Source organism: Diadema setosum, unplaced genomic scaffold, assembly GCF_964275005.1.
Source record: "Diadema setosum unplaced genomic scaffold, eeDiaSeto1 scaffold_55, whole genome shotgun sequence".
NCBI lineage: Eukaryota > Metazoa > Echinodermata > Echinoidea > Diadematoida > Diadematidae > Diadema > Diadema setosum.
In genome coordinates this window covers 9990-82078 of record NW_027307681.1, presented here as the reverse complement: position 1 = coordinate 82078, position 72089 = coordinate 9990, and the positions used below count along the sequence as shown (strand labels likewise).

Genomic DNA, 72089 nt, shown 5'->3' with positions numbered 1-72089 from the left:
ACCTTTCACAAAAACATATTTCAGTTTTCACAAAAATACATTTCACTTTTAAATAACAATTCATTTCACTTTTCACAAAAATACATTTCACTTTTGAATAAAAATTCATTTCACTCTTAACAAAATTTATTTCACTTTTTAACCGAAAACATTTTACTTTTCACAAAAATTTATTTCACTTTTAAAGAAAAAAAAATGAATCATTTCATTTTTCCGTTAAAAAAATAATTTCACTTTGGCGTACCATACCACTCTGACGAAACCATTTCACTGCACTAAAACCATTTCACTCTAATAAAACCATTTCACTCTGATAGAAAAAAAATACGTTCCTCTTTTTTCCCGGCAAAAAGGTGGCGCCAGTTTGAGCGGAGTCACAGTGCCATGGCACTTTGTTGGCACTGAGCTGAGGTGAGTGGCTGGCCGGCCGGCCGGCCGGCCGGCTGGCTATGCAGTTCCTAGACTTAGCGCTCTACGCCGGCGCGGCAGCGACGTGAGGCGAGCTAGCAGTCGACGGCCCTCGCCTCGGCCTCACCCACATGCACGGTCGTGCCGTTTTATGCATACTACATCGAGAATTGAATCTACGCCTGACTTGCTGAATAATGCACGCATCTTGGACTGGAATAGAGGGTTCGATTTATCGCAATACTCATTTTCAAAGGTGGGTACCGTATGGTATGGGTACGTTTGTTCTAGTTCAAATTAGCCTTGAGCTACCGGTAAAGGCGGTAGGCAGTGTACTGCTAAGAGACTCATGCTTGCAGGAGTGGGCGGTAGGCATGGTAGGCCTACCAAGTATCGTTAACTAGACCTAACGGCCTATAATAGCCTACGGTCATGACGCCGGTATTCTATGACTGTCTATCTAGTATCTATCATGTCTATTCTTAGCTATGTTTTCTCACTCGCACTTGTGCGAGGAGTGTACCACACTTAAAGGTGCTCTCACACTAGAGCTAGCGCTACGGTCGACCTACGGCTATGACGGTTGAAGTTGATGACATGACCATAATGACCGTCGTGGACATTGACGGTCCGGTGTTTGTAACGCTAACGGTCTGTTATGGTTACGGTTACATTTGTTTGATCTATGTATTTCATGTTAAAATGATTTTCCAGGGGATTTCTCACTCGTGAGCACCTTTTGTGGCTAAAACAGGGGATACACGTATGTGAGACTGGGCTTTACTTTCACTCTCAAAGTTTGCAAACTGTTGAAAAAAAAAAATTGTTGGTAACATAGTATTACTGTAATAGTAACCTATACTAGACTCTACAAAGCACCAGGTCAATACATTTAGATCTTTTGAAACACTTTAAAATGAGGAACTGAATATCTATAAAAAAGTAAGCTGTAGTCTTTACACAGACAAATATTTTCCAAAAATTGGTGGAAAATGAAACCCAGTTCAGATAAATGAAAAAATAAAATAAAACCTTATCCATCATCTAGCCCCGGAGACTGCTTGCGGCGGCTGTTGCAGTTATCCATCTTCCATCATCCAACTTAATAATTTGGGCATAGTGACATTCATTTAGTTTCTGATATCTATGTTCTCATGCAATGCTTACAATTTTGTCCCACTTTGATGAAAAACTTTTTACATTTTTACTCAGTCCCATGCATATAATACCTTCCCCCAAATTTTGTATACAATGGTGTCATGAGGCTCTGGCAGCATTTTACTGCTACGAGACTCATGCATGTAGAAGTGGGGATTTCTACGGGTTTTCTAAGCGATTTCAGGCCACTGTATAGAGAGAATATTGTTTCAAAAAGAAAGCAGCTCGCACTATTCGCAAATATTTCACAGCATGCCTTACGGGTTTATGATTTAAACCTCTTGCTTTCCTTTACGTTTTCCCTTATCGTCTTATTTTTCCATTCTTCTTTTCCCCCCTAGGTTTTCCATTTTCATCTCTTTTATTTTTTGTTTATATATTCTATAAAAGACAATGAATATTCACGATTTTCCAGGTGATTACCATGAAATACAGTATTTTTTTGCTTCTTTCTTGGTTTAGATTATAAACCCGTAAGGCATGCCGTGAATATTTTTTTTTCGATCAGAGTGAAATGGTTTTATCAGAGTGAAATGGTTTCGTCAGAGTGATATGGTACGCCAAAGTGAAATGATATTTTTTAAGGAAAAATGAAATGATTTATTTTTTTTTCTTGAAAAGTGAAATACATTTTTGTGAAAAGTCAAATGTTTTTGGTTAAAAAGTGAAATACATTTTGTGAAGAGTGAAATGAATTTTTTATCTAAAAGTGAAATGTATTGTTGTGAAAAGTGAAAAGAATTGTTATTCAAAAGTAAAATGTATTTTTGTGAAAAGTGAAATGAATTTTTATTTAAAAGTGAAAGGTATTTTTGTGAAAAGTGATATGAATTTTTATTCAAAAGTAAAATGTATTTTTGTACAAAATAAAACAAATGTTGGTAAGTGAAATGTATTTGTTAAAAGTGAAATGAATGTTGGCTGGATTGAAATGCATTTTGTATTGTTTCCCTAATGGCGTTCCGTAGATAGGGATCACCGAGCTTACACAACATTCAGGGCTCACACCCATAAATATTTCCCCATAGGGATGTGTGTTAAAAATCAAATTTCAAAAAATTCTGTAAAACAGCTGGGAGAAATGAGGTGTTTCAGCTTCACTAACCTGGATAAGTTAGATATACCCTTTCATCCATCAAATGATCGGGGTGGATAATTCAGTTCAAATTCTGTCCAGGGGTCCGCAAAGCCAGACTACGAGTTCTTATCACTCAAAAAATCACCCATTTTCCGTACACGTACCCAATGAAATATAGTCCCCTCAAATTCCACCAGAAAAGCTTTCATCTTCCAACCAAAATGCAATTTGTAGAGGAATTCATACTCAATATCTACAGCTATTCAGTTTTTTGCCAAACTACATCATTGATTTTTAATCAATTTTTTTCTTCATTTATTTTGGTATCTTTGGTACGAATTTGTGAAGGGGCCTGGGGCATTCCCTTGTATTTACGGGTGTGAGCCCTATAGTGGAGGTCATATTTCTCATTTCACTTTTAAACATCATAAATGTGTTTTTGATGAGATTTGGACCTACATCATATGGGAAATTACACATTCAAGGGTCATAAAGCTTATCAAAGGGACATTTTTGAAACTCATGCCCTTTGAGGTATCTTTGGTACGAATTTGTGAAGGGGCCTGGGGCATTCCCTTGTATTTACGGGTGTGAGCCCTATAGTGGAGGTCATATTTCTCATTTCACTTTTAAACATCATAAATGTGTTTTTGATGAGATTTGGACCTACATCATATGGGAAATTACACATTCAAGGGTCATAAAGCTTCTCAAAGGGACATTTTTGAAACTCATGCCCTTTGAGGTATCTTTGGTACGAATTTGTGAAGGGGCCTGGGGCATTCCCTTGTATTTACGGGTGTGAGCCCTTCACCGTATGGATGGCGTGTCGCGCTCAATGCAGCATAGCGTTGGATGAAACGACCTGGCACTAAAGTGTAATGACACACGCTTTCCGACAGATCTAAAAGGAAGGAAAACGTGAGAAATCGGAGTGCGACGAGAAAGCAGATCCAAAAGGAAGGAAATTGTGTGAAATTAGAGTGCGACCAGAAAACTGGTCAGCGAGTAGCAACTCGTTTCTGTGCCAGGTGAGATTCATTATACAGGTCAAAGGATCAATGTCAGGTAAAATCTTGAAATTCCACTATTGTTGAAATATTTTTACACAGTTCCTCCATACCTTGGAGATTACCCAATGCATAAAAACAAACAAACTCGGTATTTGCATGCTATCATTAGCCTACTCCACAATGATACATAGGGAGAGATTTTGGCTATGATGGTCAGAGCACTGGCGTAGCCAGGGGGGGGGGGGGGGGAGGCGATGGGGGCGGTCGCCCCCCCCCCCCCTAAGATTTGGACCGGGGATTTGGGAGGCGGAAAAAAAAATGCGTGTATACTGTATGCATGCACATGAAGCGGGTCTCCTTTGCAACCTTTCATCAAATAAGATATTTTTTTTTTTGAATATTTCACTCAAAGTGTGCACCAGATCGTTGAATTTCAATTCAAAATATGCAAAATCTCTCGTGCTTGGGAGGGGGTATCCCCCTCCCAAACCCTCCCCCTCTGTGCCTCTTTCCCTAGCTAAGTACACTTTTTAGATTTACAAAAAATTCTGAATAATTCTGAGTGCACAAGACTTATATTCCGAAAACTGAAGGTTCCCTCATGTATAAGGGGAATTTCCCCTTTTAATCGACCCTTTCCTCCCTCAGCCCCCCCCCCCCCCATCAGTTTTTTTTTTGTGTGTGTGTGTGTGTGATTTCCCAAATGTTGCTTCCATCAAATATGCGTACAAGTATACGAGATATCTCAATTTCAACCTTAAAAAGATAAAAGCTCCATCGGAAGGGAAGGGTGGAGATAACACTCGCCCACGCCTTCTCCCTGCTCGCCCCCCCCCCCCCCCCGCCATGCAAAGAAGTAGACTGTGGCTATACCCAGATCGCTTTATTTCAATTCTAAAAACGCAAAAGCTCCGCGAGCGGGAGGGGGAATCCCCCTTCCCCTAAGCTCTAGTATACCTCACTAGACTTTATACATACGCACAGATGGTGCACATTCGGAATAAGAGCTAAATTCCGTGATTTTAACACTTCGATGCACCAGATCGCTGAATTTCAGGTCTGAAAACGCAAAATCACCTTCGTGTGAGAGGGGATATGCCCCTATCTACACCCTCGTGTGCATGCTTTTTCTGTTTGATTGCTGAACAGACAGCGTTCATGATATTCAGTGTAAGAATTAATACAAGAAGACTAGTGTATTTAAATTATACCATTTTATAGGCAAATTGTTCAATAATTATCTACACTAAAATATACTGCTACCTTAAACAAGTGGGACTGTTTCACGTCGATAAAACGCGCAAAAACATGCATCAAATTGCACCATTTGCAACATCAAAATGCAAAAAGTTCTTACCGTGGGAGGGGGGACACCCCCCTCCCACGCCCTCCCCTACCCCCACGCTCGCTCCGCTCGCTCGGGTTCAGTCGCGTTCATGATATTCAGTGAACAGAATTAATACAAGAAGTGTATCTAAATTATACCATTTTATATAGGCAAATTGTTCAGTGATAATCTACATCAAAATAAACTGCTACCATAAACAAGTGGGACTGTTTCACGTCGATAAAACCCGCAAAAACATGCATCAAATTGCACCATTTGCAACATCCAAATGCAAAAAGTTCTTACCGTGGGAGGAGGGACACCCCCCTCCCACACCCTCCCCCCCCCCCTCGCTCGCTCCGCTCGCTCGGGCTCGGTCGCTTCGCTCCCTCGCAGACTTACCGCCCCCCCCCCCTAAGATGAAATCCTGGCTACGCCGTTGGGTCAGAGGTCAAGTGAAATACTTAAAATAATGACAGGATTTTTGCCATATTTTTTAAGTGGTCGCTCAAAGTATTGTCATAAAAATAGATCGGTCAAAGTGAAAATGTTCAAATTCCTTAATACTTGCTCAATCTACGAGTCTTTAACAATAAAAGTTCATCAATTGACACCCAGTTTAAGGAAAGTTAACTCTCGACTCAATAATTTTTGTGACAAACATGACATTTCTTGTTTCTACCAAGTATGTGAAACTGTCGTGTTACACTGTCAAGACGTACTCCAGACCTGTTAGGAGAACAATGTAACATGGCGGAGGTATACCAGTCGTCATTAGGACATTTTCATTTGTTTTTGTCCCCGCCGAACGAGTTCGAGCAGGGGACTATGAAACGGGCTCCGTACGTGTGTGTGTCCGTCCGTGTGTCCGTCCGTGTGTCCGTCCGTGTGTCCGTCCGTGTGTCCGTGTGTGCGTCCGTGTGTGATCAAAATCTTCAATTTGCTACTTCTCTGTCATTTATGAGCCAATTTTGATTCTGTTTGCTTTATATGATAGCACTACATGGGAGCTTTGAAACTTCTACACAGAATTTCAGTCGTGACCTTTGACCTTGACATTTGACCTATATTGTACATTTTGCTACAAAATGCTACTCCTTCGCCATTTCTAACCCGATTTCGATTCCGTTTGCTTTATGTGATGGCACTAGGTGAGGGCTTCAAAACTTCTACACAGAATTTTGACCTTTGACTTCTTTGACCTTTGACCTTGATTTTTTGACCTGTATTGTACATTTTGCTACAAAATGCTACTCCTTCGCCATTTCTAACCCGATTTCGATTCTGTTTGCTTTATGTGATGGCACTAGGTGAGGGCTTCAAAACTTCTACACAGAATTTTGACCTTTGACTTCTTTGACCTTTGGCCTTGATTTTTGACCTGTATTGTACATTTTGCTACAAAATGCTACTCCTTCGCCATTTCTAACTGGATTTCGATTCCGTTTGCTTTATGTGATGGCACTAGGTGAGGGCTTCAAAACTTGTACACAGAATTTTGACCTTTGACTTCTTTGACCTTTGACCTTGATTTTTTGACCTATATTGTACAATTTGCTACAAAATGCTACTCCTTCGCCATTTCTAACCGGATTTCGATTCCGTTTGCTTTATGTGATGGCACTAGGTGAGGGCTTCAACACTTCTACACAGAATTTTGACCTTTGACTTCTTTGACCTTTGACCTTGATTTTTTGACCTGTATTGTACATTTTGCTACAAAATGCTACTCCTTCGCCATTTCTAACTGGATTTCGATTCCGTTTGCTTTATGTGATGGCACTAGGTGAGGGCTTCAAAACTTCTACACAGAATTTAACCTTTGACTTCTTTGACCTTTGACCTTGATCTTTAGACCTATATAGTACATTTTGATACTAAATGCTACTTCCGGCGGGGACATATTTTACGCACCGCGTAATTTCTACTTTTCCTTGTTTTTAATTACTTACTTCATCTATCTATTCAATAATCATGGCCATATACTTCTAATTTGGTGCGGGATGTCACCGAGGATATCCCTCATAGTGTAATCCAGGTACTTTCTTTTGCTTTAGTTCAATTTTAGGTTCAATTCAATTCAATTCAGGTCTTTCTTATAGTGTCTTTAAACAATTTGAGATTATTTCACATAACTTAATACGCACTTGCCGATGACGTTGTCATGTACATTGTACATAGGTGTATTCCTTTTGAATCACTAGTAGGCCTTCATGTCAATTTTATGGGAGTAAATAGGATGGTAAATAGGATGTGGAATTCGACTATCGTCTGTGCACAGCTACGATTGTAAATTTATATATCAATTTGTTATCCAATAATCTTGTTACCTGGACAACTTACTAAATGCAATATATAGCATACAGTCTAGTGACAGTTAACGACAAGGCTTACTGTGATTTTTTTTTACAGCAATTTATCATATATTCCTATTGAGGAATTATGTTCTTTAGACAGCTTCCCTATTATTTCTCATGTTTATGTACCCGTATGTTTGTGTCTATTTGAATGTTCAACATGGTTGGAATGAAAGAATATCCTACCCCCCCCCCCCACCTACCCCCTTTCTCTCTCTTCCTCTCTAAAGGGGGGGGGGGGGGTTAACACGTACACCAATTTAGCGGGATACAAATCTCGAGATTTGCATCGCGATCGGTATCTCGAGTTTTTTGCACGTGTGGACAGAAAAAAAAAACCGATAATTAGCGGGATAAGCATCGCAATGCTAATCTCAAGTAATCTTGCGCTAGTTCATCTATTAGCGGGATAATTGGTCCCGCGCTGGTACGTGTGAACGGTCGCGATTAGAATCTCGATTTTTTTTTATATCCCATCATACTACACCTCTTTCACGTCTGGCACACCACTACAACCGCGCGGAAACCACACCACTGACGCGCAAAAAAAAAAAACAATGAACAAAGGGAAGTGCGCGCAGGTAGTGACAGAGAAGGGCGCTGTGTGACCCAGTTTGCAGGCTTTGCTGTTATTTTTCTCGGCAATTAGCGGGATAATTCTGTACGTGTGGACGCTTTGCAAAAAACTCGAGATTCCGAGCACGATCGCTATCCCGCTAATTTGGTACGTGTGGACGCTCGCAAAAAATCTAGAGATACGGAGCGCGATCGTCATCCCGCTATTTTGTACGTGTGAACCCGGCTTAAGAAAAAAGTCCAGCAACGCAGACAGTAGGGGGTTCACACGTACACCAATTAGCGGGATACAAATCTCGAGATTTGCATCGCGATCGGTATCTCGACTTTTTTGCACGTGTGGACAGAAAAAAAACCCGACAATTAGCGCGATGAGCATCGCGATGCTAATCCCAAGAAATCTTGCGCTAATTCATCAATCAGCGGGATAATTGGCCCCTAACGCTGGTACGTGTGAACGGTCGGGTTTAGAATCTCGAGTTTTTATATCCCATCATACAATGCGCACATCACAACAGCGAGGCCTCTGCGAAGAGGTCCTTCACCTCTTTAACGCACCACAACAACAGCGCGCGAACCACACCACTGACGCGTAAAAAAACAATAGCCGGGTTCACACGTACAAAATAGCGGGATGACGATCGCACTCCATATCTTTTTTTGCAACCGTTCACACGTACCAAATTAGCGGGAAAGCGCTCGGAATCTCGAGGGGTTTTTTTTGCAACCGTTCACACGTACAGAATTATCCCGCTAATTGCCGATCGACATAACAGCAAAGCCTGCAAACTGGGTCACACAGCGACCTTCCATATCACTGCCTGCGCGCGCTTCTCTTTGCTCATTGTTGTTTGCGCGTCAGTGGTGTGGTTCGCGCGCTGTAGTTGTGGTGCGCCAAAGAGGTGAAAGAGGTTAAAATATGATGGGATATAACAACTCGAGATTATAATCCCGACCGTTCACACGTACCAGCGCGGGCGAATTAGCCCGTTAATTGAGGAATTAGCGCAAGATTTCTTTGGATTAGCATCGCGATGCTTATCGCGCTAATTTTCGGGTTTTTTTCTGTCCACACGTACAAAGAACTCGAGATACCGATCGCGATGCAAATCTCGAGATTTGTATCCCGCTAATTGGTGTACGTGTGAACCCCCCTAATGGGCAAAGCGAAGTGCGCGCAGGAAGTGATAGAGAAAAGCGCTGTGTGACCCAGTTTGCTGGTTTAGTTGTTATCTCGATCGGCAATTAGCGGGATACTTCTGTACTTGTGAACGGTTACAAAAAAAAAAAAAAAAACCCTCGAGATTCCGAGCGCGATCGCTATCCCGCTAATTTTGGAGCGTGTCAACGGTTGCAAAAAATCTCGAGATATGGAGCGCGATCGTCATCCCGCTATTTTGTACGTGTGAATCCGACTAGTATGTGCCTTGCGCCTTTGGGACGCCTGCGCATACTAGTATGGTTGGGTGTTCATAATACCGGCCACCTAACGTTTTTCTATCAATAGAAACGTGAAAAATCTCACAATTTGCCTGAAATTTTACTCACGTGTGGAAAATATACTCCGGACTCACAAGCGCACTGAAAATGCGATCTGAGGTACGCGCTCTAGATGGCGGCTTCGAACGCGTGGGGTGTCACTTTTTCCGCACTCAGTTGCCCTGTTCATTTCAACCGACTACCCTGACAATTACGTATAAAGGGCACTTAAATGCATTTTTTCGACAGGCCGCGGTTTTTTTCTAGCCGTCATTTTTCCCCAACAATATTTGAATATATTTTGAATCCGTACGCGCAATGCCATTATAGTGCGCGGTCGGTTGATATGGACCCGGTCGGTGTGTTGAACACCTACCATACATGCTAGCTCCCCAAACGCACACGCCAAAACCATAAGCGCACTGCTAGGTAACGACATGGCGTCCCAGACTCGCTTATAGACGAGGTTCCGTGACGTCAAATGACGCTTTGGCTGAGGGGCAAAAATAAATTGTATGTGTATCACGCGCATGGCTCAAGCGCGCTGTACGCGTAGCGTATACCCACCAGGGGTGGTATTCTGAACACCGTTTTATCTCTGTTGTAACTTGTGTTGTAACTTGTGTTGTAAGTCTGTGAGTTACAACACCGCTAAAACAGTTGTAAATTGGTATTCTGAAAACTGTTTTAACGGTGTTGTAAGTCTTGATAACCACGCCCATCGCAATAAGCATATCCAATAGGAAATATTGTTAGAAGTAGCATCTAAGACATTTCAACCAATAAGATTGCTCCCTTGGGCAAATGCGCCTTGCTTAACTCTGCGCGTTTTAACAAGAGCTCATTCTCTGGCGTGCGCACAAATAGGACAATGGCATGCGCAGGTAAAGAGAGCCAGAGATGAAATAAAGTTACAACAGAAGCTTGATCATTATGCCTTCTTACCGGTTTTGACGTATAGTTGGTGCGGTAGGGGATTCGCAGAGCTATCTCAGATTGAGTCTTTTTATTTGAAATTTGGTTAAAAAATAAGAAGATATCTGGCGTTCATAAGAGGAACCCAAATTTCATGGTTTGTGGGGAACTTGACGCTTCTAAATTAAGTTAAGCCCTTGCAATGCAATGTTATCATTATTATTATTATTATTATCATTATTATTATTGTTGTTGTCACTATCTTTACAAGATATCTCTTGGAGATCAATATCACGTCAAGTTCCATCATGGAACCTTAGACTTCTAATACTTTTCTCAGGATTCCCGCCATCCCCAGCAATGAATATTTTTGAAACACCCAAAGGTGCTGATAATGAATTCTTATTGGTGAAGATAGTGAAATCATATGAAAAACTGTTTGATATTTTGAAAGATATTTTTGAAATGAATAGTGCTTAAAACAAACTGCCGACGGTGCTGGTAACCTTTCTTTTCATGTGTTTGTGTTTTCATCTATGTGCATAATTATGCTACGCGTATGTACTTGCAATGTTACTGTTACCAAATTTTGTATTGTGGAATGAGTTTACATTTTGTCAAACTATCTTTTGCCTTTCCTTGTTTTCGTTACTGTATTTGTTCGGTTATAACGAAATTTCGCTATAACGAAAGAAAACTGCCAGTCCCAAGCATTTTGTTTGGGAGTGCACTGTATGTGTATGTGTATCTAATTGCAAGTTGATAAGTATCACTCGGGCAATTTTATCTGAATGTCATGGGTTGTCTGTCTCTTACCCAAAATTCGATATGTTTCACTTGGACAATTTTACCCCAATAAGTATAGCTTGTCTCTGTTATCCTTACTTGATGCGTTTCACTTACACATTTTATTCAAAAAGTTTCACAGGGACAATATCATCCAATAAGCTTGTTATCCCATCTTCACTGCTTGGATGATTTTATCCGAATAGTCTGTTATCCTATCTTAGTATGTTTCAGTGAGCCACTCTTATCTGATCAGTTTGTATGTTTCACTCGGACAATATTATCCGAATAGTCTGTTATCCTGTCTTATGTTTCACCCGGACAATTTTATCCGAACAGTTTGTATTCTGTATGGGATAATTTTATCCGAATAGTCTGTTATCCTATCTTGTTATGTTTTTCTTGGATAATTTTATCTGAATAGTCTGTTATCCTATCTTAGTATGTTTCAGTTGGGCAATCTTATAAAATCAGTTTGCATGTTTCACTCGGACAATATCATCCAAATAGTCTGGTATCCTATCGTAGTACATGTACAATGTATGTTTCACTTGGACAATTTTATCCAAACAGTTTGTACGTTATATGGGATAATTTTATCCGAATAGTCTGTTATCCTATCTTAGTATGTTTCAGTGGGATGATTTTATCCGAGCAGTTTGTATGTTTCACTGGGACAATAATTTCCAAACAGTTTGTATGTTATATGGGATAATTTTATCCGAATAGTCTGTTATCCTATCTTAGTATGTTTCACTTAGAGAAGATTTTATCCAAACAGTCTGTTGTCGTATTGTATTATGCTTCACTGGGACATTTTCATGTAAACAGTTTGTATGTTATCCCACCTTACCATGTTACACTGGGACAATTTTATCCGAATAGCTTGTTATCCTATCTTTCTATTACACTGGGACAATTTCATCTGAGTAGTCTGTATGTTATCCTACCTTACCATGTTACACTGGGATAATTTTATCCGAATAGCTTTTTATGCTATGCTTCACTGGGACAATTTTATCCGAATAGCTTGTTATCCTATCTTTCTATTACACTGGTACAATTTCATCTGAATAATTTGTATGTTATCCTACCTTACCATGTTACACTGGGATAATTTTATCCAAATAGCCTTTTATGCTATGCTTCACTGGGACAATTTTATCCGAATAGCTTGTTATCCTATCTTTCTATTACACTGGGACAATTTCATCTGAATAGTTTGTATGTTATCCTACCTTACCATGTTACACTGGGATAATTTTATCCGAATAGCCTTTTATGCTATGCTTCACTGGGACAATTTTATCCGAATAGCTTGTTATCCTATCTTTCTACTACACTGGGACAATTTCATCTGAATAGTTTGTATGTCATCCTACCTTACCATGTTACACTGGGATAATTTTATCCGAATAGCCTTTTATGCTATGCTTCACTGGGACAATTTTATCGGAATAGCTTGTTATCCTATCTTTCTATTACACTGGGACAATTTCATCTGAATGGTTTGTATGTTGTCCTATCATACCATGTCAAACTGAGACAATTTTATCCAAATAGCCTTTTATCGGAACCATCTTTCACTTAGACAATTTTATCCGAGATATTTGTTATCTTATCTTACCATGTTTCACTGGGACAATTTTATCCGAACAGATTGTATGTTACCCAAGCTTGATATACGGTACATGCCTTACACTTTGACAATCTTATCCGAATAAGCATAGTTTGGATAGGAGATTCAAACTTAAAACGTTTCACTGAGACAATTCCATCCGAAGAGGTATAGCTTGTATGGGTATGTTACCTTAGCAATATATGTACTAAAATAATTCGAAATAAATATACATATTTGTTTTTATGAACATGTATGTCTTTTTATACTGGACATCGATTGATTGAAAGTTGGATTTCTTGTGTCAATTTTTACAAAGTTTTTGATTTGTGTTTGTGTGATGGAAGATGAAGAAATAACTTAAGTGGAGGGTTTGATGGCTGGAGAAAGAAAATGAAATGAAGTATTAAAAATGACAGTGAGATGTCAGAAAACAAGTGTGTAAACAGAGGGTGAAATTACATATTTGTTTGAATGAAAACTTATAGCTTTATTCCCCCATTGAATATCACTGGTGATTGAAAGTTGATTCAGTTTAAGTGGTTTGACATTGTTTTTGAGATGTGTTTGTGTGATTGAGGACGAGGAAGAGACAAAAAATTAGAGGGTGAAGATGTGAGGATGTGTGATTGAGGATGAAGAAAAGAGCAATAAAGTAGAGGGTACGATGACTGCTGACAGAAAATGAAAGGGGTGAGACTTAACTGAGAAGTCTGGAAAATAAAGAATGCGTGAGCAGAGGCTGAAGTGGCATGGGAGAAAATAAACTGACGAATTTGAAACGGCCTTGGAATAGGGAACGTAAGAAAGGGAAAAAAATGAATAAGTAGAGGTTGAGATATGTGGTAACAAAGGAATGAAATTAAAAATGTTTAGAAATTGTAATACCTAGTTCTTAATCACTCTTTTTTACTATTGCAAGATACCTTTCCTTTTAAATTGTCTTTATTTAGTATCATTATTTCACAGTCATTTAACAACTTCATTAAAACCTGAAATCTGCTCAAAAATGAACAAAAATTCATTCTATATGAAAAGATACATTGTTAATGATAATAATAGTGAGACTCTTATAAAGCGCTCATTTCTACCTAAAAAAGATACTCAAGGCGCTATAGAACAGAGTACATATTGTGTCACGTTACAACAGTATCACAGATAATAATAAGACAATAAACCAACAAACAATACTGTACATAAATTGTTTTTATTTTTTGTATATCTTTTTTACTTTGAACTCGCATACCACAATATTGAGTTAATGAATTATCTCACTATCTAACATAAGTTAAAGTGAAAGTTACAACGGAGTTAAAACACCTTCCACCCTGTTTTATCTCAGAAGCATAAATTAATTTGCACGTGGCATGACTTACAAGAGAAGATAAAACAGTTTTCAGAATACCGTGTAATCTAATGGGTGTTCAGGTTTGCGCCCACTGTTACGCGCGTGCGCATACCCTAAGACAATGGTATGCGCAGGCAAAGAGTGCGCAAGATAAAACACAAGTTACAACAGAAGTTACAACAGAGATAAAACGGTGTTCAGAACACCGATTTGTTACAACAGACTTACAACAGAGATAAAACAGTCTCAGAATACCACCCCTGGCGTTCATAATTAAGAGGAACCCAAATTTCATGGTTTATTGGGAACTAGACGCTTCTAAATTAAGTTAAGCCCTTGCAATGCCATGTTATTACTATTATTATCATTATTATTATTATTATTATTATTATTATTATTATTATTATTATCATTATTATTATTGTTGTTGTTGTTGTTGTTGTCACTATCTTCACAAGATATCTCTTGGAGACCAATATCACGTCAAGTTCCATCATTGAACCTTAGACGTCTAATACTTTTCTCAGGATTCGCGCCATCCCCAGCAATGAATATTTTTGAAACACCCAAAGGTACTGATAATGAATTCTTATTGGTGAAGATCGTGAAATCATATAAAAAACGTTTAATATTTTCAACGATATTTTTGAAATGAATAGTGCTTAAAACAAATTGCCGACGGTGCCGGTAACCTTTCTGTTCATGCATGTGTTTGTGTTTTTATCTATGTGCAGAATTATGCAACGCGTATGTACTTGCAATGTTACTCTTACCAAATTTTGTATTGTGGAATGAGTTTACATTTTTACAAACTGCTATATCTTTTGCCTTTCTGTACATAAATTGTTTTTATTTTTGTATATCTTTTTTTGTATATCTTATTTTATCATACCACAATATTGAGTGAATGAATTATCTCACTATCTAACATAAGTTAAAGCGAAAGTTACAACGGAGTTCAAACACATTCCACCCTGTTTTATCTCAGAAGCATAAATTTGCATGGCGCATGACTTACAACAGAGATAAAACAGTCTCAGAATACCACCCCAGCTGGCGTTCACAGGCATATTGTAGGCCGAAACCATACCTTAGGTTACAGTACCTGTACCAGAAGGGTGGGGAAACCCCCACCACGGGAAACCTCACCTCAATGTACCCTCTTCCCGCTGCGCTGCTGGTACTTTGACCTCGACCTGTCGACCCCCAGGCCACGGAAGGGGGTACAAACTGTGTGTACGACTAGTAAAAGCGCGCCCCTTGAAGACGTCATACGGAGTCAGCGGGATGGGTGTCCCAACAGTCACTGTGGTTACCAGTTTGAGCACACTGTCTGACACTTCTCAAACTCTTGTAGGATAAGCTCTTTGCTGCTTCTCAAACTCTTGTAGGATAAGCTCTTTGCTGTAACTGAATTTGCATGTATGGTTGAGGGAAGTTTCCCCCTGTGATGTCACAAACCTGTTCGGGTTTTACAGGAATGAAAGATGCAGTCTAGCAGGCAAAGTTGTGGTTCATTTCTGTCGTTTCTGAAATCAACTCGTGTATCAGTTTCACATTTTCAACTGTGACCTCATCGCCTATTTTTTAGATATTTGAATATATTAGTCCATGCAAATGAACCATCTGCGCACATCCCGCTTTACGTTACGATTCCTGCTGATTAACATACAGGAACGACATTGTCTGAAAAAAGGGAATGATGGTATAAAAGGCTTCCGTCATTTGCAGAACAAGGAATACCTCATCTGTGTATATCCAAAAAGAGATCAAGATCCTTTTCTCATCTTTTCTCAGAAAAGGTGCGCATTAGACCGGACTATCATCCATGTACGTGAGTATAAAGGATTAACTAGAGAACACGAAAATCCACCACGCATGCGGCGAACACGATGGAGTGCTTTGGGGTTTATCGTCAATTCAGGATTCAACCGCTGTCGACATGAAATGGCTTTGGAGGAAATATGAGTAGATCTACGAGTTGGAAGGTGTTGTGGAAATATCTCTGACGGATGTCTGAGGTCTGCCGAAGTTTTCTAAAAGCTATACTGAGCAGCAAATATATTCAACCATGATAAAGAAATTCATCTTTTTCACCTTTCTCGGACTCACGGTGATACTCATTTTTTCACTGGTTATGCTCACAGACCATGTTAAAATGGCGGATCGGCGGTTCAATGGCAAGTACAAAAACCGTAGATGTTTGTTTGTTTGTTTGTCTGTTTTATTTAAGCACGGAAATAAAAGCCCTCAATCAGCCAAAGGTTGTTTTTAGAGAGGCCGTGAACGAAGTATTTGACATAAACAGAGCAGATCAAAGGTGTAGAACGAAGCAAAATCAATTCATACATAGAAGTGATACAAATATAAAAAAACAAACACCCCCGCCAAAAAAAAAACCAACAACAACCCAAGAACAATGTACTCTAAAAGCAATACATTAAAATGACAATGATCATCTTAGGTGTTAATCTCCTCCAGGTTAAACAAATACTTCAATGAGCACTCTGAGTACATCTTTAAAAATTTTTCTCCTTTTTTTTACGACTGAATCAACATTTCTAAAGAAATTCAGGCTGTCTAATCTAATATCTTCGGGGAGATTATTGAAAATCTTTATGCCAGTATTATAGATACATCCGTGATTTTAAAAAAAAAAAATGTTTTACGTTTTTACAGTTTGAGAATATTGCGTGAATTTCCTTGAACATAAAAGATTCCCCTTTATAAGGTTTATTCATACTAGAATTACGGTGTATGTGTTTTGTTTTTTTTTTTTTCTAGCGAGATTGATTAGTGAAACCACTAAAATGTCCTTCCCCACCTGTTTAGACAAAATGAAACATAACACAAAGTAACTTTAATGCAAATTTGAAATAATTTAAGAAAATCAAGATAATTGCGTGAAATTTTGCATGATCAATAAAGTGCTTCAAATAAAAAGTCCTGTAACTATAAAGAAGTGAGAAAGGAAATCATTGAACAATAAAATGATTTGATGGTCTGGACTGGAAAAACTCATTGAACTTTTTTTTTTTTTTTTTAATGGTGGCCGGGCAGCTATTCCTGGGGGACCCGGGTCGTTGAACCACAGTTGATGAGGATGCAAAAGGACCCAAAATTACACAATGTAATTTTTGTTGCGTTCTGCTATATCACATGTTCCAGAGTACTATCTGCATAAATTTAATCACAAATCTTTATTTTAATTTCCTTCTGTTAATATGAAAAAAATATGTAAGAAAATGTTGTATATCTCGCTTCAAATGTTTCAACAAATTGGGAGTGGTGACTTATAAATGAAAGCAATGGTAATTGCTTCAAACAAATTAATAATTTTTACACATATGTGCAATCATAAATGCTTTACCAGTGAATTTATGACGTCATCGCTTAAGCTGTTCAAAGTGCACATGTCGTCAATATAATGTGGTTTAACCCTGCATGAAAATCTTCCTCATCACATTCCAATCACTTCCGTTTCAAGTTTTATTGTACGGAATTGTACTGGTCATCTCATACATTGCATGGTAATGGAGTGAAATGAATCACTGTTTTATACGTCCATGCCAAAGTCAAATACTGTTTTAGGTATGTTGTATTTTTACATCTGAAATATGATTATCATAACGTCATGTATGTGTACACATACACTTTGTTCTATAAGTTTGTTCTACACGTATTGGTATCTATTGTGGAGAAAGACATTATACTTTCTAAAAAAATCGAGTGAAAATTTTCACTCTAAAAAGAGTGAATACAAAAAAGAGTGAATTTCGAGTGAAATTGGAGTGAATTTTGAGTGAAAATGCTCATATTCACTCATTTTGGAGTGACGTCAGGAATCACTCTAAAATCTTCGAGTGATCCCTGACGTCACTCCAAAATGAGTGAATATGAGCATTTTCACTCAAAATTCACTCCAATTTCACTCGAAATTCACTCTTTTTTGTATTCACTCTTTTTAGAGTGAAAATTTTCACTCGATTCTTTTTAGAGAGTAGTCATGTATCAAGATACCGAGGTGAAACACACATGTTATCATGTTACCCCTAAATAGATCCATTTTCGTTAGACATTCATTCCTGAGAACATTCCTTCGAGGAATTAATGATATTTCTGCCATTAAATGCTACGCACCACAGCCACGGAAAGACCGGGGACTAAATGACCACAAAGGGGCTTCCTCAACTACGAAATGAAGGGACCACAACCAAAGCCTGGCAATGACCACAAATATGGCTATTGAAATCAGAAAACGAAATGCAAAGAGCTAACCCTTTCAATAATCAGGAAATATAACGCTAATTACAACTAGAATCGGAATTTGTCAACACTGACAAATTAGGTGATCCGATATATTCGGAAATAAATGTTTTGAGTCCTGATATCAATACAGATGACCCGATCTGTTTCTTCTGTTATTAGGGGCGATTTGTCATGTGATGTTGAGATTCTCATCCAGAAAAGGAACCTCTCAAATCTGTCATGCCTACAGATGAAAAATGGAAAGGGCATATTATGCTAACAAAGAGACAAAATGAAAATTTGGTATCTTTGAACCTAATTTTTACATACAAGTTGGCGTCTGAGGAAAAAGCCATTATCTTATGAAATGATCCTCTTGACAAGGTCTATGTCTGTGCAAAATATGGGGGCAATATGCCATTACCAAGATACAGGTGAAATTGGTTTGATCCTTGACCCTACTTTAGAAAGCCAAGATGGCGTCTGATTAGAAAGTTGTTATTTCATCAAACGATCCATATGACATGGGCTAATTGTGTGCAACATGGGAGTGATAGGGCATGTAATTACCACGATACAGGACAAAGTAGTCATGACCCTATCTCGCACAGCCAAGATGGCGTCTGAGTCAAAAGTCGTTGTTTTATGAAATGATCTATGTAACATAGTCGATACATGTACAAAATCTGGCCCCAATTGAGCATTTAGTAAGCAAGATACAAAATAAAGCATATTCGACATTTGAACCTCATTTGCACAGTCAAAATGGCGTCCGACCAAAGCGTCGTTATTTTACAAAATGATCCATCTATCGACGTCCATGTGTATGCAAAAATATGGCGGTGATACTATCTACACTAATGAGCGATCAGAGCGATCAGGTCTATTATTCGCAAAAATATTATACCCTTCAAGCGAAAAAGATTGTTTTGGACATGAGGATAACCACGTTTCAGTGAGTCCGATCACTGAAAATAAAGATTTGTTTGGATTGTCTAACAACAACTGTAATTCCTCAAAATGCTTATTAATACTTCTTATATTCAAATGTACCAAAGAAAATGTATCTTTCATAAAACCCTTATAAATATCTTGAAATTGATTCAAATAATAGTGACATAATTACACAATGGAGCTTGAGTCAAATCATTAAAATTATAGTGTATTTCTTCCGCTGCTGGACTAATGTTGTCAGCGACTAAGTCCTCAAAAAAAAAAATGCACGATTACTAGAAACTTCCTTTTCTAAGGTATCTGATTCAGGCGTAGTTGGTCTGAATAGAACTCATCGTCTAACATAGAGTGACAAGGTACATCTATTCCGTCATCCTTCCTGGATTGAGACATTACTGACTAGGTATATTATCCGCGCCATTGATGAGAAAAGGCAATCGTGATTAACGTTGGAACAACATAGAAATTGGCACGACCGAAACCAAACGGGATACTGCGGAGTAAAAGCAAACGCAAGGTCAAATAGTGGGCAGCGATCATGCGTGACTGTGAAAGGTACGTGCTCTTTGTATTTATGCGAACTGTATAACAAGGCTAGTTGGCTATTAACGAGAAATGAAGTGCTGATAGTGTCAGAGAGAATGAAAAGATATAAGAAACAATGAATAGATAACATGTAAAACGAGGCTAATATCTCAGTAGGCTTCCCTCCCCCCCCCCCCCCATAGAATGCACAATAATAAAAGGAGTGAAACGAGTTGGCCAGTCAATATCTTCAACAACGGTACGAATGTCTGGCGAGCAAGTTTCGCGTTCTGATTGGCTGAAAGCCTACAGCCGTTCCTTCACTCATGTATTTATGCATGTCTGTCGAGTTTTTCGCGCGTGATTGGATAAAACCCGACAGGCTTTCCGTAATGTATGCAGGGACGTACAGTTGTTCGATTAATGGCACTTCGGCCCTTACAAGAGATGACCATACAGGCATTCTAGGGCTGCACAGTTCCATAGTTGCACAGTTACATGGTTGTACGGTTTCTTGCGTTCTGATTGGGTAAAACCTGACATCCATTCCATGGCCGTATAGTTGTACGGTTGTGTTGAATTTCTTCACTTCAGGCCCGTCATATAATTTCGACTCGTCTAGCCCCCGAAAGACAGCGCGCTAGCGTATAAATACCGCCCAGAATTCCCTCGATCTCAGATCTCGCCCATTCTCTCTATGTTATCTCCTCCAGATAAGGTTATATCTTCATTTGTCTGTTTATTTGTTTGTCTGTCTGTGTGCAAAATAACTCAAAATATTGTGCACGGATTGAAACTTGCAGGAAAAGTCCATAATGACACGAAAAACAGGTGGTTTAATTTTTGTATTGAACCGGGAACTTTTACGGACTTTGGAAGGATTTTTTTCATTTTTAATCTAGAGATAAGATCAATAAACTTGGGACTTCAAGCTGAGCGTATTTGAGGTTTGCATACGCACTCTAAAGCACGTGCTCTGCTCGGGCGAGGCGCCACGTAGCTGGAAGCTGATGACGTAAACAACTTAAGGGGCGATCACACATTGCCGGTTAAGATGGCGGTTCATGGCGGTTCGTCAATTCGCCGTGCTCTGCCAAAGACCGTGTTTACACCGTACACAAACCCTGGTCATCCGTCATTCATCCGCCATAAACCCCAAGTACCGCGGGGAACCGCCAGAAAAACAAAAACAAAACAAAACAAAACAAAAAAATCTCGAGGCTGTCTTGGCGGTTTGAAATGGACCGTGTTCAAAACGCCGTTCATCGTGTAAAGAACGGCATCCTCCGTGTTTGCACCGCAAGATCCGTGATAATACCGTGTTAACACCACCATAATTTTCATGCGAGCAATAAAAAATGGAGAAAAAAAGCAAAGATGAATCCATAATACAAGATCGGGTACATTAGATTGAATGTTAAAATTCCCTTACTTTTTTTAACACATAGAGTAACAAAGAACGTTTAATGTTCAAAAAGTTGGTAGGTATGTTGAATAGTACATCAGTTACATTAAAAGGTGTGTTCATATCTTTGTTAAAGCTTAACAGCTTAAAAGATGGTCAGCTACATGAACCTGTACAGTAAGTTATACACAGAAGACTGTGTAAATAAATTATATTGGGTTCTGCGTGTAAAAACGTTTTGGACTTATTGGTGGAACTTGCATGTTTTATATCACTTGGGATGCTGTTCCACATAGTATAAAGAGGCTATTATGTAATCCCGTGAGATTTTTGTGCCAAAATTGTTTTTGTTTTTGTTTTTGTTTTGTTTTTTGCTAACATTGTCAATTTGGGGGTGCTGAATCCAAAAAAAAACTTTCCATTTTCACATCTTCAACCACCATTTTTAATTTCAAAATGGCTGCCATAGCAAACTGTATTTGACCCATATCTCATAAAGTGAGTATTGTAGGAGCTTCATATTTGGTGCAAAATGCATGCTTGTGATGTCAGACACTCTGATATATCCTTTTTCTTTTGTTATAGTGGATTGTTTTGATACAATTTGTAGGCTGCCATCTTGAATTTCAAAATGACCGCCATAGCAAACTGTATTTTGACACATATCTCATAAAGTGAGCATCGTAGAACCTTCAAATTTAGTGCAAAATGCACGGTTGTGATGTCAAAACAATCTAATATATCTTTTTCTGATATTGTGGATTGCTTTGATACAGTTTGTAGGCTGTCATCTTGAAATTCAACAACACGTTATTTGCGTCGTGGAACCTCATTAATGATTACATTTCATCCCAGTCATTGAATATTTGTAGCAAGCATTGATACATTTGAAGGTGATCTTCAAAAACTTGATGCTGCCTCGAGAGAATGAAGACAAACAAGGAAAAGTCTCGCAATGGCTAGAAATGCCATGGTCAGCCTACCAGGCATCCCATTCACAAGCTTGTTTGTTGGCCACAAAGTGAAAGAAGATTTGCTTTATATATTTCTGCAGTAACACTGAGTGAATAAGGAATGAGTAGGCTTTTTCCTGATTGCACTTGTTTGGGTAATCCTCAATTATCAAGACTTCCAAGATGTTTACTGCTGTACAGCCAATGATTCTAAAACTACAAAGGAGCAATGATAGCTCAGTTCTGTGGTGCTTTGCATGCTCCAGAATTCCCCCACAATTTATAGGAGACCATGACACGAGGGTAATCTCAAAAATGTCACTGCATTGAAGTTCATGAATGTGGTGTTTGTTAATCAGGTATCGGAAACATTCAAGGGGGATATTCCATAAAAAGATGAAAAAGGGAAGTTTTCCTGTTCTGTACTAAGAATTAGATATTTGTAGGGCCTATACAAATTTTGTTTATATACATCAACAAAAACAAAACTGAAGCAAAGTTCATGCTGTATTCATCAACAGTTTATTTCGGCACACAAATATACCACCACCGAAATTCGGCAATGAATGAATGAATTTATTATCCAATGCAACAATAATCATTGTACATGTTTATAGTCGTATCAGTTACATAAAAAAGCGAGGATAATAGGAACCAGAAAATAGCATGAATGCTGGTCAAGTCTGGCCCCTTACGATTTATGCAGTTATAAAGTATAATTATTTCTTAGTTTATTACCGTTCAGTAATGTGTTACGATTACCAATTATCAATAACTCTATATAGTACTAAAGAAAGGAAAAAATATCTGATTAAACGAACAGTTTGTGACGTAATGAATCTACTGATAACAATCTGTAATCCACGTATATCAAAAACATAAACAATGTCTGTAATGTATATAGCGAAAAAACAGTATTTACATTTAAAAAGGTAAAATACATGCTAACAAAATGTCAGGAGTACATTAACTTTCTAACAAAAGTTCTACAACAGCTTTTCGAAAACTTGACCTTGATGGCTTCTTCCTAATTTTGATTGGTAGGTCATTCCAGAAAATTCTACCTAGGTAAGATAAACACTCTTTTCCCAAGCTCGTCTTCACCTTTGTTGTATAAAGATTTTCATCTTATTTTTTCCTTGTACTATATCCATGTTGAATTAATGAGCAATATTCTGACAGCGAATGTGGCAAATTCTCATTAATCAAGTCATACGTAAGACCACAGATAGATAATCTATGCAGTTGATAAACATCAAGTATCTTGATATCCCTGAATAATGGTCTTGACCTTGTCATGTACGTACTGAATGTTATCACACGTAGTGCCATTTTTTGAATTAATAATATAGAATTTAGATAAACTTTTTTAGCCCCCCCCCCCCAAACTTCGATACCATATTTATGTGATATGAGGCTGTATGAATGTCTTATATAGCAAAGTCAAAATAATTTCTGGTAAAAAGTTTCGCAGTCGGTATAGGATACCAACCTTTTTGCGTATACATAATTTTAGTTTGGCAATATGACTTTTCCATGTCAAATGTTTATCGATGTCTACTGCAATAAAAGTTGTAACATCTACTTCATGCAGATCTGTATCCATGATCTGAATTCTGCCTTGCACATTAATTGCCTGTCTACGTCCTCTAATTAGCATGTAATTTGTCTTTGACAAATTTATAGTAACTTTATTAACATTACACCAGTCTAGGGCTTTCTTTAAATCTGCGGTTATTTCTCTCAAATCTATCTCGTACTTTCCGCCTGGAAATGTATGAAATAGATTGGAATCATCAGCAAACAATCTAAAAATAAAGTAGTCACTTGAATGTGGTACGTCATTAAAATAAAAAAGAAAAAGGGTTGGTCCCAATACTGACCCCTGAGGTATACCGCACTTACAAATTGAAATCTATTATTATTATTACTATTATTATTACTAATATTTATAATGCGCTATCAGCTAAATAATCTTTAAACCATTAAAGGGCACACCTTGCACCCCATAATGTTCTAGTTTCTTAAACAAAATGCTTTGATTTATGGTATCGAATGCCTTTTTAAAGTCAACGAAAATTCCTATAGTGACCATCCCTCTGTCTATCGACTTAATAACATCATTAATCAAGTTAACAAAGGAAAGCTTGATATTTCTTTGTAAAACCATATGATGTTTATACAATGGATCATTCTTTTCAAAGAAATTAAGTCATCTATCATTAACCATTTTTTCTAAAACTTTTGCAAAAAATAGGACAGATATTGGCCGATAATTACCAGGGTATTCCTTATCACCTTTTTTATAGATTGGTGTTACTTTAGCCACATTCAACGAAATTGGAACTTTTCCTGTACGAAGTGAGAGAGTGAAAATATGGGCCAATGGTCTAGCAATAAAAGTTGCTGCATCTTTTATCAGCCTAGCTGGGATAGTGTCATGACCACATGCTTTATTTACATTCAGAGACAATAATTGACATTGGACTTCATATGCTGTAACTGGCTTTAAATTTAGTATACCTTTACTCTGATCACAAAGATAATCCCTAAAGCTACTACCATTTGTAGTTTCATGTATGTTACTTGCCAAATTTGGACCTACATTTACCAAAAAAGTCATTAAAGACCTGCCCGATCTCCTCTGCAGAATAAACTCCAGTCCTCCTTTGGTTGCTATCCGAACACAGCTTTTCAACCTGGGTGACCTTTGATTTACTGTTGCCACTAAATAGCAGAGTATTTATCACTTTCAGTGTCATTTTCATGAGTCATAAATAAACTATATAGTCCCTCTTCGCTTTTCTCAGCACATTTGTCAGTACGTTCCGATACTTCTTATATTTTTCCACATGCTGTAGTTGGGGATTAGATGAAATCATTTTAGAATAAAGCTTATGTTTCCTTCGGATTGATTTCAATAAAGCTTTAGTTATCCATGGACTCCTTGCCACTTTCTGTTTCACAAAACATTTCAAAATTGGAGCATGCTTATTACAAATGGTTCCAAAAGTTTGTAAAGAAGTATCATAAGTATCATTTACATTTGTTCCATTTTCAATATTACTCCAGTCTTGAGCAGAAAGCTCCTTACAAAAACTGACCTTATTATAATATCTATAATTCCTTTTAAGTATCTTCTGTTTATAACTTTGCTTCGTTAACTCATCCTCAAATATAGCATAAATAGGACAATGATCAGAAATATCAGTATCTATTGTACCAGAATGAACACATTTTGAAATAAGATTTGCGTATACATGATCAATCAAAGAACTCGATAAGTTATTTACACTTGTCGAAAACTCAATAAGTTGCTGAAATTGCATACACTGTAAAGCGGTAATAAAATCATCTTCTCTACTACCTGGATTAATAGAATTAATGTTAAAATCACCCATCAAAACACACTTCATTCTATCTACTTTCAAATTCTCAAGTGTACCAAGTAAACTTTCTTGAAATTCTTATACATCTGTATTTGGTTTTCTGTAAATTATGCCAATAAGAAATATCTGCTTTTCAAATGATGCTTCAATCCAAAGAGACTCAGCATGATTTACTTCTAAGCTGGGATTTAATACTTTGTATGGTATAGATGAATGAATATAAATTATGCACCAACACCTCCCCCTCTTTGATGAGCTTCACGACACTTTACTTCTAATGAATATCCTTTTAGACCTAACATATGTGGCAAGGAGACATTCCAAACTTCAGATAACCCAATTACATGAAATTTCGTTTGTAACGAATATTCATACAGTATTCGTAATCCACCAATATTTTTTGGTAAGGATCTTATATTGACATGTGAAACATTAAGAGCATTTTTACTCACTTCATTTACTTTATCCTCAAATGAACTTGGACATAAATTCGCAGAGACAATGTTCAAATTGTTGGTATCATGATTATCTATCATCAATAATCAAATGTAAGCAAGCCAAGATGTGAACTTTATGTTGACAGCGGTGCAGTTACTGCAGAAAATGCGGTTGGAATTGTTTGTAGTCCACATCATCCATGCCAATATCGAAGAGGTCATCAGCAGTAGATATGTATTTGAACTCTTCACTGTCTTTCATTTTACACACGACAGTTCCATTGTTTGTGAGCGCGCGCTGTACATGTGGCGAGTCTTTCGCAACCATCAGAAGTTTAAACCTCATGGGGGTCAGGTCCTCGTTTAGATAAACTCCCTTACAGGAATATTTTCCTTTCAAATTGAAGCGGGACTATTATAGGGTGTCATGCTTTCTCCTTGCTGTAAAGCGCACCAGGGTCTGGCGCGCCTTATTCTCTGACTTTTTCCCCAAACGCTGGCAGGAAGAGATATCATGCTCCTGAAGGTGGACTCCAACCTGTTTTGCTACATTGCATACTTTTCGTATTAGATCATCTTCTCCCTCTTCGTCTGAGGCCTCGGCCTCTGGTAGACCAGTGATGCGCAAGTTGTCTCGCCTAGCAAGCTGATCAAGGCTCATCAGTCTTGAACTGCATCTTCAGGAGATGGGGGTTTACATCCTGTCTCATCGCTGTCATGCAGACATCTTTCACTACCTGGACAATGGCAGTCATGGCAGCTTTGATAGCTGCCTCCACTGCCTGGCAATGAAGTTCTATAAGAAATATTCAAGTCATTCGCTCTTTCTCAAATGTTGATACTGAGAGAACAATAACAATTTTTATTCAAACAAAGCAATACGCTCTTTGTTGTAACCCATTGAAGACGAGTGAAAGGGCTCTGATTGCATCCAACTATAAATGGGCTTGGTATGGACTCCTCCACCTTTTGGGGAGATCCGTGTTACTATCACGTTAGAGACGTGTTCAAAACGTGTTGAGAACGTATTCACATCGCGTTTAATAATTGCTTTTCGTCATCGTTGGGACACGGTTCACGGCAGTTTCAGAACCGCTATGAACCGCCATCTAAACCGGCGATGTGTGATCGCCCCTTTACCATCTTAGGCCGATACGCGGCTTTCTCTTTCAAAATGCCGCTTGGGTCTCTTCAACCTCTTTGTTACTGAATAAAAAAAAAAACTCAATGTTGTCGTTAATTGTGCCGAACCACTTTTTTCCCTAAACTATAGGTGTACCCTCTCTTGACAGCGTTTTTGACTACAGACAGTACGCTGTCAAACCCTGTAGGGAGTGCAAAACAAAAAATGATAGGTTGTCTCCTTACATGCGGGACTGGTCAGATCTCACCTCTCTAATTCGTACAATGAATGAAGCTTCAAACGTTAATGAAGATGAAACTACAACATATAATTCATTGGCCACGTTGCTTTGGATTTAATAAGTTATTAATCTTATGTCCTATCATGTTAAGGTATATTTTAGATCTCTGTTGCTATGAAATATATAGTGCATACTCCAAGCGGCGCCAATGGTTTGGCATCAGACACAGCATGTGTATGTGTTTGTTTGTCTTTTAATTTGTAATTGTATTGTTTTTTATTTGGTATTTCTTCTCTAGTCAGTGATTTTATACACACTTACATGTAACCAGAGGTGAGATTGGTGAGAACTATACTGACATGTTTGAAACGCAAAGGAGCCACGGAGTGTTGGCCTGCATTGGCAAGAGTATTATTTAAAGGTTCCCTAAAATACAAATCCCCTTTGAACCGTGTTGATTTATGATACCCTCAACATCACTTTTGCGGTGAAACGAATATCTAGAAACGTTCAGGAAATTTTTAACTAATTTTTCCTCAATTTTTCTTCAGATTACTTGGATATGCCTACAAAAAAAAAAAATCCTTTCAAGCCAATATTCCTGTTGTGACCCCATCTGTCAATCATTGCTAAAGTACTGAAATGTTTAACAAGAGACATTAGAAAAACACTCCCCCCCCCCCCCCCACTAAGCATAGCTTGCATGTTTTTATATTAACGTGACTAACAAAAGACATGGCGAGGGAACATGAAAGTTATTCTCGGTCTCGGGGAGGGTGCATTTAAGATGTTTTGTTAATCATATAGATACTTATGCGATGATCGAAAGATGAGGTCACAGCAGGAATATTGATTTGGAAAGATTTTTTGTGGTCTCATCCAAGAAATCTGAAGAAAACTAGAAGAAAAAAAAATATTCAAAACCATGTAGAATGTTTCTAGATATTTGTTTCACCACAAAAGTGATGTTCAGGTTATCATGAATCAACACAAATCAATATGCATTTGTATGTCATAGAACGTTTTTGAAGGACAATCTCTGGAGCAAATGCAGCAGATGGTACATTGTATTAAACATGTATGAAACATGTACACTGTATATCTTCGGTTGCAGCAGGGCAACGGGGCCACACGCACCGCTCCTTGCCCTGCAACTGCGCCTTCCAAGCTAAACTGCATAGGTATAAGCAGACGCTGAGCCTGATCAGTTCTCCTTACTTACACGCCATCTCAAAATATATGTGTGTATGCTAGTTCTCAAATAGGTACCTTGGCCAAATATATTGACCACTTCTATTTGTCTTCATTCGCTAAGTACACATTGCGCAATGGACATACAATGGAATCGCATTTTTTATCGTCTCGCTTCAGATTAAAAAAAGAAGAAGATCATTGTCGTTTAATTCCATGTTAATTTTCATATTTGAGTGTTTATTTTTCTTTTGTCCTGTGTGTCAGTGTTACCAGGTTTCCAAGCGTTGACAAGGCAACTGGAGCCTTCTCTTCGTCACGACAATTGGGGGAATGAAAGAGAGATGGCAAAAATAAGGTGAGTATATAGGCTTTCGTTGGGCGCGCAGTCTCACGATTATCACAATCAGAAAATTGGCGCCATCGCACCAAGGAAAAGAGGATGGAGCCAAGACTAACAAGGAGCCAGCCTAGAACAGACCCGAGTTACGGACTCTGGCCCAAGGGCAAACATCAGACTGCAGGGCTTTGTTGTTGCTATTGTTGACATGTTATACCTTAGCCTTTTTGCAAAGGCGGCTCGCAATGAATTCGCATAATACGGCGGGTAGGTGGACTCGCGCGCACACAGCGATCGGATGGGACCGAGCTCGCCGATTGCGCGCTGTGTGTGCGAGTCCATTGCTCTTTGCGTGCGCGTGCTGAAATTATAGCGTGCTGCATTTGAAGACTATTAGTCCATGGGCCAAGACCCGAAAAATGGGTTATTGGTACCATCTGAGGTGGCAAAACCTTTTTGGTGTCATTTTGTTTGTTGGGCATAGATATGCTTATCAAGCTATGATAGCATTTCCAAATGAGTAGCTTAGTCATAATAAATGAATTTTAAACCAATTTGGTCTCGTTTTTATATCCCTATACTTCTGAATCGAAACTAACCGCTATACAAAGAAGAGCCTGTCTTGTATGTCCACAGGTGTTCTGTTGTAAACGCGGTGCGCTTAGTCTTTGTTCAAGGCAGCGAAGGGAATATCCGAAGGGTTATGATGTCCACAGCTGTCACGAGGTGCGCTTAGTCTTTATCTAGAACGATGTACCGTTATGATATCTAAGGTTCCTAACAAAAGGAATTATCTATACTGTTTTTATACTACCCTCACAACATATATATCAGTTTTAAACAAAAATCATTTTGTTCGTGCACAATATTATAATGCATTGTAGTGTACCGGTACATTGTTTTTGCATTATCTTTCATTGTTGGATGGAAATAAAGCGACATTGGCTTGGTACTGGCGTTTTCACCGTATCGTTTTCACCGGAAAATGATAAATAATTGAAAAATATAGTAAAAGTCACTAGAAATTGCTTTTGTTGTTGTTTTTAGATAAAGGGATCACTGTATCATAAGCTTTGGATATTCCCCTTGCCGTCTTGAATAAAGACTAAGCGCTGTGGACATCATAACCTTTGGATATTCCCTCCGCTACCTTGAATAAGGACTAAGCGCACTGTGTTTACAAGAGAACACCTGTGAACATACAGAAGACAGTGCTCTTCTTTGTATAGCGGTTGGTCTCGATTCAGAAGTATAGGGATATAACAACGAGACCAAATTGGTTAAAAATCAAGTTATTATGACTAGGCTACTCATTTGGAAATGCTATCATAGCTTGACAAGTATATCTATGCCCGACAAACAAAATGACACCAAAAAGGTTTTGCCACCTCAGGTGGTACCAATATCTGGCCTGGCTCATGGACTATTATATACGGCTGGGTCAAGAAGACTTAAAGTTTACAGTCTATAGTGACTCTGGGTTTTTGATTTGCTTCGTTTCTTTGTGTATGTGTGTGTGTGTGTGTGTGTATGTATGTTCTCTGTTTGTTTGGGGTTTTTCGGTGGGGGTGGGGGCTTTAGGACTCTAGAGCCAATAGAACCCTCTCTTTGAACAACTTTGCAGATTACAGTGCACTCCCGTTATAACGAACATGGTTTAAACGAAATTCCGGTCGCAAGGGAGTAAAATTTCAGGTCGCAGCATTATCCTCTCTGTCTTTTTGTAATTGTGTATTTTGTTCGGTTATAACGAAATTTCAATCTAACGGAAGAAAATTGTCGGTCCGGAAGACTTTGTTGTAACGGTAGTCCACTGTATATTAATTTGAATATAGGCCTATACACTGTAAAAACATCGGTGTTAGATTTAACATAACGGGTGTTAAATCTAACACCGATCAAACTTCAACAGAGAACCACACCCACAGATGTTGAAAATGCACTGTGATGGTGTTAAAAAGTGTTCACCTGACACTTCGTGGTGTTAATTTGACAGTGTACCTTTTGTTTTGTTTTTTATTGTTCCATATTCCACATTTCAACAAATACATAAAACATAAACATCACGATACAAAAGCCTGGATGAATTGTCACGTACAGCTTATAAGACAATAAAACATGTGAAATATGAGGAATCTACATAGAAGCATTGCTTGTAGGGTGTAGATTCCCAGATGCGGATGTGAGATTATTTCTTACTTGGGTATGTAATTAAAGGAATGACAATTTCTGAATTGGAGAAATATAAACGCCAAAAAGTAAAAAGAAAAAGAAAAAAGAAAACAATGAAAACAATGTCCGCGGCACAGACTTCTTGAGTGTTGCGTGATCACCCGAGCGAGGTACAAGTCAAATGCAGTGTATAATAGCAGAGATACCAAATGTGTACAAAGGAAGTTCAGGAGATAATACAGAAATCACGAGCGAGGCACATGTTACATAATCGATAATGTCAGTAATGTGAAGTATGAACAGAGAATATCGAGGAGGATTGAAGAATAGCTATAGATATGAATTCAGAAAAACTAGTTTAAGTTTATGTTTAAATGAATAAAGAGACTGAGATTGGATTATTTCTCTATCCAACTCATTCCAAAGTTTAGGTCCTGTAGTGGTTATTGTTTTTAAAGCAGATACGGTTCGTACAGGAGAAAGATGAAAAGGATCTTTTTGTCTAGTAGGGTAAGAATGAACTTCAGTATTTTTGACAAACATCGAAGAAAACACATCAGGGAGACCACCTGAGTTTAATTGATACATAAATGACCCGATATTAAAATGATATAAATCCTGGATCTTAAGTGTTCTACTGGAAAAGAATAAGACATTAGTGTGTTCGAAAAATGTGGCGAAGTTAATTATCCGTATAGCTCTTTTCTGTATCAATAATAAAGAATTAAGTCTAGGTGTACAGCAGTTTCCCCATGCCAGGATTCCATAACCTATATAAGGCAAAAATAGAGTAGAATACAATGAATGCAGAGCATGTTTAGGAAAAAACTGTTTTAACTTATACATAACACCTACATTTTTTGATAATAATTTACGCAAAGAATCAACATGAACTTTCCATGTCAACTTACAATCAATATAAAGACCAAGGAATTTTATATGTTCCACCTGGTTCAATTCTACGTCGTTTACAACCAACTTACCCGGTAAAATATTGATTATATTGCTAAAAACCATAAATTTTGTCTTGGTCAAATTCAATGACAATTTATTAGCCTGAATCCACTTAGATACTGATTTTAATTCAGTATTTACGGTATTCAGTAAAACATGAGGGTTTCGATTTGAATAAAAAATACTGGTGTCATCGGCAAAAAGTAGAAAATAGAGCAGAGAGGACGAACTGCGAAAGTCATTCATATAAAGAATAAACAATAAAGGACCTAAAAGGGATCCTTGCGGTACCCCACAAGTTATAGGCTGTGAACTGGACACATGGCCATTCAAACTAACAAATTGAGTTCTTCCAGTAAGGTAACTTCCAAACCACTCCAAGGCCCTCCCACGAATCCCATAGTGTTGTAATTTGTATAATAATATTTCATGGTTGATTGTGTCAAAGGCCTTGGAGTAGTCAAGAAAGATACCTACTGTATGACACTTGGCATCGATCGCTTTGATAATTTTCTCTATCATGAGTAAAATAGCATGAATTGTAGAATGCTTTTTACGAAATCCAAATTGATTTTCATCTATTACATTACAGTCATTTAAGAATCGGAATACACGTGTGTACACAATCTTTTCAAGTAATTTAGAAAAAGAGGTTAATAACGATATTGGTCGATAATTTCCCAGTTCGTCCTCTCGGCCCTTTTTATATATCGGGATAACTTTAGTGATTTTCATCCTAGTAGGCACTATACCGTTCAGCAATGACAAATTAAATATATGGGCGAGAGGTACAACAATCTCATGTATAACATATTTCAGAAGATAATTAGAAATTCCATCATAACCAGTACTTTTTTTTTGGCTTTAAGATTATTTACAATGTCAACAATTTCGGATTCTAATACAGGCATAAAAAACAAAGATTGATTATTGCGATGACTTAAATACGTAGAAAAAGGTATATCCGTTTCCGGAATAACATCAGCTAAATTAGATCCAACCTTCACAAAATATGAATTAAACGCTTCAGAGATTTCATTATCATCTCTTAACTCAAAGTCATTTACACAAATCTTATGGATATCCGATTTATTTCGTTTCTTCTGAAGAACATTATTAATAACTTTCCACGTGGATTTAATGTCCTTCTCATGGAGAAGAAACAGTGAAGAAAAATATTTCTTTTTTGCCTCACGCAACACAGAAGTAAGAACATTACGATAACTAGTATATTTGCTTTTTGCAGCATCAGTTTTTTGAGACTTGCACTGTAAAAACATCGGTGTTAGATTTAACACCACGGGTGTTAAATCTAACACCGATCAAACTTCAATAAAGGACCACACCCACAGGTGTTAAAAATGCACTGTGATGGTGTTGAAAAGCGTTCACCTGACACTTCGTGGTGTTAATTTGACACTGTACCTGGTGTTATTTTGACACTGTACTGGTGTTAATTAAAAAATGACACCACGTGGTGTTGATTTGATATTTGCTGGTGTTAATATCAATGGTTTAACACCCGTCAAGCTTCAATAAGGGACCACACCAGCTGGTGTTACTTTGGTGTAAACTTATTTTCACATTTTTGCAAAAATCTAGTATTTTAATGTAAAATTCTTGATCGTCTTGTTTAAATTAAAAATCAACAAGAAGTGCAGTTACTAAGAAACTCTTCAAAAAACAGTTTGAAATTTGGAAATGACACCCGTAGGTGTTAATTTAACACCATAAATGAGCACCGAAAATTTAACACCAGCTCGGTGTTCACTATTCAACACCGGACTTTTTGCAGTGTGAATATATAAAAGAGCTTATTTTTCTTATTGATAGACCTCAACAAAGATTTCGATATCCAGGGGGATCGTGGTATCTTTTTATAATTTGATCTAAATTGTGATCTTATCGGAAAATGAAAAGAGAAAAGAGGAGCGATCAGATCAACAAACTTATCATGTGCATCATTAGGCTCATTCGCATTGAGAACCACTGACCAATCAATATTTAACAGGCTTTCCTTAAATCTTATAATATTTTGTTCAGACATAACACGAGCTGTAGAATTCATTTCCCAAGTTGCAGGCTTAAAGCGATTTAGTATAAATGGACTGGAAGCAAACACTGGTGTTATTTTGGTGTTATTCTGGTGTTATTTTGACACTGTACTGGTGTTAATTCAAAAATGACACCACATGGTGCTGATTTGATATTTTTTGGTGTTAATATCAATGGTTTAACACCCGTCCAGCTGGTGTTACTTTGGAGTAAATTTATTTTCAATTTTTTTCAAAAATCTAGTATTTTGATGTAAAATTTATGATCGTCTTGTTTAAATTAAAAATCAACAAGAAGTGCAGTTTAATACTAAGAAACTCTTCAAAAAACAGTTTAAAATTTGGAAATGACACCCGGAGATGTTAATTTAACACCATTAATGAGCACCAAAAATTTAACACCAGCTCGGTGTTCACTATTTAACACCGGACTTTTTGCAGTGTATAGTTCCCACCAAGAATGGTGAAATGCATTTTGAAGGAAAAAACAGAAAATGCTCTCCCCAGAAATAGGGCACCAACAACCTTGTAACCTCCTCCCTCTCCCCCGGCCTATTAATCGGGGTCACTACTGACTCCGTCACATTACGGCCACAAACAGCTTACACTCTTTATCCCCATGAGTATCATGCAGAATGACTTGGCTGGCTTCTGGATAATATAGAGAACTATTAGATACTTAGACACGCTCAAAACTGAGCTTTGCATTATTGTGTATACTTTTATTTTCTATTCCTCATAATGATTTCCTCAAAACTTCGAAAAAAAAAAATTTATGAGCTTCTTGAAGAAGATAGAATATCAGTTTTATTTCTTGGGTCATTAATGTTATATTCAAGAAAAATAAGTTTTTAGTTGTTTTTCCTGGGGGGTGGTCATTTTCATAAAATAATTCGTCAAAGAGTCAAAATGGCTTTCAATCAATTCTGAAGAAAAAAAAAAAACTTCCAGTGTGCTCCATCAAATAAATGCATAAGTTTTTTGTTTCACTTGTCCCAAGGAACATGCAAGCAAGTGAGAGTTTTCTATCACAAAGTTTTTATGCTCCCCCGTCATTTTCAAACTTACTAACAATCGATTTCATCCGAAAAGCGATCGCAATAAAAAGTCAGCTTTCAAATTCGTCTTTGGGCGCTCAAAGTCAACTAAATCATTATTGATAGTCCATAGTCATTTAGATTACTCATAATGCCTAACAGTTATGTTCCTTCGGTCGTTCAAATTCGGTATAGTGAGTAAGCATATTTGAAGTAACTGCACTCAACTTATACTAATATGAGGTTCGTATACCAGATACAAAGTCAAAACGAGGAGGGCAAGAACGAATTAGTTCATTTCATTAGTCTTTTAATTCAGTTGAGTTCACTATTAGTTTAATCAGTTTAAATCAATACTTGGCCTTGGCGATGTTATGCTCAATTGATAAAGTATATAGCATGAAACGTTTACCTTCTTCTGCTGTAAAAATTAGGAAAATGTGGGAATTCTGAGATCTGTTCTGGAAGTCCTGTTTTGATTTCGGGGGGGGGGGGGGTTATACCCTTCTTCCTCCGTTATTAACCATGAAATATTCTTAAAACTGATCGCGTATAATTGTTCTGTATAATACTGGTTGTCATCAGGAAATAGCCTATACTTCTTGCTAGATTCATTTACACATTTCAATTTTTTTATAAGATTAGTACAGTGTATCGGATAAACGCTTACGCCTTCATCTCTTCTGTATTCATTTCGTATAATTCCAAAAACTTGAAAGCATGATAGTGTAATTAAGTGACTAACTGACAATCTATAGAAGGAAAAAACAACAACAACATGGCTGACCATTATCTATAGTACACTATCGACGCACTACCAATGAGGTCTGACATAGAATAATTGAAGCTTTTAGACAACAACACGGGACTATTTTGTAATTGCGGACAGACTTAGTGCAGAGAGGTGAGAACATCCCTGCTTGACGTTAAAGGGAGGCAGTCCTGAGATTTTCACTGTAATGATAATTAAGAAGAGTAAAAAAACATAACCTTTCACCAATTTATACGCGTGGAAATGAAAAACTGTCTCCGTACGCGATTTTTGAAAAATAATTCCTGCAAGCGATCGTGTTAGAGCCGGCAAAAAGATGCTACGTCATGCATGCCCTACTCAGCCCTACTCACCAAGTTGACAGCCGTGCCTCTAAAAACCAAATTAAGTGTTCAAATGATTAGTTGCAATTTTATCATAAAATGTGAAAGTATGTGGTTTTATTATTTCAAACAAAATATTTCAAGCTTTACATATATAATTCATGAAAAATTAATATTGTTAACATAGATCTATATGTATTTTTAAACCAAATATACCATGAACTTGACATCAAATAGGCACGGTCCTTTTCTAGCTTCCGTCCGTGTTGCATACTGCTTAGCGTAGAAACCACTCTCGCGCGCGAATTCTTACCATACTAATGTACACAGTACTCTGTCTAGTTGATTTTGGCGTTCAAACCGAAGATAACCTGTGCATGAGAGAGTCGAATTCTTCAAAGAAAATATTCTTTGTATCTCAATATTTCTGTAAGTAGTCAGATATCGCCTTTCCTCGAAAAAAAAAAAAATATGACGTGAGCCGGGAAGGGTAAACACAGGGGGTCGTAGGGATATGATTTCGCTCCACTTTGCCGTGCATGTCCAGTCGGCACTGGCAGCAGCTAGCTCAGTGGCACTGTACTGCAGTCCAACCCCGGCTGCAGCCCCACGGTAAATGAAACATAGCTAGCCACTTAGCTTACCTCTCTACGCTTTTTCCCCTCGATTCTCTTCGAAGTCGATGCTCGAGGTGTTTCTGTTTTATAACTCATGTGAGCAAATGGTCGGGATTGCATCTGGCTTCAGGAGTTTTCTCGGTTTATAACCGAGAGCCACAGCCTGCCGGTCCACGTAAAAACATCGCTTCTCAAATGGTCCACGCACAGGTAGGTCACAACACAATATCGAGATTTTGTAGGCCCCAAGTTTCTTATGTTCGGCATCGTTGTGCCGAGATTTCCCAGCCATACAGCTCACCTTTCACGATACTTTTGTGGGTCTGGGACGGAAAAAAGGATTTTCCTGGGAAATTTTCTGCACGATTCGAGCAAAACTACTGATGTAAGATAGCCTGACCAGACGACGCTGAATGCGGTCGCCCCTATAGTGTACTAGCAGACCTGTGTAGAACCGTTTCTACCTACAATCTGTACAATGTACGTAGAACATGCATGAGCGGCGATAGGGCTGCATGTGCAGCTGCGCTTGTGATAGACTGGAAAAGTGCGAAGGGCAAACCGCGTACGGAGTATCTACCGTAGATCTAGTTGTACCGTCCACACGTGTACTGTGCGAATATAATACACAATACATACACACACACACACACACACACATACACACACAACGTAGAAACCATGTCAAATACTAGTAGCCACCGACTTCTTCATGCATCTGGGTAACTAGGGAGCGTACGGCTAACGAGCAGAACACGGCTGGGAAGAGTTGTGCCTCGGTGACGTCTGACTCTCCGTCAGGACTTGCTCATTAGCATATTCACCATGCAGATTTACACTTTTTCAACCAAAATTTACGAGCTTATTTGGTGATTTGAAAGTTTGTTTTTGGTGAAAGTAGTTCATTGGAGTAACCAACAACAACATATTTTTTTTTAATTCGTGAGGGAGCTGCCTCACTTTAAGCGCTAGACTTATAGCAGGGAGGTGCGAGACTTAGTATCACCTTCCTGCTTATAGCTACGATGTTAAAGATGCTTCAAATGAAATGAAATGTATACGAAAACTATTCATGGAAGACATGCATAAAAATAAGAAAAAAAAGCATGAAAAACAAAAGACTAAGAAAAGGCACAACAATTTGTCAATTACTCAAAATGAGAAGAAATTAGAATAAAAAGAAGTAAAGAATAAACAGGATAACAAAATAAGAAAGAATACACGAAATGTGAATGAAATTACATGTATTTTGCATAATAATTATGTATGCATGAAAAATCAAAATTCCTGTTGTGTCCATGCGGATACATCATGCGCAATAATTCTAATTTACATGATTTAGATGAATAAAGTAGAAAACCACCTTCCTAAAAACAAAATTTGATACTCGAAACAAGCTGACCAGCCCTGCCTTCTTCTAATTGACGAAATTTCAAATTCCACAGCAGATTAACGAAAGTGTGTTCCATTTAACACTTTTGATCTCTCGAAAATAAAATTGAGTGCTCTAAAGCAAAATTGGATCCTTCTAACACTTTTAATCGCTCCAAAAAACACATGCTCCATCAAATACGAAATAGATTGATTGCTGTTTGTGTTAAATTGAATGACAAATAAACACAAAACATATGACGTTGTCGAATTGAATGACGATTTTAAGAATTTTATTAGGAAGGGTTTGAAATTGACCGGTACATAATCCTATTATATTTGAGAGGGAAGTTGACTAGACACAATATCACCCGGAGAGCTTATATTTAGGTCGATGATTCCAAAAGTATGGGTCTCTACATACCTCAAACTGTGTTCTCGTTGAAAACTTTCGGTCTATCTCAAGTGTTAAACACACACACACACACACACACACACACAATAATAATGTTAAAAGCATTATCTCATGGGCAGGACGAATTTATACCATAAAGGAGTTGCAAATAATAACGTACGACATTACGATATCTTCATGGCAATTAATGTGGATATATCACCCATCCCTTATTGCTGCAAGGTTACTTTAACAGTAGTAAAGGCAAAATTGAAACCTAAATCTGAACATGAGTATAATGTCATTGTTTGCTTGATTAACAATATATTTCGTTTTGAATGAACAATAAATTAATTACCCTAAATCAGCATATTTTATCTTCGTTACACTTTAGGAGTTTCAAGTTTCCCCTTGTGAGTCACCATAAATGTAGGCTAGGGATCGTTTAGTTTTGGTTGAGACCTAATTTCAGCTTTTTAACATTTTTTTTTTTGGTGAGATAATGAGAAACCTCTTATGAGATATGAAAGAGCATGTAATTCCATTAGGAATTCAACCTTTATTTGATGAAAATTGGTTTGAAATGGCCGAGATATCCAAAACAGAGCAATTCCAATAAGTGTGAGACCCACACTTTATTACGATCACTTTGTTTTACTTTGTTTGGATGTTTCAGTCATTGCAAATCCGATTTTCATCAAATAAACTCTGAATTCCTCTTAAAATGGTATGCTCTGTACTATTTCATAAGTGTTTTCTTGGTATCTCGCAAAAAGTTAAAAGCCCAATTCTCATCTCCACCAACACTGTACCATCCCTTTAATGTTCGTTGATGTTTATCCAGAAAAGCGTTTTCCAAGCATCGGACGTTGCAGAAAACCATTCAGTTATTCAAAACCGGTATTCCACCGATGGATATGCGATTCTCCAGTGACGTCACGAAGATACCACGACTCAACCAGACTACCAACATGACTGAAAAACGGAACTGCGCTCTCATTGGCAACTCTGGTGTGCTGTTAAATAGCAGTTGCGGTTATCTCATCGACAGCTCCGATTTTGTAATCCGAATGAATCTGGCGCTGTTTGGAGGCGAGTTCGCTTCGGACGTCGGTTCAAAAGTCAGTCTGATGTCATTGAATTCCGAACAATACAGACACTTGACGTACTGTACAGACAACTACGGCAACATCACTATCGACGGGCTGCCACGCGTGTGTTGGGAACTTCTGACAAGCTTAACCCGCATGAACGGCAGTACCCTCTGGTATTCCGGGAGTATGGCCCACAACGATCGTCTGAAAACGGCGCTGGCGGTGCTGAGCAATTTTTACAGCCTTCATTTTGGTTTCGCCTACAGCCCTGCAGAGCTCAAGGGTCAAGTAAAAAAGTGAGCAGATGGAGAACTATTACCTATTCGGAAATTTTGCTGTGAAAAACCACATGGGCAATTCCGCAGTTAGGTGGACATGACATGGATAAAAGAAATGTGCCTCTTTATCTTACTCTTTAATATAGGTATCAACTAATGCCATGGATGTTCACCAATCATTAAGGTCTTTCAAATTCAGTAGATTTTATTTTTTGTATTTATTGATTTTGCGAGATCTAAAACCATCATTTAAAATGTACATGTGGGACTGGGGATGCTGAAATTCACTTAAATGCAAATTACAGTGGGTTACTTTGAAATTTTTTTTCCTCAAAGTTTTGCTAAAGGGTAAAAGATGAATACATTAAAATATTCCAGAAGTCATGTGACTTTTTGTCAATTACAAAAGGGTGAGATGACCTGCGGAATTACTCCGGACAAATGTAACGTTACTAACTGTAACGTTACTAACCATGCTTTTGGGGGTCTAGCTGAGAAATTATCGGTCGAACTGCTAAAAAAAATTGCTTGAACACTTGCCATGATGCAATAATTGAAATTAATGCAACACTTTCTTTGAAGTAACTTGAATATTTGCACACTTTTTGTAACAAGACATTGATTTTTTGTCATGTCCTTTTTTCGTAACGTTACTAACCAGCCCTTTAAGTTGCCATAGCAATTCTAATATTTCTCGGATTGTATTCATTCTTTTTTGTATCATAAACCTGGGAAGGATGAACTTGTTTTTGACATAACTTTGACTTGAAATGAATAAATGGAAATTTAGTAGTAAAAAGAAATATCTAAATTTGTTCAAATGTAACGTTACTAACCGCAGAATTGCCCACATGTTCTTTGTTCTTTGTTTTGGGTTACCCTTTTTCTCTTCTTTTCAGACACAGAAGCGTTTGTTGGTCATTAAACAAAGAAGTATTGTAGGCCAGTGTATATATCGTATTCATGTATTGAACTGTGGAAAGTTCATCATGGCGACGAATCGATATACATTCTGGAATCAGTCATTCACTTACAACTTGAAGGATTCTCATCTAATGATAGGGCCTATCCGTATCTGAGCGTGCGAGTGTCGCCAGTGCTAACGTGCGCGACAAGCAATGGCAACGGGCATTCACGTTACTGATGTTTTGTTTGTTTGTTTGTTTTTGTTTTTTTTTTTGCATATCATACTCAGCATTGTGTATGGATGTGTGTCCTACAACAGACACACATGGTACGCATCTACAGAAAATTGAAATGCAACGTATTAAGGGGGAACATCGGGATAATGCATTTTTGTTTTCATTCGTGATTATTTTTGTTGGTTCTGAAATTACAAATTAATCACAAATATTTATTTCGTGACCCGTCAAATATTTTATAACCAAGGGTCTAAAAAGAAATACCAAGCGGCACAATTTTTTTTACTGAGATCAGCAAGATCACCATCGGGCAACACTTTCAAAATGGCGACACAATTCCCTCCCGGATACTTTATTGCAGCTGCGCTGCCGAACAGTCGTCGGACACACAGGTGTACATAGCTGTACAATGTCTTGATTTTGAATTCACACACACACACACACACACACACACAGATAGAGAGAGAAATCCTCAAAATCACAAAAATACTGATTCAATGACCAGACTAAAATTGCATTCCCAAGGCTTTCATAAAATTACCAATTTTCACCATTTGGTTGCTGTAAGATTGTCGAGTAAAACATAGCACTTTTATTTTTATTCATCTTGATCGTCTGACAATAATCCAACAATTCTCCATGTGGTATGCCAAAATGGCGGTGTGTGGACTGTTCGAAGCGGGAGCTGGGCGCGCATTTTGGTGACAGGGTGGGGCGTACCGGCGTGGAGCCACTATATATTTTACCCTCATGTCACGAGCATTCTCTTCTTTCGGGGTCTAGGAACACTACCCCCAGGAAAACCACCCTCCGGATAACTACCACCCGGATAATTACCCCCCAGGACAATTCCCCCCTAGGGCAACTACCCCCCGGACAACTACCCTCCAAGGGCAATTACCTTCCAGGGTAATGACCCCCTAGGACAACTACCCCCGGACAACTACCCTCCCAGGGAAATCACCCCCCAGGGCAATTCCCCCTTAGGAAAAGTACCCCCTGGATAACTACCCCTCGGATAACTACCCCTGGATAACTACCCCCGCAAAACTACCCCCTGGATAACTACCCCCTGGGTAACTACCCCCCCCCCAGAACTACCCTCTGGACAACTACCCCCAGGATAACTACCCCCTGGGTAACTACCCCCAGATAATTACCACCAGGATAACTATCCCCAGGTTAATAACCCCTCCTCCGATAACTGGACCCCAGATAACTTCCCATGGATGATTACCCTGCAAGGATAAGTAGGCCTACAACTCCCCCTCCCCTATAACTATCAAGAGGAAAATTACCCCCAGGACAGTGCACTACGTCAATTACCCCCTGGATAACCTCCCGGGTCATTGCCCCCCCCCCCCCCCCAACTCTTACTTTTGATAAAAAGAATATTACTACTACAGGAAACGAAGTTCTTTATATTATTTGCCAGGAATCACGGAGATGCCATACTGATACATCATCTTATGAAAACAACATCTTAAGGTGTTTTAGTAGTAGCCATGATAAAAAATCATGGGCGTACATACTCGAGCAGGATTCGAACCCACGACCTCCTGATCACCGGACAGGCGTCATCTCCACTAGACCACCGAGCTTTCGCCCGACAGCAAGTGTTGGTTCTAATCCTTATAGCATGCAGCGGGTACTGCTTTGTTATTCAAATTTATGAAGTTCTTCCGTCGAGATGTTTTCATTGCAACTGATTGACAAATTGCCCTACATCGACGTAAATAAGCACTGAATTGATCAGTGTTTTAGTAGTAGCCATGATAAAAAATCATGGGCGTACATACTCGAGCAGGATTCGAACCCACGACCTCCTGATCACCGGACAGGCGTCATCTCCACTAGACCACCGAGCTTTCGCCCGACAGCAAGTGTTGGTTCTAATCCTTATAGCATGCAGCGGGTACTGCTTTGTTATTCAAATTTATGAAGTTCTTCCGTCGAGATGTTTTCATTGCAACTGATTGACAAATTGCCCTACATCGACGTAAATAAGCACTGAATTGATCAGTGTTTTAGTAGTAGCCATGATAAAAAATCATGGGCGTACATACTCGAGCAGGATTCGAACCCACGACCTCCTGATCACCGGACAGGCGTCATCTCCACTAGACCACCGAGCTTTCGCCCGACAGCAAGTGTTGGTTCTAATCCTTATAGCATGCAGCGGGTACTGCTTTGTTATTCAAATTTATGAAGTTCTTCCGTCGAGATGTTTTCATTGCAACTGATTGACAAATTGCCCTACATCGACGTAAATAAGCACTGAATTGATCAGTGTTTTAGTAGTAGCCATGATAAAAAATCATGGGCGTACATACTCGAGCAGGATTCGAACCCACGACCTCCTGATCACCGGACAGGCGTCATCTCCACTAGACCACCGAGCTTTCGCCCGACAGCAAGTGTTGGTTCTAATCCTTATAGCATGCAGCGGGTACTGCTTTGTTATTCAAATTTATGAAGTTCTTCCGTCGAGATGTTTTCATTGCAACTGATTGACAAATTGCCCTACATCGACGTAAATAAGCACTGAATTGATCAGTGTTTTAGTAGTAGCCATGATAAAAAATCATGGGCGTACATACTCGAGCAGGATTCGAACCCACGACCTCCTGATCACCGGACAGGCGTCATCTCCACTAGACCACCGAGCTTTCGCCCGACAGCAAGTGTTGGTTCTAATCCTTATAGCATGCAGCGGGTACTGCTTTGTTATTCAAATTTATGAAGTTCTTCCGTCGAGATGTTTTCATTGCAACTGATTGACAAATTGCCCTACATCGACGTAAATAAGCACTGAATTGATCAGTGTTTTAGTAGTAGCCATGATAAAAAATCATGGGCGTACATACTCGAGCAGGATTCGAACCCACGACCTCCTGATCACCGGACAGGCGTCATCTCCACTAGACCACCGAGCTTTCGCCCGACAGCAAGTGTTGGTTCTAATCCTTATAGCATGCAGCGGGTACTGCTTTGTTATTCAAATTTATGAAGTTCTTCCGTCGAGATGTTTTCATTGCAACTGATTGACAAATTGCCCTACATCGACGTAAATAAGCACTGAATTGATCAGTGTTTTAGTAGTAGCCATGATAAAAATCATGGGCGTACATACTCGAGCAGGATTCGAACCCACGACCTCCTGATCACCGGACAGGCGTCATCTCCACTAGACCACCGAGCTTTCGCCCGACAGCAAGTGTTGGTTCTAATCCTTATAGCATGCAGCGGGTACTGCTTTGTTATTCAAATTTATGAAGTTCTTCCGTCGAGATGTTTTCATTGCAACTGATTGACAAATTGCCCTACATCGACGTAAATAAGCACTGAATTGATCAGTGTTTTAGTAGTAGCCATGATAAAAAATCATGGGCGTACATACTCGAGCAGGATTCGAACCCACGACCTCCTGATCACCGGACAGGCGTCATCTCCACTAGACCACCGAGCTTTCGCCCGACAGCAAGTGTTGGTTCTAATCCTTATAGCATGCAGCGGGTACTGCTTTGTTATTCAAATTTATGAAGTTCTTCCGTCGAGATGTTTTCATTGCAACTGATTGACAAATTGCCCTACATCGACGTAAATAAGCACTGAATTGATCAGTGTTTTAGTAGTAGCCATGATAAAAAATCATGGGCGTACATACTCGAGCAGGATTCGAACCCACGACCTCCTGATCACCGGACAGGCGTCATCTCCACTAGACCACCGAGCTTTCGCCCGACAGCAAGTGTTGGTTCTAATCCTTATAGCATGCAGCGGGTACTGCTTTGTTATTCAAATTTATGAAGTTCTTCCGTCGAGATGTTTTCATTGCAACTGATTGACAAATTGCCCTACATCGACGTAAATAAGCACTGAATTGATCAGTGTTTTAGTAGTAGCCATGATAAAAAATCATGGGCGTACATACTCGAGCAGGATTCGAACCCACGACCTCCTGATCACCGGACAGGCGTCATCTCCACTAGACCACCGAGCTTTCGCCCGACAGCAAGTGTTGGTTCTAATCCTTATAGCATGCAGCGGGTACTGCTTTGTTATTCAAATTTATGAAGTTCTTCCGTCGAGATGTTTTCATTGCAACTGATTGACAAATTGCCCTACATCGACGTAAATAAGCACTGAATTGATCAGTGTTTTAGTAGTAGCCATGATAAAAAATCATGGGCGTACATACTCGAGCAGGATTCGAACCCACGACCTCCTGATCACCGGACAGGCGTCATCTCCACTAGACCACCGAGCTTTCGCCCGACAGCAAGTGTTGGTTCTAATCCTTATAGCATGCAGCGGGTACTGCTTTGTTATTCAAATTTATGAAGTTCTTCCGTCGAGATGTTTTCATTGCAACTGATTGACAAATTGCCCTACATCGACGTAAATAAGCACTGAATTGATCAGTGTTTTAGTAGTAGCCATGATAAAAAATCATGGGCGTACATACTCGAGCAGGATTCGAACCCACGACCTCCTGATCACCGGACAGGCGTCATCTCCACTAGACCACCGAGCTTTCGCCCGACAGCAAGTGTTGGTTCTAATCCTTATAGCATGCAGCGGGTACTGCTTTGTTATTCAAATTTATGAAGTTCTTCCGTCGAGATGTTTTCATTGCAACTGATTGACAAATTGCCCTACATCGACGTAAATAAGCACTGAATTGATCAGTGTTTTAGTAGTAGCCATGATAAAAAATCATGGGCGTACATACTCGAGCAGGATTCGAACCCACGACCTCCTGATCACCGGACAGGCGTCATCTCCACTAGACCACCGAGCTTTCGCCCGACAGCAAGTGTTGGTTCTAATCCTTATAGCATGCAGCGGGTACTGCTTTGTTATTCAAATTTATGAAGTTCTTCCGTCGAGATGTTTTCATTGCAACTGATTGACAAATTGCCCTACATCGACGTAAATAAGCACTGAATTGATCAGTGTTTTAGTAGTATCCATGATAAAAAATCATGGGCGTACATACTCGAGCAGGATTCGAACCCACGACCTCCTGATCACCGGACAGGCGTCATCTCCACTAGACCACCGAGCTTTCGCCCGACAGCAAGTGTTGGTTCTAATCCTTATAGCATGCAGCGGGTACTGCTTTGTTATTCAAATTTATGAAGTTCTTCCGTCGAGATGTTTTCATTGCAACTGATTGACAAATTGCCCTACATCGACGTAAATAAGCACTGAATTGATCAGTGTTTTAGTAGTAGCCATGATAAAAAAATCATGGGCGTACATACTCGAGCAGGATTCGAACCCACGACCTCCTGATCACCGGACAGGCGTCATCTCCACTAGACCACCGAGCTTTCGCCCGACAGCAAGTGTTGGTTCTAATCCTTATAGCATGCAGCGGGTACTGCTTTGTTATTCAAATTTATGAAGTTCTTCCGTCGAGATGTTTTCATTGCAACTGATTGACAAATTGCCCTACATCGACGTAAATAAGCACTGAATTGATCAGTGTTTTAGTAGTAGCCATGATAAAAAATCATGGGCGTACATACTCGAGCAGGATTCGAACCCACGACCTCCTGATCACCGGACAGGCGTCATCTCCACTAGACCACCGAGCTTTCGCCCGACAGCAAGTGTTGGTTCTAATCCTTATAGCATGCAGCGGGTACTGCTTTGTTATTCAAATTTATGAAGTTCTTCCGTCGAGATGTTTTCATTGCAACTGATTGACAAATTGCCCTACATCGACGTAAATAAGCACTGAATTGATCAGTGTTTTAGTAGTAGCCATGATAAAAAATCATGGGCGTACATACTCGAGCAGGATTCGAACCCACGACCTCCTGATCACCGGACAGGCGTCATCTCCACTAGACCACCGAGCTTTCGCCCGACAGCAAGTGTTGGTTCTAATCCTTATAGCATGCAGCGGGTACTGCTTTGTTATTCAAATTTATGAAGTTCTTCCGTCGAGATGTTTTCATTGCAACTGATTGACAAATTGCCCTACATCGACGTAAATAAGCACTGAATTGATCAGTGTTTTAGTAGTAGCCATGATAAAAAATCATGGGCGTACATACTCGAGCAGGATTCGAACCCACGACCTCCTGATCACCGGACAGGCGTCATCTCCACTAGACCACCGAGCTTTCGCCCGACAGCAAGTGTTGGTTCTAATCCTTATAGCATGCAGCGGGTACTGCTTTGTTATTCAAATTTATGAAGTTCTTATGAAGATGACGCCTGTCCGGTGATCAGGAGGTCGTGGGTTCGAATCCTGCTCGAGTATGTACGCCCATGATTTTTTATCATGGCTACTACTAAAACACTGATCAATTCAGTGCTTATTTACGTCGATGTAGGGCAATTTGTCAATCAGTTGCAATGAAAACATCTCGACGGAAGAACTTCATAAATTTGAATAACAAAGCAGTACCCGCTGCATGCTATAAGGATTAGAACCAACACTTGCTGTCGGGCGAAAGCTCGGTGGTCTAGTGGAGATGACGCCTGTCCGGTGATCAGGAGGTCGTGGGTTCGAATCCTGCTCGAGTATGTACGCCCATGATTTTTTATCATGGCTACTACTAAAACACTGATCAATTCAGTGCTTATTTACGTCGATGTAGGGCAATTTGTCAATCAGTTGCAATGAAAACATCTCGACGGAAGAACTTCATAAATTTGAATAACAAAGCAGTACCCGCTGCATGCTATAAGGATTAGAACCAACACTTGCTGTCGGGCGAAAGCTCGGTGGTCTAGTGGAGATGACGCCTGTCCGGTGATCAGGAGGTCGTGGGTTCGAATCCTGCTCGAGTATGTACGCCCATGATTTTTTATCATGGCTACTACTAAAACACTGATCAATTCAGTGCTTATTTACGTCGATGTAGGGCAATTTGTCAATCAGTTGCAATGAAAACATCTCGACGGAAGAACTTCATAAATTTGAATAACAAAGCAGTACCCGCTGCATGCTATAAGGATTAGAACCAACACTTGCTGTCGGGCGAAAGCTCGGTGGTCTAGTGGAGATGACGCCTGTCCGGTGATCAGGAGGTCGTGGGTTCGAATCCTGCTCGAGTATGTACGCCCATGATTTTTTATCATGGCTACTACTAAAACACTGATCAATTCAGTGCTTATTTACGTCGATGTAGGGCAATTTGTCAATCAGTTGCAATGAAAACATCTCGACGGAAGAACTTCATAAATTTGAATAACAAAGCAGTACCCGCTGCATGCTATAAGGATTAGAACCAACACTTGCTGTCGGGCGAAAGCTCGGTGGTCTAGTGGAGATGACGCCTGTCCGGTGATCAGGAGGTCGTGGGTTCGAATCCTGCTCGAGTATGTACGCCCATGATTTTTTATCATGGCTACTACTAAAACACTGATCAATTCAGTGCTTATTTACGTCGATGTAGGGCAATTTGTCAATCAGTTGCAATGAAAACATCTCGACGGAAGAACTTCATAAATTTGAATAACAAAGCAGTACCCGCTGCATGCTATAAGGATTAGAACCAACACTTGCTGTCGGGCGAAAGCTCGGTGGTCTAGTGGAGATGACGCCTGTCCGGTGATCAGGAGGTCGTGGGTTCGAATCCTGCTCGAGTATGTACGCCCATGATTTTTTATCATGGCTACTACTAAAACACTGATCAATTCAGTGCTTATTTACGTCGATGTAGGGCAATTTGTCAATCAGTTGCAATGAAAACATCTCGACGGAAGAACTTCATAAATTTGAATAACAAAGCAGTACCCGCTGCATGCTATAAGGATTAGAACCAACACTTGCTGTCGGGCGAAAGCTCGGTGGTCTAGTGGAGATGACGCCTGTCCGGTGATCAGGAGGTCGTGGGTTCGAATCCTGCTCGAGTATGTACGCCCATGATTTTTTATCATGGCTACTACTAAAACACTGATCAATTCAGTGCTTATTTACGTCGATGTAGGGCAATTTGTCAATCAGTTGCAATGAAAACATCTCGACGGAAGAACTTCATAAATTTGAATAACAAAGCAGTACCCGCTGCATGCTATAAGGATTAGAACCAACACTTGCTGTCGGGCGAAAGCTCGGTGGTCTAGTGGAGATGACGCCTGTCCGGTGATCAGGAGGTCGTGGGTTCGAATCCTGCTCGAGTATGTACGCCCATGATTTTTTATCATGGCTACTACTAAAACACTGATCAATTCAGTGCTTATTTACGTCGATGTAGGGCAATTTGTCAATCAGTTGCAATGAAAACATCTCGACGGAAGAACTTCATAAATTTGAATAACAAAGCAGTACCCGCTGCATGCTATAAGGATTAGAACCAACACTTGCTGTCGGGCGAAAGCTCGGTGGTCTAGTGGAGATGACGCCTGTCCGGTGATCAGGAGGTCGTGGGTCCGAATCCTGCTCGAGTATGTACGCCCATGATTTTTTATCATGGCTACTACTAAAACACTGATCAATTCAGTGCTTATTTACGTCGATGTAGGGCAATTTGTCAATCAGTTGCAATGAAAACATCTCGACGGAAGAACTTCATAAATTTGAATAACAAAGCAGTACCCGCTGCATGCTATAAGGATTAGAACCAACACTTGCTGTCGGGCGAAAGCTCGGTGGTCTAGTGGAGATGACGCCTGTCCGGTGATCAGGAGGTCGTGGGTTCGAATCCTGCTCGAGTATGTACGCCCATGATTTTTTATCATGGCTACTACTAAAACACTGATCAATTCAGTGCTTATTTACGTCGATGTAGGGCAATTTGTCAATCAGTTGCAATGAAAACATCTCGACGGAAGAACTTCATAAATTTGAATAACAAAGCAGTACCCGCTGCATGCTATAAGGATTAGAACCAACACTTGCTGTCGGGCGAAAGCTCGGTGGTCTAGTGGAGATGACGCCTGTCCGGTGATCAGGAGGTCGTGGGTTCGAATCCTGCTCGAGTATGTACGCCCATGATTTTTTTATCATGGCTACTACTAAAACACTGATCAATTCAGTGCTTATTTACGTCGATGTAGGGCAATTTGTCAATCAGTTGCAATGAAAACATCTCGACGGAAGAACTTCATAAATTTGAATAACAAAGCAGTACCCGCTGCATGCTATAAGGATTAGAACCAACACTTGCTGTCGGGCGAAAGCTCGGTGGTCTAGTGGAGATGACGCCTGTCCGGTGATCAGGAGGTCGTGGGTTCGAATCCTGCTCGAGTATGTACGCCCATGATTTTTTATCATGGCTACTACTAAAACACTGATCAATTCAGTGCTTATTTACGTCGATGTAGGGCAATTTGTCAATCAGTTGCAATGAAAACATCTCGACGGAAGAACTTCATAAATTTGAATAACAAAGCAGTACCCGCTGCATGCTATAAGGATTAGAACCAACACTTGCTGTCGGGCGAAAGCTCGGTGGTCTAGTGGAGATGACGCCTGTCCGGTGATCAGGAGGTCGTGGGTTCGAATCCTGCTCGAGTATGTACGCCCATGATTTTTTATCATGGCTACTACTAAAACACTGATCAATTCAGTGCTTATTTACGTCGATGTAGGGCAATTTGTCAATCAGTTGCAATGAAAACATCTCGACGGAAGAACTTCATAAATTTGAATAACAAAGCAGTACCCGCTGCATGCTATAAGGATTAGAACCAACACTTGCTGTCGGGCGAAAGCTCGGTGGTCTAGTGGAGATGACGCCTGTCCGGTGATCAGGAGGTCGTGGGTTCGAATCCTGCTCGAGTATGTACGCCCATGATTTTTTATCATGGCTACTACTAAAACACTGATCAATTCAGTGCTTATTTACGTCGATGTAGGGCAATTTGTCAATCAGTTGCAATGAAAACATCTCGACGGAAGAACTTCATAAATTTGAATAACAAAGCAGTACCCGCTGCATGCTATAAGGATTAGAACCAACACTTGCTGTCGGGCGAAAGCTCGGTGGTCTAGTGGAGATGACGCCTGTCCGGTGATCAGGAGGTCGTGGGTTCGAATCCTGCTCGAGTATGTACGCCCATGATTTTTTATCATGGCTACTACTAAAACACTGATCAATTCAGTGCTTATTTACGTCGATGTAGGGCAATTTGTCAATCAGTTGCAATGAAAACATCTCGACGGAAGAACTTCATAAATTTGAATAACAAAGCAGTACCCGCTGCATGCTATAAGGATTAGAACCAACACTTGCTGTCGGGCGAAAGCTCGGTGGTCTAGTGGAGATGACGCCTGTCCGGTGATCAGGAGGTCGTGGGTTCGAATCCTGCTCGAGTATGTACGCCCATGATTTTTTATCATGGCTACTACTAAAACACTGATCAATTCAGTGCTTATTTACGTCGATGTAGGGCAATTTGTCAATCAGTTGCAATGAAAACATCTCGACGGAAGAACTTCATAAATTTGAATAACAAAGCAGTACCCGCTGCATGCTATAAGGATTAGAACCAACACTTGCTGTCGGGCGAAAGCTCGGTGGTCTAGTGGAGATGACGCCTGTCCGGTGATCAGGAGGTCGTGGGTTCGAATCCTGCTCGAGTATGTACGCCCATGATTTTTTATCATGGCTACTACTAAAACACTGATCAATTCAGTGCTTATTTACGTCGATGTAGGGCAATTTGTCAATCAGTTGCAATGAAAACATCTCGACGGAAGAACTTCATAAATTTGAATAACAAAGCAGTACCCGCTGCATGCTATAAGGATTAGAACCAACACTTGCTGTCGGGCGAAAGCTCGGTGGTCTAGTGGAGATGACGCCTGTCCGGTGATCAGGAGGTCGTGGGTCCGAATCCTGCTCGAGTATGTACGCCCATGATTTTTTATCATGGCTACTACTAAAACACTGATCAATTCAGTGCTTATTTACGTCGATGTAGGGCAATTTGTCAATCAGTTGCAATGAAAACATCTCGACGGAAGAACTTCATAAATTTGAATAACAAAGCAGTACCCGCTGCATGCTATAAGGATTAGAACCAACACTTGCTGTCGGGCGAAAGCTCGGTGGTCTAGTGGAGATGACGCCTGTCCGGTGATCAGGAGGTCGTGGGTTCGAATCCTGCTCGAGTATGTACGCCCATGATTTTTTATCATGGCTACTACTAAAACACTGATCAATTCAGTGCTTATTTACGTCGATGTAGGGCAATTTGTCAATCAGTTGCAATGAAAACATCTCGACGGAAGAACTTCATAAATTTGAATAACAAAGCAGTACCCGCTGCATGCTATAAGGATTAGAACCAACACTTGCTGTCGGGCGAAAGCTCGGTGGTCTAGTGGAGATGACGCCTGTCCGGTGATCAGGAGGTCGTGGGTTCGAATCCTGCTCGAGTATGTACGCCCATGATTTTTTTATCATGGCTACTACTAAAACACTGATCAATTCAGTGCTTATTTACGTCGATGTAGGGCAATTTGTCAATCAGTTGCAATGAAAACATCTCGACGGAAGAACTTCATAAATTTGAATAACAAAGCAGTACCCGCTGCATGCTATAAGGATTAGAACCAACACTTGCTGTCGGGCGAAAGCTCGGTGGTCTAGTGGAGATGACGCCTGTCCGGTGATCAGGAGGTCGTGGGTTCGAATCCTGCTCGAGTATGTACGCCCATGATTTTTTATCATGGCTACTACTAAAACACTGATCAATTCAGTGCTTATTTACGTCGATGTAGGGCAATTTGTCAATCAGTTGCAATGAAAACATCTCGACGGAAGAACTTCATAAATTTGAATAACAAAGCAGTACCCGCTGCATGCTATAAGGATTAGAACCAACACTTGCTGTCGGGCGAAAGCTCGGTGGTCTAGTGGAGATGACGCCTGTCCGGTGATCAGGAGGTCGTGGGTTCGAATCCTGCTCGAGTATGTACGCCCATGATTTTTTATCATGGCTACTACTAAAACACTGATCAATTCAGTGCTTATTTACGTCGATGTAGGGCAATTTGTCAATCAGTTGCAATGAAAACATCTCGACGGAAGAACTTCATAAATTTGAATAACAAAGCAGTACCCGCTGCATGCTATAAGGATTAGAACCAACACTTGCTGTCGGGCGAAAGCTCGGTGGTCTAGTGGAGATGACGCCTGTCCGGTGATCAGGAGGTCGTGGGTTCGAATCCTGCTCGAGTATGTACGCCCATGATTTTTTATCATGGCTACTACTAAAACACTGATCAATTCAGTGCTTATTTACGTCGATGTAGGGCAATTTGTCAATCAGTTGCAATGAAAACATCTCGACGGAAGAACTTCATAAATTTGAATAACAAAGCAGTACCCGCTGCATGCTATAAGGATTAGAACCAACACTTGCTGTCGGGCGAAAGCTCGGTGGTCTAGTGGAGATGACGCCTGTCCGGTGATCAGGAGGTCGTGGGTTCGAATCCTGCTCGAGTATGTACGCCCATGATTTTTTATCATGGCTACTACTAAAACACTGATCAATTCAGTGCTTATTTACGTCGATGTAGGGCAATTTGTCAATCAGTTGCAATGAAAACATCTCGACGGAAGAACTTCATAAATTTGAATAACAAAGCAGTACCCGCTGCATGCTATAAGGATTAGAACCAACACTTGCTGTCGGGCGAAAGCTCGGTGGTCTAGTGGAGATGACGCCTGTCCGGTGATCAGGAGGTCGTGGGTTCGAATCCTGCTCGAGTATGTACGCCCATGATTTTTTATCATGGCTACTACTAAAACACTGATCAATTCAGTGCTTATTTACGTCGATGTAGGGCAATTTGTCAATCAGTTGCAATGAAAACATCTCGACGGAAGAACTTCATAAATTTGAATAACAAAGCAGTACCCGCTGCATGCTATAAGGATTAGAACCAACACTTGCTGTCGGGCGAAAGCTCGGTGGTCTAGTGGAGATGACGCCTGTCCGGTGATCAGGAGGTCGTGGGTTCGAATCCTGCTCGAGTATGTACGCCCATGATTTTTTATCATGGCTACTACTAAAACACTGATCAATTCAGTGCTTATTTACGTCGATGTAGGGCAATTTGTCAATCAGTTGCAATGAAAACATCTCGACGGAAGAACTTCATAAATTTGAATAACAAAGCAGTACCCGCTGCATGCTATAAGGATTAGAACCAACACTTGCTGTCGGGCGAAAGCTCGGTGGTCTAGTGGAGATGACGCCTGTCCGGTGATCAGGAGGTCGTGGGTTCGAATCCTGCTCGAGTATGTACGCCCATGATTTTTTATCATGGCTACTACTAAAACACTGATCAATTCAGTGCTTATTTACGTCGATGTAGGGCAATTTGTCAATCAGTTGCAATGAAAACATCTCGACGGAAGAACTTCATAAATTTGAAAAACATCTTAAGGATTTACGATTTGTATCGTTTGCATTTAGGACGATTTATGTACAAGCTTAATTTCTCCTTTCTGTATTTTGACTCTATGTTCATCAAAAACGAAACTGTCTCTGCATATCTTACCCGGTAATCCAGTAAATGTCAATGCCTTTAACCAAAACTATTTTCGCTAAATCTGTATTTTCTTTTACTGTTCCGAAATTTCAGATTTCTCTTGATAGTAGTATAAAAGAAGTTTTAAGTTTGAATACCTTTACCATTGAACTAAAGACATTTTTGAAGAAACGTTACACTTCAGAATGAGTTATACTTTTGCGATATTTTTTTTTAAACCACAATCGTCTATCGTTTACCACAACTCCATGTAACACTTCTTTATTTTGAGGAGCTTATATCTCATGCCTCACGTGCCCTGGTTTTGACCCATCATCTTCCTCTTCCCTCTCGCTTTTCTCTGTCCACCGTGCAGGTAGTCTATTCCTGTCATTCATTACTCACCTTTTCTCTTTCTCTCATTACAAGGGATTTATCTCGTGTGTGTTCATGTTCAGTGCACTCCCGTTATAACGAAATGCTCAGGACCGGCAGTTTTTTTTTTTCCGTTGTAACGAAATTTCGTTATAACCGAACAAATATGTATGCAATGTATAACGAAAAGAAGGAAACCACGCATAAAAAAATTCTGTTTGTTGAATCCTCATCATACGCTGGAAAGCTATGTGAAATACGAGAGTACCTTTTTAATTTCGTTTAAATATTACATTTTAATAAGAGAGTAAAGTTGTTTGTGTTGTCACACATGTGTAGAAAATGACGGTGTAGGATTTGGTTACAGTTCGCTATTCCAAAGGTTCTTTTCTCACTAAAGTACGTTACTCCGAAGGCTCCTTATTCCGAAGTTTCGCCATTCCCGGGATTCCGATGGTTTGTTTATCTGAAGGTTCGCATTTCCGAAGAATCATTATTCCGAAAGTTCATAATTCAGATTAAAATAATATATTGTTCATTTTCCGAAGGTTCGTTGATCTGAAAATGAAATGAGGCTCGTCATTCTGAAGGTTTATAAATCAGAAAATGAGAAAGGTTCACTATTCAGAGAGTCCGTTGTTCCGAAGGCTTTTTCATCCGAAAATGAAACAAGGTTCGTTATTCCGAAGAAAGTTTGTTAATGAAAAAAAAAAAATGAGAAAGGTTAGCTATTTCGAAGATGTATTTATCTTAAGGCGATTATATGGATTGCAATTCTTAAGTTTTGTTAGTGTACTCACCTTTTTTCACCATGGATTAACGATATTTTTTGTAATGTTCCGATTTACGAACGTTTTGAATTCCTATCATTTTGGGACTAACGAACCGTGTAAGAATAAGAATAAGAACCATCGGATTAACGAACCTTTGGAATAACGCCAAAATGTGCTTAATAACAAACCCTATTTCATTTCAGAACAAAAGGACATTTAGTTGTATCAGAATCTGCGTGTTTTGTATTAAAGGACATCGGAACAATGAAACAAACCTTATCTGAATTCAGATTATTGTATCATACAATAACGCAAGTTCCCCTCGGAAACTGTGCGTGATACACGGAATGTACGGAGTGTACTGCAGTACACAGTGCTCCTCTGATCCACTGGGATTCATTCCTTCTCTGTTGTTCATTATTCATGTTATGTCGGGCGAATCATGGTTCAATATAACGTCATGCCCTAAAAGGGCACGTAGAAATTTATGCTGTGTATGTAGATGATTGCTTTTTGTCTTCTTCTCTTTTTCTCTCTTTCTCATTCAATGTAACTTTTACAAGACAAAAGCAACACTTATTATGTGAATACATCACTGTAATTTATTAGTATAAATACAGTATGTGCATGTATGTATGTGTCTAGGTATAGAGGTATGTCGAGTTGATCTGGCGAGACTAGTATCCGGAGGTTTTTATCATCTCCTCCCCTTCCTTTCTTCTTCTTCTTCTTCTTCTTCTTCTCTCTCTCTCTCCCTCTCCCTAACCCTTATTCCACGAGCATCATGTTGGACCCTCTTGTTTTTCTTCACTATAATGTTATTTGTTATCGGTTGCCAAACAGTCAAGCGTTGTGCTTATTATTGGCAATCGTTCTGTATGCAAATTATTAACATGTTTCTCATGTAATTATACTACAGATGTATTGCATAATTGATGAAAATGATGAAAATTGTATAAAGTATACTACCGGTATTTTGTACTTTGTTAATGAAATTGCAGAAAGTTAATGTATTTGAAAAAAAAATGGCATACAGAGGATAAATAAATCAAATCAAATCAAATCAAACATACAGTGATTGTGAAGCGGTCGCTCATGCAGAGACGGTATAAAAATGCTTGTTCCCCTACGCATTTTCGAATGCGATCCGCATTTCGTTGTAACAGAGCACATTTCTTTTGTTTTTCTTTGTCAGTGGCGCTCAAAAAAGACTTCGTGATAACGAAAATTTTGTTATAACCGTGTTCTTTGTAACGGGAGTGCACTGTATCTTTATTTGTGTACTTCGTCTCTGTCTTAATTTGCTTTCTTTGCATTGTTTCATCAATTTTGTAACTATTTTACTGTTATACCGTTAACGCTCATTTCAGAATTGCCCTACTGCATCATTGGGCATTAACAACTAGTATATTAAGGATGTGGGAAGAGATTGTCACCACCTTGGTATGATCACCGCAGAGCATTACCTCCCTTGACAATAACTCCTTATTGAAATTAGGCTCCAAACAATCACCCCTCTTACAATAACTCTCCCCCAGAAAATTACGTCTCTCATTGTTATTTTCGAACAACGTTTGCTATTTGAATTGAAAAAAAAAAACACACACGCCATTTTTTTTTCATATCGTCTGGTTTTGGTCGGGACCTAACTTCAGGTTTTTAACATCTTTTTGGTGAGATAATTAGAAACCCTTTACGAAATATCAAAGAGCATGTTATTCCAAGAAGGATTCAAGTTTTTGTAAAAAAAAAAAAAAAAAAAAAAAAAAATAGGTATTGAAATGGCCGGGATAAAACAGAGCAGCCCTAATGTAAAAAGGATTCTGTCAACTACAACTCTCTAGATCTATTCAAAAAGAGGGTGCAGGACAAAAGACTTCGTTAACAACTAGGGGTGCTTTGTGAAAAAAAAAATGCCGTTAAACTCGTGATATTTTACTCTTTCTAATCAGACTTACTTATAAAAACCTTATTTGAACTAGATTTCCCCTTAAAGCGTCGAGAACATTTAATTTGACAACTAGCACAATTCTACTTGTATGTAAAATAAGCTGTAATTTTATTCTTATGACAGATTAGGGCACCGTTTGATAAAAGTTGCCAGTTATGACATCTTGTTAGTCTCTAATAATTTCAATGAAACCATGGGTTCTGCTTGATTGATAAGCTCGAGACACTGACTTGTTACCGTGGACCTGCTTTGATCGACCTACGATTGGTAATTATGTGGAACTGACAGCTTGTCATGACTGATAACTTGCATAAAACCGTGCCCGGATCCTATCAGAAATTATGGCTTTATATCGAAGGGTCCCTTGCTAATGTTAAGGGAATATGAACTGCAGTGAAATCAACTCTCCTTTTCTTATGCTTATCGTCTGATGTGTTATTACGGTAGAAAATGACAAGCCAAAAGAGCAAATGATGATAGTGTAAGAGAAAGGTGCATTAATGTAGGGCCTATGAGCTTAGTCTTCCGATATGGTGTTATGAACTTATGGAAAAATTACAACGGGTAGTAACTTTCAGAGGGGGGGGGGGGGGGGGGGAGGGGGTCGTCCAGTTGTAAGTATCAGGAGGGGGCGGGGGGGGGGGTTCGGGTTATGGTTATGGGGAGGGGGGGTATCTGGGGGGGGGGGGGTAATCCGGGTGGTAGTTATCCTGGGGGTAGTTATCCGGGGAGTAGTTATCCGGGGGGTAGTTATCTGGGGGTACTTATCCGGGGGGTAGTTACCCAGGGGGTAGTTATCCGGGGGATAGTTATCCAGGGGGTAGTTATCCGGGGGGTAGTTCACTGGGGGGTAGTTCTCCGGAGGGTAGTTCTCCGGGGGGTAGTTCACTGGGGGGGTAGTTCTCCGGGGGGTAGTTATCCAAGGGGTAGTTATCGGGGTGGTAGTTATCTGGGGGTAGATATCCGGGGGTAATCATCCAGGGGGTAGTCATCCAGGGGGTAGTTATCCGGGGGTAGTTCACTGGGGGGTAGTTCTCGGGGGGGGGGGGGGGGGTAGTTATCCAAGGGGTAGTTATCGGGGTGGTAGTTATCTGGGAGGTAGTTATCCGGGGGGTAGTCATCCAGGGGGTAGTTACCCAGGGGGTAGTTATCCGGGGGGGGGGGGGTAGATGTCCTAGGGGTAATTGCTCTTGGGGGTAGTTGCCCTAGGAGGGTAGATGACCGGGTGGTAGTTGTCCTAGGGGGTAATGGCCCTGGAGGGTGATTGCCCTAGGAGGGTAGTTGTCCGGGGGGTAGCTGCCCTAGGGGGAATAGACATGGGGGGGTAATTATCCAGGTGGGTAGTTATCCGGAGGGTATAGTTGCCCAGGGGGTAAGTGCCCGGATACGCTTCTTTCCATTTCTGTGGTGTAGTATGTTTCTATTCCATCCATGCACTCACATGTTGACGTGTATTTACGTTGACCATTGTTGACCCGGAAGCAGAAAGAAATGCGGCTGAAATTGGGGGGGGGGGGACCTGAATTCATGGAGACGGCGCGCTTGTGTTGCATTAAGTTCTTATCAACAAATTCATGTCCATACGATGCTTAAAGGAAACCCAAACCCAAAGAGAAATGTGGATTGAGTGAAAGCAGCAACATTTGTAGGACATATCAGTGAAAGTTTGAGTGAATCGCATTATCGATGCAAAAGTTGGAACCGCTGGATGAGGAGACTACTACAGGTAACGGCGTCACATGTAGACAACATAGAAAATATATTGGGAATTCCACAAAATTAATTTTTCATGAAAATTACACATTCTATCAACTTGATACTGGTCGACATAGTTAAGAGTAGCAGTTATTCCCCTGCTTTCTGAAAGCAGTTAGTCAAGTGCTCTTTCATTATGCTAGAAAAGTTTTTTTGTGTGTGGAATTTTCTAGATATTTTCTTTATATTTGTTGTCCACATATACGTCATAACCTGTAGTAGTCTCTTCATCCAGCGATTCCAACACCAAAGGTTAAAAACAATCATAGCTTTTGCATAGATTGTCCGACTTCCTCAAATTTTTACTGATGAGTTCTACTATAATGTTGCTGATTTCACTCTATCCACATTCCTCTTTGGGTTTCGGTTTCCTTTAACTTGCGAGTGGGGTTTTCCCTACCCCCACAGCTTGCTGATAGGTCGCTAACCTGAGATATTTCGTGGATAGCTATAGTAAGCTATCTCATCTCCGAGTGCTTACGTGCTTACTGCCTAAATTTCCATTCCCTTTTCCGCTGATTTCCATTTTCGACATTCCAGTGGAGTCCAGATGAAAGACTAAGGGATGAGAAAGAGAAGTTGATAAAGGCAATTTTGTTTGAAGGAAAGCTGAAGTTTTATTCGGGTTGACTTTAAACAACTGGACAAAGTCAAACATATAGAACGGCGACAGTTCATCGAAGTATGACTAAATAAAAATTGAGATAAAATGTTGATACATTTTGTCAACATGCACAAGGCAAGGACATTGTGACCCTTTCACCTATATGAGTATTCGGCAACAAACTTATCAGATATCACACCAGTGCAATATTACTTGTCACTGACCGTATTATCCATACTTGTTTATATTTTCTTTCTTGGTGTGCAGAGTTCTGAAATTGAGCTCTCCAAGTACCGGCGTGGCGGTTGTTTACGCAGCAGCCACTCACTTCTGTTCTCGTATTCAGCTCTTCGGATTTTTTCCGTTCTACAAAGACCCGACGAATCGCACCTTGTTCACACATTACTACGAACACGCCAAGATGAACTACACGACCAACCGCCACAAAATGCCTGATGAGTTCAGGGTCCTCCTTGAATTGGACAAGAAGGGCGCCCTCCGAATCGTTAACGACTGCAGCGGGAAATGGAGTAACGACTTACTGAGGGCAAAGTTCAAGGGTTACAAGCACTTGAAAGGGAACGAGTTGGGTGATTTTGATGTGACTTTGTCAGGTCAAGCAGAAATCGAGCCCAAAGATGAAATTAAAATCAGATTTAGAAACCGGACGTAAGCAAAAAAGCAGAAACAGTACAGTTCAACATCCCGATAGAAATCGTTTAATGGTTTGAGTAGGATATTAATGTCTTGGAAAGTTTGTTTGATTGTTTGTTTGGTTGCTTGGTTGGTTAGTTGGTTTTGCTGTGAATCTTCAGAAGGTTGCTATTATCTCATTACTTTGAATTTCAACAGCTGTACATGTATTGTTCAAGATGATGTGGACCACGACAATGAGAAGTTCAATGCTCTCGAGGTAATAGATCATAATTTTGATATTGTCAATAATAATTAAGCAAAAGGTATAAGCACAAGCAGAAGGTTATGCATATTATGGATTTAAACAATTGCTTGAACTAGACCTTTTACTAGACGAGCTTGTGCTTGTGCTTGAAGCAATTACTTACAAGCAATTGCTAGTTTTATGCATTCGGCCCATTGCTTCAAGCAAAAGTACAAGCTCGTCTATTAAAAGGTCCAGCTCAAGCAATTGCTTCAATCCATAATATGCATAACCTTTTGCTTGTGCTTACACCTTTTGCTTGTCCCGCACAAGAAATTGCTTGCATTTTCAACAAAAGGGACGTCACGCCTGTGCGAACAGAAGAACAAAGGCGGGTGTGAATGAAAGCATGTACTGAGTATCTAAAAGGGCCTTTGTGTGCGGAAACATTTCCAAAAGCTCAAGCTCATTTTACAGAGCTTGGAAAATTATAAGCAATTGCTAGCAAGGACAAGCAAAAGGTCTATTTTATGCATACGTTTTTTAAGCAAATGCTTGGTGTCTATAAGCAATATATTGCTTGCGGGCAGCAAGCAATTGCTTGTTTGTATGCATACGGATTTTTAGTAAAAGGCCAGCACAAGCAATTGCTATAGCTTTTATGCATCCTGCCAAATGCCTTGCCCTTCTTAAAGCTTACAAACTGCGTAAAACTTTACTTGCTAAACTAAACGCTTAATGTTTTTAAAACATACAAATTATGCACACTTTGCTTGCTAAGAGTAACTTTGCTGGGCTTAACGCAGGAACAATAATTCGAAGATAACAGAATCTTTTCTGTTTTTTCTCTGAGAAGGAATCCGTTTATGACAACAGTTCCTATTTTCAAAGGCTCAAGATGGTATTGCATACGTACAAAGTCCAAAAGAATACCACGCACATGAGCTGCACTAATAAGTTAGTAAGTACAAGGGTTTCTTGTTGCTGTTGTCGTTGTGGTGGTGGCAATGTTGTTGATTTTTTATTTTCAACAGGTATTGTTTAGTATAGCTAAGTATAGAGTAAAAAGTGGCAACAACCAATAGGTAATAGAAGAAGCATGAAAACAGGGGTAACATTTAGTTTTTATTTGGTGAGGAATGTAATTTTCAAATAGCATTATTACCATAATTAATTATTGGTAATTGGTAATATTGGTAATATTGGAAATCTGCGTGTGTATGATACCTCGTCTTTAGAGCCCTTTGAATCAGAGTCATACCGCGAAACCTTCCAGATAATGTTTGTTTTTTTGTGTGTTTTTTTTTATCGTGCCGGTGAAGACGCTCCACAAAGAACGTTGCTCGGACTTTTTCACGGTAACTTTCGCCAAATGCTATCCCAGGCAGCTTAGGGTCATTTCTTCGACATTACCCTGGCATTACCGCGACAACGTTCGGATAACCCTTCCTTTAAAAACGATCTTGTGATAAGATTTGTCTGATACCCTTGAAACGCATGCCCGCCGAACAGGTGGATGGCTTAAACCATTTCTTTTTTTATCAAACACGGTTGCCTACAATGTACATGTACCTGAATGTGCACAATATGAACACTTTTCAAATTTTCTGACAAAGACGTCAATACATTTAGATACATGTATCATAATTTTCATCCAATACGCTCGATTAGAATTTCCTGTACCGCAAAATAAGAATATTAAAAAAATACAAGTGCTGCGCGAGTCTGCTCTGATGAGTTGCTAAATGTGACACTGCAGATGAGCTGAATGTGTCTGTTAACACGGCATACCCCTCGCTCTCTCCCGTTGTTTTATTGCCTGAATTTTGTTCTCCGGAGGTTACCCCAACAGTGTTGGTTCAGGTCTGTTAAAAAACAACTAGTATATGGTCATATAGGAGATACCATATCAGGTTCATAACTTACCTTACATAGGAATTTAGAACGGGAAGGTGTGGTAAAAAGTGGACCTTTCTGAGGAAGTGAAATAATTTGAAATTATTCAATAAGCTAGACGCAACGTTGGTTTTTTACTAAGTTTGAATTTTAAGGTTTAAAAGTCCCAGTATTCTGAAAAAAAAAAATATATATATACATATTGTTCCGCTAGCTTCTCACTATTAACATTGATTATTCATTATTCATTCTCCCACACGAGGTAGCTTTTTGTTTTTAGAATTGCATTAGAACGATATGCCGCACTCCCTGGTGGGATATTTCGAAAATTTTGAGTAAAAGCAGATTTTTGCCATTTCGTACAGAAGACATGTCATTGGATTTAAGAACTAGCAGTTATATTTATCATAACCGCCAAGGAAGTTATGTTTCGTTGGTTTTGGTTTGTTTGTTTGTTTGTCTGTCTGTCTGTCTGTCCGTCTCCCCGTTTGCAAAAGAGCTGAAAAAAAAATCAAACGGATTAGAATGATATTTTCCAAAAAATAAAAATAAACGTTAATAATGACATAAGGAGCAGATGATAAGATTTTTGCAGTGATCCGGATCATCCTGCAGATCGAGTTACTTTTTTAATCTTATTCATTTAGTTATTGATTAATGTTGACGGTATAGAAAAAAAAAAGATGAATAGAAACTGAGCTTCTTGGCGCAGGTCTGCAATTTGTGATTGCATTATATTTGTGAATTACTTTCAACGAATTTTACATACAAAATTATATCCAGTGATGTTTCGGATGTATGATATAGAGAGTATATTGATAATGAATACATGGATTTTAAAACTTAACTACAGTATGTCCCCCCCCCCCCCAAAAAAAAAAAAGAAGGAATATTACGATCAGATTTTCACATTGATAACACCCAATGTGATTAAACTGCCTAAATGCTACTTCAAGGTCTTCAAATATAACATCTTAGCTCTATTTTGCACAAAACCCAATTCAATTTAGTTAAGCGGTCACAGAGAAATGTGGATTGTTGTAAAACATGTCATTAGTCTGATTCTTACAAATTTAGCACTTCGATACTCTTGTTTGTGAATACAATACAGTATGTCCCTAAAAAATTACAACGGGGCCCTCCGCAATGATATCTTTAAAAATAGTGAATCAATCTAAATACAAATTCAGGGTATGAAACTATAACTCATTGCCCACATCTTACAGAAAATCCCATTCGATTTGCTTCAGTGGTCAAAGAGAAATGAGGTATTTTGTAGAGGATGTCGGGAAACTCTTCTGTCCAAATTCTGTCTATTATTCACACACAAGAGCACTGAATTGCTAAAATTGGAAGAATGAGACTCATGACATGCTTAAAAACAATCCACATTTCTCTGTGACCCCTTAACCAAATTGAATGGGGTTTTCTGCATAATAGAGCTAAGATGTTATATTTTAAGACCCTGAAGTAGCACTTAGACAGGTTGATCATATTGGGTGCTATCAATTCGAAAATCTGATTGTAATTTTTGGGGCCACTTACTGCAGTATGTCCCCCAAAAATTTAAAATCAGATTTTCGCATTGATAACGCCCAATATGATTACATTTCCTAAATGCTACTTCAGGGTCTTAACATATAACATTTTAGCTCTATTTTGCAGAAATCCCCATTCGATTTGGTTAAGCGGTCACAGAGAAATGTGGATTGTTGTAAAGCATGTCATGAATCAGATACTTCCGAGTTTAGCATTTCGATGATCTTGTGTGTGAATAATAGACAGAACTTAGACAGAAGAGATTCCCGACATCCTCTACAAAATTCCTCATTTCTCTTTGACCACTGAAGCAAATCGAACGGGGTTTTCTGTAAGATGTGGGAAATGAGTTATAGTTTTCTACCCTGAATTTGTATTTAGATTGATTCTCTATTTGTAAAGATATCGTTGCGGAGGGCCCCGTTGTAATTTTTTTGGGGACATACTGTAGACAAAACTTGGAGGGAAGATATTCCCGACATCCTCTATAAAATTCCTCATTTCTCTCAGACCACTGAAGCAAATCGAACGGGGTTTTCTGTAAGATGTGGGCAACGAGTTATAGTTTCATACCCTGAATTTGCTTTTAGATTGGTTCACTATTTTTAACACACTGTTTAAAGATATCATTGCGGAGCTCCCGTTCTTCTTATTATTATTATTATTATTCATTTTTTTTTTTTTTTGGGGGGGGGGGGGGGGGACACACGGTACAGTATGGGCGTGCCTGTGTGCAATATCAATGTCTGCTGGATGGCCTGGTCGTGTCTGATCATGTGGTTCCACACCATCGGCTATCGAGCCGGAGAGCGTTTTTGTCATGACACTGCAATATGTCATTACGCTCAAAAGAGTAAAAATAAAGCACGAGAGGTATAGAATCCACCATATCATGCCTCACCTCTTTACTGAGTCACCATATAGGTATATATATATATATATGTATATATATATATATACCTACATGGTATATATGGACAAAGAAAAGGGCATACAAAAAAGTTCTGATACCCCAAAAACTGCTCGAGCCCCAATCTGTATCTCCTGCCTAAACTACACAAAGAGAACAACCCGGGAAGACCGATTGTCTCCGGGTGTGCTTGTCCCACATACAGATCTCCAAATACTTAGACTTCCACTTGCGACCCCTGGTTGAAAAAATCCCATCATATCTCAGAGACACTACTAATTTCCTACAACATATTGAAAAACTTAATGCCGAGTCTGCCCCATTTTCCTCACGCACTATTTTAGTTACAGCCGATGTGTCATCTTTTTATACTAATACAGTACTCTCCGCGTAATCGGGTATCGCTTAAACGGGTACTCCGCTTAATTGGGTAGTAATGTAAAAATCAGTTCCAATGCACATTAAAATTACCTGATAATCGGGTTGCCTCTCCGCATAAATGGGTAAATAATTTCTTGTAGTCTAATTTCTACCCACATTTTATCGCAGATATAACACTTTAAGAAATCATGAATGTCTAAGTTTTCTCGGCTAATCGCATTCTCTGCTTAATTTGCAAAGAAGACCGATCATTTGGGGAGTGATTTAACATGAAAACACATGTACCAGTATCGACTTGCCACACGTAAACGAACATTGCACACGTAGCTGGCACTCACAATTGAATAGACAGACGGGAGTTAAACGCACTTACGCTCCTCCCTTGCTCCGCAACAACATTCACAATACGAGAAGTTTGCAACAAAAATCAGGTCATGCACCACCTCCATAATTTTGCTTTTCCCCAGTCACTTCTCGAAAAGTAACCCGACGTTCTACGTGACTACAGTGCACGCAAATAGACGTGTTCATTTCGGAAAACGCCTGCGTGTTAGCGAGGAATCTAGAGTCAAACAACAAAGTTTTCTGAAGACATATTTATTCATAAAAAGAGTGTAAATTATTGCTCGTGACTGAGCAAGTGTAAGGTATGTATAATGTGCCGTGCAAGCACGAGTGTTAAGCATACAGTGAAGGTGTTTGGTGCAGTGTACAATGCATGTACATACACATTGTGTGTGTCAATTATGAATAATATGTGTTCTTCTGTTAATCGGGTACTCCGCTTAATCGGGTAAGAAACGCTCTGCGCGAGCCTACCCGATTATGCGGAGAGTACTGTATACCCCATGCTGAAGGTCTAAAATCAATACAAAACGCCCTCTCGCATCGAGAGCACCCCAACCGCCAACACCACAACTGGTGCGCCTACTGGAGCTGGTCCTGACCCTCAACAGTTTTCAGTTCCATCAGGGCACAAATTACCTCCAAATCCAGGGCACAGCTATGGGCACTCCTGTAGCCCCCTCGTACGCTAATCTCTTCATGGCAGAAAAAGAAGAGGAAATCCTCAAATCGATGCACATGCCCATGCTGAAAAAATCATGGCGGCGATATATAGATGACATTCAATTCATCTGGATTGGTTCCCCACGTAGCCTGTCAAAATTTCAAAATGACATGAATCAAAAACATGAAACCATCAAATACACGTTTGCCTCATCCGAAACAAACATTAATTTCTTGGATGTCACCCTCTATCTGGAAGAAGGCATCTTACACACACAACTCCACACCAAACCCACCAATACGCACGCCTACCTACTCCCCTCATCCTGTCATCCAAAACATGTCTTCAACAGCATCCCATATAGTCAAACAACACGCATTCGCCGCATCTGTTCAGACCCCGACAAGACCTCTCACCACCTGGAATAACTAAAACGCACATCAAAGACAGAAATTACAATACCAAAATGGTAAACCAACAAATTTCGCGAGCATCACAAATCACTAGGGGAAATCTCCTCTCATACAAGGAACGAACCACAACAAACAACATACACTTCCCTATCACATACACACCCGCCACAGCCAACGTCTCGCGCATCATCCACAAACATTTCTCCATCATCAGCGAGTGCGATACCCTATGGAGTATCTTACCAAGGCCACCCATCACATCCTACCGACGTAGCAGAACGCTACGGGACATGCTTGTGAATGCCAAATCACCCAAACAACACACTCCTGCCACAGACCATGAAGAACATACACAAACTCAAACAATATCCATGCTTGTAGATGCAATTCATGAAGACGCCCTACAGAGCTCTGAATCCACAACAAACACCAACTCACACACTTCTCTAAGCCCATCCCACCCAACCCCACCACAGATCCACAGCACACCTACAGACATCAGCTCTTCAACGCCTGGTTTCTACCAATGCAAGTCAAAAAAAATACACCCTGCACCAGCACATCCAAGACACACACACATTCACAAGCTCGTCAACAAAGAAAACCTACTTCATCACAGACCATATAAACTGTAAATCATCTTTGGTATTATACCTCATCACATGCTATCAATGTGGCCTACAGTATGTCGGTAAAACTCAAACGTCCCTGTACACCCGCCTAAACAACACACGTTCTGAGATTATCAACCACAACACCTCCACCAAAATCCTTCCCTACACCTTACACTTTAAGCTACCAAATCACTCAGTTCAGGATGTACAAATCACAGGCATCGAACTCATCAAAAAGAAGGAAAGCCATATCATACTCAAACGAGAATCGTACTGGATATCTCAATTACGCACCTTACGCCCACATGGAATTAATGCCGATCCTTAATTTTTCATTCGCCCCCCTCTCATTTCATAGGCCCTATTTTAATCTCCATCCAGAACCTATGAGAAGTGTTGAAGATAATTGAGTACTCACTTATGTTTACAGTGTCAAGAATATAGGTGCACTCTATCCACTCTATATATCTTGTAGAGGAAAGTGTCCTCTATCATTTCCATTATATTTCATGAAAATAAAAGTGTTTTTGTTATACGGCAGGATCGAACGACTTTTTAAAGGCATGTACCATGTACCCATATTGTCTTTCGCATTGGTATATACTGCATTGTGTCTATACGTGGTACCATAGGGGTGGGGAATTTTTCAGCACCTCCCACAGCAATTGTCTTCATAGGTGCACCCTATTCACTATAGATCTTGTAGAGGTAGGTCTCTTCTATCATTTCCTTTATATTTCATGGAAATAAAAGTGTCTTTGTTATACGGCCGGAACGACTTTTCAAAGGCATGTACCCATATTGTCCTTCACCTTGGTTTATACTGCATTGTGTCTATAGTACCATAGGGGTGGAGTAACTTTGCGCACCTCCCGCATCTTTCTCTTCATATATTTCATGAAAATAAAAGTGTTTTTGCTATACGACCGGAACGACTTTTTAAAGGCATGTGCCCACAGAATTATGTATATCGCATTGGTAATATGTACTGCATTGTGATTATGTTTCCATAGGGGTGGGGTAACTTTGCGCATCTCCCACCGGTTCGTGTTCATAGGTGCACCGTATATCATATATACGTACAATTTTTTCTTCATGTGTGGATATCTGCTCCTGTATTAGAAGCACATTTATATGCATTATCCACATGTGTGGTTTTAGCAATACGTCTGTATAAATTGAAAGCGCGTTGTGTATGCAAGTGCACGAGAGTGTATGCACTTGTGTGTACATACATACCGAATGTACACATCCACCCATATACATTGCTCATAAAGTTTATGTGTACTTTTACTACACGTACATTCACTGCATGAGCTTGGGCAAAATGTAAGAAAGAAGTCGATTATAACGATTAATCTGAATCAAGTTCTTTGCGCCATCCACGTCCCAAATACCCCAAGCCACATCACCCCTCACACTTCACTACCCCCGTATTACGTGTGCGAACCCCTCCCACTCACCCCCCTGACACCACACCACACACAGCAAGCAAATCCCAACGCATTAAAAGGTAACCAGTGTGTTTTAACCTAAATGTTGTTCTACGTATTCCCAATGATTTCATTGCAATCATTACCGCTATTATTGCTTATACTATACTACTACTGTTTCACTGCAAGTGTATGAGATAATACTGCCTTTCCGTTGGAGTGAATGTAATATTGCTGTCTATATTTGTTTGATTTGTTTGATTTTCTTTTACCTTGTTTTTTGACTTATTCTGTTTAAATGTAAGCAAATTGGTGTGAATGTCTTGTTACTGTCTATATTCCGTTCGATTGGCTTTTTCTTATTATCATTTTCTATTTCTGTTCAAATGCATGCAAATTGGTTGCTAGTTTGCTTTTATGTTTATGTCTCAATCAATTCAATTCAATTCAATTCAATCATAGTTCATTTTCCAATCAACGAAAATCAAAACATAGTACAAAGGATGCATGTCATGAAATGATATTGTTCAAACGTTTGCAGAATATCCATGTAATATATAAGATAATTTATATAACAACAACAATAATTAGGAGAAACAATACATATATACTTCGTGGGCATGCGGAAAATAAATTCGATTATGGAAAATAGGGATCTACTAAAAAGCAAAGCTTGTGGGACGTGGATCGCTAGAAATAAGTAAACAATGTATTATTCAAAATTCTTTATAACTATTGTATCTAATATATAGATTATTTAAGTCATCTGTAGAAATATACATATAGTTATTTTAAGATACGCAGGTCGGGAAAAAAATATAATAAAGTAACAATGATAATGCCCGGACACTGTTCATTGAACCGCGTGTACCGGGAAAATATGACAAAGACAACACACTCTAACACACATTCAATTACCCACAAACATATAAGACGCGAGACAGTACCGAGAAGAGCGAAGACGATAACAATACAAGTCTACGAAGAACAAAGGACAGGAAAGGAAGAGGAGAGAAGAAAGAAAGAAGAGAGGTCTGCATACAGGACACTCCAAGTGCTGCGACATCAGGACAGGTGAAAGCTGAAGCATGAATTAAAGCAATTTGCATTATCTAGAATTATAGAGAGTAGGTATTTTCTGAATATGTATTTAAATGTGACGAATTTGGGGGAATCTTTTAAGCTATTATCTAGATTATTCCAAAGTCTGGGTCCAGTATAAGGGAATGTATTTTGGGCATGTGCGGTTCTCATTAATGGAAGATGGAATTCATCGGATCGTCGCGTGGGATAGTAATGTACATGACTGTTTCGATGAAATGAGTCGTGAAATATATATTTTGGGTAAAAAGTTGCTGTTATAAGTAAACATGAACTGGCCAAGTTGAAACACATACAAATCTTTTATTTTTGATATTTTATGGTCAAAAAACAAAGCATTTGTATGTTCTCGGGTATGTAGGTTAAACACAATTCTGAGCGCTTTCTTTTGCAATAAAAAAAGTTTATCAAGTAATGTCTGATATGTATTACCCCAAGCAAGGATCCCGTAGTTTAAATAAGGTAGTATCAAACTAGAATAAAGAGTTGATAATGTAGATGAAGGAAGATAATATTTTAATCTGTTCATTACACCAATGTTACGTGAAATAGTTTTACATATGTTATCAATATGGTTCCTCCATGAAAGCTTCCTCCATCAAGCCCATGAAAAAGGCTGGTTACACAGTCGAAAGCTTGGGAAATAAAGGCCATAGTGAACATCACTGCAACGTCTGCGAGTCATTCTTCCGTCACTCACACACACACACACACACACACATATATATATATATATATATATCATATGTATATATATACATACATATATATATATATATATATATATATATCAAATATATATATATATATATATATATATATATATATATATATATATCATATGTATATATATACATATATATATATATATATATATATATATATATATATAGGCCTACATAATATTGAAACAAAGAGCGGATAACTGACCAGAAACAAAGTTTTCACTACATATGTATATGAATCTAAATCCAAAGTGTAACTTTTTTTTTTTTTGCATATCAAAGGATTTATCGTGTACTTTTTTGTGGATAATTCTTTATTCGAATATCGTACCATTTCATATCATAGAAACAGAAATGTTCACAGAAACAAACAAAACATCATACAAAGACAAACTGTTTTTACACAAACATTGTACACAATAACGTCAATCTTACACTACATAAAGACAAAATGCAGTATCACCACCATTGTGCAAACTAATATCAAATTTTACATTGTAACTCTCTAAACCAAGGAAACGAAATCCGCTTTTTTTAACACATATTCTCGCACAAGCCCGCGAAACGGGAACATAATAGATCATTTGCTTAAAACACAAAACGGGGCATATTTCACTGTTTCTCTAAGAGAAAAAACACAAAACAAACAAGGTCATTTGCGAGACAACATACAAACATGCATACACACATCCCCACACAACGCCAACATGCACCCCCCCCCCCCCCCCCCGCGCCTTCAGCCCTCAGGTTTCAGGTTTTATTCACACTTGAATAACTTTGCAGTATAAATTGCCATCTTGTTTCTCATACAATAAAATACTTCCTACTCATAATGTGGAAGTGATATGGAGATGGTAGAAACAATAGAGACGACGAAAAAAAAAAAAACTCGACAACGATATGACAATAACTCGCAGATACATGTACGGCAAATTCAAAACAGAAAAAGATAATCACATAGGATTATCATCCTCGGTATACCTCATATATATATATTCTCACTTTGACAGATGCATTCCAACTATTCCTCTTTTACTATCTTATTTTCTTCTTCTTTACACATCTTAAAATACTTCATAACTTCATTAAAATTTGGTACCTCCCCTTCTGATCTCGCTAAATATAAAATTTATTTAATCGTCAATATAATTGTATTCCACCCTTTGATTTTCAACGAGTTTCCAGATATACCTGTATAAA

General features: G+C 39.3%; 1 protein-coding gene across 1 annotated transcript; it reads left to right on the top strand.

Annotated features, from left to right (window-relative positions):
• Window positions 1-39411: 39411 nt before the first annotated feature.
• Window positions 39412-60661, top strand: LOC140245898 (alpha-2,8-sialyltransferase 8B-like). Its single transcript, XM_072325376.1, has 2 exons — window positions 39412-39953; window positions 60256-60661. Exons 1-2 carry the CDS (start codon window positions 39475-39477, stop codon window positions 60659-60661), a joined length of 885 nt encoding a protein of 294 aa, XP_072181477.1. The 5' UTR covers window positions 39412-39474.
• The last annotated feature ends 11428 nt before the right edge of the window (window positions 60662-72089 follow it).

Excerpts from the sequence above, each read along its gene's own strand:
- LOC140245898 (XM_072325376.1), top strand. The coding sequence starts at position 39,475 with ATGGATATGCGATTCTCCAGTGACGTCACGAAGATACCACGACTCAAC. Across the intron at positions 39,954-60,255 it reads CTCAAGGGTCAAGTAAAAAA|AGTTCTGAAATTGAGCTCTC; the intron begins GTGAGCAGATGG and ends CTTGGTGTGCAG.